This window comes from Maylandia zebra, linkage group LG15 (genome assembly GCF_041146795.1).
Source record: "Maylandia zebra isolate NMK-2024a linkage group LG15, Mzebra_GT3a, whole genome shotgun sequence".
NCBI lineage: Eukaryota > Metazoa > Chordata > Actinopteri > Cichliformes > Cichlidae > Maylandia > Maylandia zebra.
The window spans coordinates 6356678-6425765 of record NC_135181.1 but is presented as its reverse complement, the minus strand read 5'-3'; the positions used below and the strand labels follow the sequence as shown (position 1 = coordinate 6425765).

Below are 69088 nucleotides of genomic sequence, written 5' to 3'. Positions count from 1 at the left end.
CCTGCAGTCGGAGTAATTTCCACAGAAGTGACCTATATTTTGGGAGGACTGGTGTTTGCCTGGATTGTGGAGGAGTGGGTTTGGGACTATGCCATAACTGTCACACTTCTCCACATTGCAATGACTGTAGCAGGTATATACACACACACACACGCACGCAGAAACACAAAGTGGATCAATTGAGCGGAACAGCTGATAGGATTGGAGGCCTGGTTATGTAACTGGATATAGAGGCTGCAGCTCAGCGTATAAACCCACGGACACTATTTCATTTGAATGTTCACCGCTAAACTGGAATCAGTTTATCCAAGCATAAAGCTTGCATATTTATCTTTTTCCCCGAGGTCACAGTCAGTATTCATTAGTTTGATAGTAATTGTTGTCACAAAATTTAAATTGTATTCTGGTGTGTTTTGCAGTCATGTCAGACTTCCCTTCAGCTGAGCACTGGTGGATGGCTCTGGGTAAGATTTGTACTCCTTCATTGTTCTGTCCGTGCCTCTGTCTGACTCCAATCTCATTTGCAGAAGACAAAAAAATATCCACTTTGTTTTTCAAGCTTCCAATCTATTTCAAGATATTACATTTCTTCTATCTAGACATACTATAGCTCACTTACATCATGCCTGCAGATTCAGCTGCTCTTGCAGTTCTTTAACTCTTCTCTCCACAGGTACAGGCCTGGTGATGATGATATTTGGAGGACAGCTAATGGCCTACAAATTTTTCAGAAGCAACTTTGTCTATCCGGCTGAACTGCAGAATTTTTGATGAAAATGAAGCATTTCACTGCAGACAGTGTTATTACTGGTATTAGCAACTAAAGTATGTCAATAAAGTTATTTATACTGTACATATTCTAAAGAGAACCACAAGACTGACTTTGTTTCCTTACCAGCTTAGTTCAGTTCAAGTAATAGTCTGATCCCACTTTGTACAAATGGCCTACTTTTGTCAATTTAACATCTTTTTTTTTTTTACCTTTTCTGTACAGTTTATTATATTTCAGTTTTGTATTATTTGTTTACACACTTAAAACTTTAAACATAAGCTTAAAGCAACAGATGTTAAAGTTGGAAAAACTGTGAATTATATACTACCTGTAATCTATTGACTGATATGTGTGCATAGATAGTTTTTGTCTTTTTTTAAAAATTATCATTATTTCTTATGTTAGTGTAAGCTTCAGAATTTGTTACATATATTCACATATAATTTGTTGCTCAACGGTGGCCACACAGTTTTGTCTAAATAAACTCAGTGCACATCTACACAAAAATAACTTTAATGTTTGTTATATTTACAATATTTAAAATCTGTTTGGAATTTGAATTAAAAGTTTTATGAACAAGGACATTTTTATTGTTTCTTTTTTTTTTTTTTATCTGTGTGTCTCTATTTTCCAGTCTGTCTTTTTTTTTTTTATATATCAACGGGCAGTTAAAGTAGGATGACGATTTCTGTCTGTTAAAACAACACAGACCCCAGTTTCAAAATAGTCAACAGTTCAAAAGGCTCGTTAAGGGCGGAATTTGCAGACTGATGATGATACAGTGCTCTTCCCAAATAAACTGAATTTATAGGCTAAAAGTTTCAGTATTGGGATTGGTAATACCAGCCCCGTGTATAGTTGGCATTGGCTCACCTAAATGTGCAGACAAATTGCACAGACGCGTTTCCTGGACCCATCTTCTGCGCACAGTTTGGGACGCTCGTCAAGGTCACGTGGTGTAATTAACCCAAGCCTGAGCGCCAGAACAAACTAGGGAACTGGCTTTACAGAGTTATCTGTGTAACAGCGCTGTTTACAACAGTTTTAACTCATACTACCGAGTAAATGTCAAGGAACGGGTTAATATCGAGTTTGCGGAGGCTAATAAACGACGAGGAGCCGCTCGAAACGAGGTCTCCGGTAAGTAAACGTGTCAGCAAGCCTGAAAGTTGCTAGCTCAGCTAACTGACCAAATGCTAGCAAAGTTTGAATTTTTGCTAAAAAATATAACCACTATAATGTAATATTACAGCTAGTCTAGAAAAAACATATATTCTTTATGTAGGCTATTATTTTTAAATAGTGCCCAGGTTTGAAATGACACAACTAGCTTGGTAAAATTAGGTACAGTTCACCGTTAGCCTCAAGTGTCAGCTGGTTATGTACTTCACTGCCAGTTCAACACAATGATTTTACATGCAAGAGAATTCTGATTAGTGTCAACAGTATTTACTCTAAATACCTCACATACATAGCTGTGCAAAGGTTTTTATTAAATTTTCTTCATATTTTGCTAGTAAAAGTTTCAGCAATTTTTTGAAACGTGCAAAAACAGTTTGCACGATTGTAACGAGTGAGTATTTGGTAAGACCACGTTTTTTCAACAACACAACCAAGCTTTCTATTCATTTCTTTAAGTAGTCTTCAGAAATTGTTCTCCAGGCTTCTTGGAGGATGGTCAAAGCTCTTCTTTGGATGTTGGCTGCTGTTTGTTCTATTCTCTATCAAGATACGCCCACACTGTTTCAGTAAAGTTGAGCTGTGAGCTCTGGGGAGGCCAGTCCATGGCTGTGGGTGTTTTGGGGTGTTTGGGATCATTGCCATGCTGAAAAATGAAGGTTTTTCTAACTACTATTGTATGAGGTATCACAATCAGATCGTCATCTATAAAACATCCCAGAGCCTCACTGTTCTACCTCCTTCCTTCCTGACATTTCTTTGTACATACCTACCAATTTGAACCGACAATGTCAGACTGGGATTAATCTCTAAGACCATAAGACCATGTCACTGATTTTCATTTCAGGTGTGTAACGGCTTAAAATACACTGCTCCTCACTGTCTTCGTTTACAGGCACAATATTGTGCTAGAAAAAGCTAGATGGGACGGAGCCTTGTCTCCTACTACAGCTACGCTTTGTTTTTTCGCTGTCGCTGTGTGCTAAAAAGCAGTAAGATTTATTTTTTTTGTAAGAATTTTATTTATTATTATTTTTTAACTACCAGCCTATTTTATTGTGTCATTATTTGCTGCCTATTATGCCATTTCATATTGGTATTTATTTTACTGTGTGTGTGTGTGTGTGTGTGTGTGTGTGTGTGTGTGTGTGTACACAGCCCTTTGTGACCCTTACCTGGTCTACCACTATTTTCCTCTATTTGTTCACTTTTCTTTTTTTGAGGACACAGGGATATTTTTGTTGTATTATTTTTTTATTTTATTTTTTTCAACTAAAGAAAACAACTATGCCGTGCCGTGTTCTTGTGATTAGCTGCTCGTAACAAAGATAAAGATACAATTTTAAAATCAGTTCTTTGTTAAGTTGTTTGTTATGTGTATACCCAACACTTTCATGCCTTGAGTTAGGGGCTTTTTTTATGCTTGAATGATTAATTGGTCAGTTTTAAGTGGCTAAACAAACAAACAAATAATAACTTTGAAAATAGTTAGGTACAAGGACTGGACTAAAATGTGTAAAATAGCAGAGCAGCAAAGAAAACCTTTGAAGACCTCCATAAAGTCTGGGGAACCACTTAAAAAATGATGAGAAATTCTTGCTCCTTGTAAACAAAATATAACGAAATGAAGGGTACACTCACAGTATGAACATTTTTGGTCCTTGAAGTACACATAAATTTCAGTAGCAAATCTATACCAACTTTGTGTCACACATAAGAATGCAGCGGTTGGTGTTTGAGTATAAAATGTGTGTTTGCCAAGTGTCATTTAATCTTCTTTCCATCGTAGAGTCCTTTTGAGCAGCTACGTCCGCGGATGAACGATATCATAGGAGATGGAGGAATCCTGAAGGAGGTGGTCCAGCCAGGAGAGGGCCCGCCTGTCCCCGAAAATGCTTCAGTACTCAGTATGTATGAGTACACATTTCTTGTTAAAGCCTCTTACAGTTGTAAGTTATCATATACGTGAGGTCAGGATTTTTAGTTTGTCTAGCCACAATTCACAAAAATCTCTACTTCTTGTAGAGTGTTGTTCAGATTGTTATGAACCCTGCACCCAGTTGTCTCCTGAAGGTCACATTTGCCATTTTATGGGCAATAACCTGTGAATTGTGTGAGCTGGTTGAGCTGCTACATCACTGATGGTCTGGTTTTACTTCCACACAGTCCATTACTCAGGATTCCTGGAATATTCTGATCAGCCTTTTGAAACCACCACTCACCTCAAATACCCTCAGATGATGAAGTTGGGGAGAGGTGAGAAATGCTCTACAATGGCTGAACCGTGAGTTTTTTGTTTTCCTGCCTGAAATATACCAGTTTTAAAAGTCATTCTTCAAACAGATGTGACACTGGCCGGGCTGGAGCTGGGTCTGTTGACCATGAAGAAAGGAGAGTTCTCTCGGTTCCTCCTCCAGCCTCAGTATGCTTACGGGGAAATGGGATGCCCTCCATTTATCCCCACAGCAGCTGTGGTTCTGTATGAGGTTCAGATCCTCGACTACCTTGACTCAGGACAAGTGGATGACTTTATTACAATGAGTCTGGTAGGGAGGCTGCAGGTGCTCTGTTTAGTACTACCAATCTCAGACAGATCTGCATCTTTACTACACATACTTAAAAGCCTCTACTTTTTTGCTTTTATAGCACAGATCAGAAACGGTCTTTGATTTCTGTTCTCCTCCTCAGGAGCAGCAGAACACCGTTCCTATGTCCACACTTCTTGAAGTTGTCAACACACTGCGGAGCTTTGGCAACCGTTTCTTCAACCAGAACCGATATTACAATGCCAAAGATCGCTATAAACAGGTACATTTTGAAGTATGTTAATTGTTTTTATTTTTAATTACGTTTTACTGCGATGGCTAATATCATGCCAAGTTGTTCTTGGTGAAAGTGGTTTTTGATTATATTTCTCTGCTTTGCCTGCAGGCTATGACGCTGCTGGGAAACAGGGAAACACAGAGTGATTTAGAGAAGGAGAGGATCAAGACGGCTCTGCTTCCTCTCTACCTGAATATTTCTCTCGCTGAGCTCCGCCTGGAAAGACCGCACAAAGCCCTGAAATATGGAAACAAAGCCTTGGAGATAGACTCTGCCAACACAAAGGCTCTCTTCCGCTGCGGACAGGTAGGACGGGGCTTTTGTTTGTCTTCCAGACTGTCAGATAAATAATCCTCACTATCTCTGGGGGGTTTAAAAAAACAAACAAAAAAGGGGGTTGATGACACAGGAAAAACAGGAAACAAAATCATTTTTATTCACGCTTTTGTGTTTCAAGTCTCCCAAAACATATTAACTTAGTTAAAGATGCAGTTTGATACACTAATCGCATTTCTTTTAGGCTTACCTGGAGCTGCATGAGTATGCGAGTGCTCATTGTTGCCTCACATCTGCTCAAGCACAGAAGCCCTTTGACAGTGACATCAACAACCTTCTGAGGAAAGTGACAATGTAAGATGATTTTAATGACTTTAGAATAAATGCTGCTTCAGCTGTTTCTCCTGGCCTGTGTGCAGCAGTATGCACAGCAGTTCGCTGAAACTGTAACAGCTACCTGACCTAGAGCCCTCTGTCTGTCCACACAACCGTGACTATTACATTAATTTTATATTAATGCCTCCACTCACCCACCACTTTTTAGGTGCACTGTGTAACTGCTTCAACAGCTCGTTAAGGTCTATCAAACGTCTAATCAGTCAATCACATGGCAGAAACTGGATTATACATAGTCAAGACTACCTGCTAAACTTTAAACTGTGCATCAGAATGGGGAAGAAAGGTGATTTAGGTGACTGTGAACGTGCCATGATTGTTGGTGCCAGACAGGCTGATCTGAGTATTTTGGGAACTGCTGAGTTACTGGAATTTTCCCACACGGCCATCTCTGGGGTTTAAAAGGAAATGATCCAAAAAAGGGAAAATGAACAGTAAGCAGTGGTTTTCTGCCTCATTGGCCAGACTGCTACAAGCTGCTAAAAAGACGACAGTAACTCGAATAACCAGTTGTTACTCAGCCAATGTGTGCAGAAGAGCATATCTGAATCCACAACTTCCCGCAGGATATCATACCATGTCACAAAGCACACACAAGGCAAAAAGAGGTACAGCCCAGTACAAGCAAGGTGTTCCTCATAGTGGATCATAACTGTCTTTTGTAACATTTGTGAAACCACTCGGAAGATATTCACGTGTCATTTTCTTGTCCCAGGTGCTATAAAGACAGCCTGGACAAAGAGAAAGACTTGTACTCAAAGATGTTTAGAGAGCTGAAGGGCTCAGTGAAAATGTGAGGACCAGCAGGAGGAGGAGGTGAGAAATCCTGTTCATTCATTCTGTCTGGTTTTCATATATTTTAATCTCATCTCCATGGGAGGGTTAACATTTTAAAATGACTTCCGTGTGATGTGCCAGTAACTGTCCTTTTCCCTTAAACCTGCTACACCCGTCGTCACAAATAAATTATAATAAATACACTCTGTATAATAACTTTTAATGAAGCCATGAAAAAAAAAAAAATACTAGACTGTGTTTCAAAGTAAAATCTTGTTGGTTAGTTTCCTTCTACTGATCTGGATCTCATCATTTAACCAAACATTTAACTGTATGATCTGATACAAACTACAGCTCTCATGAGTTTTTGCCATTTGCACGGACAAATCGTCTTTGACTTCGTCTTTGACTCAGGTATTGGTTTGTTGTTGCAGGTTTCAAGATTCACCATGTTTTCCTTTTATAATTTGTTTTCTACTTATGAAGGGAGTTGGGTTGTAATCATTGTTTCAATTCTTTCAAAATTATCTCAAATTAAGTGTTGTTTTGATATTTTGTTAAATAATGTTTCTCATTAGTACCCTTTCTCTCCTTTGGACTCCTGCTGTACATATTCCTTGCATGTTTGCTGGAGTATTAAGCATTTGCTTGGGATCTTGAGATGATGATGATAATAAAAAATACAATGTTCACTTCTAGAAGAGTTTGTCTTTGTTGACTAACTGGAAACTAAGGTTTTCTCATCTTGAATTTCATCTTCAGTTTATTAGCTCACAACCTAATCTGTTGTAGGCAGATATTATGGATGTAATTCTAATATTAAAACGGCTGTTTGGCTTGTTTGGTTTTTTTTTTTCCATCCTGGCAGTCCAGACAGGATTCATTTCCTCTTACTGAAGCAGATGGGGTAGGGGGCTTACAGGAGTGGGGAGATGAGCTACATTAAGAGTTTGCGCTTAATTGTGAGCTTCACTTGACCTAATTACCTGAGAAAGGATCTCCATTGACAGCAGGGGGTGCCCTTTCTGATACTACTGCTGGAGTGTAGCAGGTACCAGGGTCATAACTGAGCAATGTTTGTAACAAACCAAACTGCCACAAGCAGCCAAACTTGTGCAAACTTAAGATGTGATGATATTGGACTATTTGAGCTATTAGGAGTGTAAAAAATTACAAAATTACCAATTTTAGCTCATTTTTCAAAACTTATTTGAAAGATTTACTGTTATAGATGCCCTTTGTACCGCCTTTGGCCGCCAGTACTCTAGGCCCAAATAAAAGTGATCTCAAAGTGGAGGTAGCGTGAGGGATACTGGGAAGAAACAAAGCAGGAAGTAAGTGAATGATGAATAAAACTGAAGTCATGGAGAGACTGAGTTGAGTGGTGGCATGACCTCAGAGGTGGGGAGGTGCACAAAAATCTAATTTACTTCTCTGGCTAATCCAATTTTCACTGTGTGGGTGGGTCAGTTTTACTATCAACTCCCACCACATGGTGAGTACAGTAGGTTGTGCTTTGTGAAACAAAGCTTTACTGAATTCAATCAGGCAACAAAACAATGGCCTCCAGATTCACATACTACCTCCAGCTCAGGTAAGGAATTAGTAAGGTTTTTGTGTTTGTACACCGGTGTGTGCATATGGGTATGTAACCCTTTTTATTTTTAAACATAGGTCACATGCTATGTGATGTGTGTTACCTGTAAGTGCTCAAAATTTAGGATCAAATGTGTAGTTTACCTGCTGTGCATGTGCTGTGATCAGCTCTGACTGACTCTGGGCCTTTGAAATATGATACAGTTATAAGCATGTAGTATACACTGCATATATAACAGCATACACAGAAAAAAAGTAGTCAGTTTACCTTTTATATTGTAGTTGTGCATATTGAACAGTAATGTGACAAGTAGCTTTTTTAGTTATTCACATATTAAAAGCTATTGTTTAGAATTTGTGGTTACTAAAAATGTTATGTTATCCAAAAATGATCCAAGCAATTTTCCTGGGGGTGCCAGTATAAACTTGCAGGATATTAATATAATGCAGGCTCAGGTCAGTGTGTGAACACCCTCAAGTATTTGCAAAGCTGCATATTAGAAACACTACTTCATTTCAAAGCCAAAGCAGCTGACCACGAACATGAACCCTAGGCTGTATTTTAAAACAACAGCTGCAAAACTGTAAGATGACAATAAAGAACCCTTAAGCTGTATGGCTGAAACTAGCAGGGAGTTTTTTGCTCATTATCAATCCAGAGTGGAAAAACACTGAGCATTGACTTCCACCTAATCTACCGTAAGTTGTAAATAGTAGAGCAAATAACATACATTTAAGTCCCACTAGCTGTACGGGTTGCAGATCATTCAGTTCAATTCAGTTTTATTCATATACAGCCAAACCACAACAGCAGTCGCCTCAAGGGGCTTTATATTGTAAGGTGAAGTAATACAGCTACAATAATCTAAACAAAAAAACACCAGCAATCAGATGACCCCCTATGTGTAAGTGCTTGGAAACAGTGGGAAGGAAAAACTCCCTTTTAACAGGAAGAAACCTTCAGCAGAACCATGCTCAGATAGGGTCAGCTATCTGGCGCCAGGGGTTGAGGGTGAGGAAAGGAAGTCGGGACAAAAGACACAATGTGGAGCCAGATTAGACTGAGCCATGTTGACATTACATGAAATGCATGTAAAGTTACCATCTTTATAAAATGTAGGAAACATGGTTTTAATTGTCCTGCTTTACAACTTTTTAAAAATGGTGCCACAAGCTGTTAATACACATACGTGTGTGTCTATATATAAATGATAATTCAAATCTAAGGAGAAAAGTGTGTTTACTGGGAAGATATATGGAGGAGTCTCGAAAACCCCCTTGAGCTTATTTGTACAGGAAGCTTTCAGTACCCTGTTAGAGCAGCTGGGTGCGCTGTCACATCGGAAACTTTGCCCTGCGGGGTTTGGACCAATCCCGGAGCTGGTCTGTGAGTGTAATCCAGCCCCTGTCCTGCGCTGCCTCTCAGAAAACACACCGACAAGTTGTAGAGAAAGACGATAACACGGAGCCGAGAGGACGAGGAGGAGGAGAACTAGGAGGAGGAGAGTAAAATGTGAGAATGAGTCGGCAACAAATCCGCACACAGATGGAAGGAATACACGGATAAAGTGATTATCTATCGATTAGCGATCGGATGTCATAGCCGTGTGTAAAATAGAAGAAAGACGAAAAGCGGGAGAAACATGAGCCGGCAGCAGATGGAGTCACAGGGAGTGGTTTTAACGGGTTACCACAGCAACGCGGAACTGTTGCCGCAAACTGGACCGTGTGAGTCCAGCTGTCCGCCAGTACCGGACGCCGAGCACACCGTACACAGGTGGGAGTGTGTGCAGCTGTAATGCCGTCCTTACAGACCATTAAAAGAAGTGTGTGTGTGTGAAAGAGGGCAAAGGTCACGTTGATAATGCTATTTTTTCCTCATTTTCTTTTTTGAACTTCAGCTGTGGAAGGAGTGTTAACTGCGTTAACTTGAACTCAGCAGTGGCCCGGTGTACTGCGCTTGCAGGCAGTCCACATTTCTTATTGTTCCCTCTGGCCTAACTCCGCCCTTGGCCTTTGGTTATGCTTTTTCCTAATCAGCAGATAACAAGTTTCACCTTGGTTTTGTTCCGCTGGCCAAGATTTCACACCTAATCCACAGTTCTTCCTTAGCACTGTAGCTTTACGAAAAGTCTTCCCCTACGAAGTGCTAGTTTTATAAGCAGTGAACAGACTCAAATGCAGAAGTATTAAATTAGCTCGTAGTTCATATATCCCATTCCCCTGGTCAGTGTGGTTGGTGACACACTTTTGCGCTGTGGTAAATCCTGTTCACTAGTTTCCATCAGCTTAAACAGAAAAAAATCATGTTATATTACACAGATTGTTCTATTATGAAAATAACAGCTGTAAGGATGTCTTAAAACAAATAATCTATATGGGATAGTCAGTTTTCTGTGATTCAAAACAGAAAATCCCTGACACTTAAAATATAGAGCTGGGTGTAGAGTTATTCTATACTTGGCCTGTGTTGCTCCACTTTAAAGCTTTTGGTTTTTAGTTTAAAACCAGGATAATTCGGAAGTGTCTGAAGACATAATTTAACTGTAACAAAGTATACAGAAACTACTTTTAACTGCTTTCTTATTCACATGGGAGCAACCATACATGTTTGACTTGGCAGATTTTTCTTTTTTTATATATGCCGGATGCCCTTCCTGAGGCAACCCCAAAAGTAACCTCTCTCTTGTTAGGCAAAAAAACACTATGGAGCCATGCAACAGTGGAAATATAAGGCCAGAATGATAATTGTCTGTGATGTCATGTGGTTAGTAAAATGTATGATTGATAAATTACATGTTGGGCTGCCACAAACCTCCAGGGCAGTAGTCAATGTTTCCTACACAGATTTTTCAAATCTAGTACTCGATGTGATCAGTCTCCACCTGAAAAACAACATCTGATTGGGTGTTTTGATGTTCTCTTCATGTAGCAGAATGTAGTCATGCCTTGTCTGGATTTCATAGCTTAACTTTCTGGCTTATTGTTTTATTTAATGGTTTGACGACCTTCATGTCCGCTTGTACAATGAGGAAGAGACTCAGTAATTCAAGAGGTGCTGTCGCTGGGGCAGCGATGAATGAGAACTAAGGTGTTACGGAAACAACTGTATAGCTACTCTTTTATTTATAACGGATCTTGCTGATTCATACAGGCTGAGCTGGATATGAAGTCTGCTCATTTACATCAGCAAACACCTGCCGTCACCAACTGTGGGCTGGTAAAAGTAAACAGCCCCAGCTGGGATTCAAACACGCACACCTGTGCGTAGGTGTGTATCTCTGTGCGTGTTCCAGATGGCTTGTCCAGGTAGCTAGAAGAAAAAAGAAAAGCAGCATCACATTACAGGCTGCCTTTGTCTCACCTCCCAAGCAGAGTATGTGTATCCTGTCTAGGTTGACGTGCGGAGGCTTAGTTTTGTAGTCATTGTTTCCCCTCATCAGGAAATGCCAGAGAGACATAATGTGTCAAGTCTCGCATTTGATGTCTTTATTTGTTACATTCAGGCCCTCTAAGCAAGGAAACTTTACACTATTATATCACATTTTCCATTGCCATATATAAACTATGGACTGTATATAAAAGAGGGTTGTAACCAAAGTGATGTCATTATTCTTTTTGGACTACTCTTGAAGCAGTGGCCTTAGCATAGGGGCTAATGCATCATTCTTTTTTTCTTTTCTTTGTTTTTCTTTTTATAAACCATACATGAATGAGAGTCTGGATGTTAATTTAGCAGCTAATGCTAGCTAGCATTAGCTAGGTACATCTATAGATGTACCTAGCTATTAGTGCCCAGACAATGAGCAGTCTTTTTGGACAGGACAGACCCTTCGATCAACAGCACCAGTTCCAGATTCAGTGACTTAAAAAGCTTCAATCCCTTGTACAGTTCTCAGAATCTCAGGAAATATGGGGGTCTGTGGGGACTGACTCGCTCTTGGAGCCTGGCAGCATTTTGAGAAACTGGAATTTTTGGCACTTCACCTTTTGGCTTAATTTGACTTGGCATAAAACACTACTTCTCAAAGTTTAGCGTGACAAAACAGACAGTTTAGCTCTACAACAGAGCACTACAACAGGAAGTGAAATAAATGAAAGGTTACAAGGCATCGGGCCAAAATGAATTACAACAACGCAGAGGGTGCAAACACACAGCTGTGTTCTGTATAACACATATCGGTCAGATCAAATCTGGCGCCTGTAAGGATAAACAAATTACAAACAGAAGAGCTGAGGATTAAGGAGATGCAGCTAAAACTGAATACTACAGAAAAACACATGGCAAAGGAGTTAGTAATCAGGAATACTATAACAGACATGGATAGGTCATATATTGTCGATTCATTAGAACTACAAGAAGATGATTTGTTCAACCAGTGGGTCATTGCTGACACCAGCAACTGTGTAAGACGGGGAAACAGAGCTAGGCTCTGTCTTCAGAAAGAGCAGCTGGCATCTGTTGGTCTAAATGGAAATACCACACCCACGTGCACACACGGACAGACACACAAACACTTGTCATCCTCTTCCCTTTTCCTCAGCTGCCCATTGTTCACTTTGTGTTTTGAAGCCTTAAAAATAAGTTTGATTGTCTTCCCCTTCCAAAGTCAGTTTTGAAACAAGCACTCCTTTAAAATCTTATGTCGTACATTATGGACAATATTTTTTTTAGGTTGTTTATAAAGGGATATCTTCACATTCAAAGCAAAAGCCACATATAGGTGTTTTTTATCCTATTAAACAAATAAAATTGAAATATGATTAATTATTTTACAAGCAAGCCAGACGTTTTAATTTGGGATAAATCTGCCTGAAGCTTCTCTTTACAGCATGTACAGACACGAGCGTGTTGTCTTTTTGATCTCACTATCAGCAAGAAAGTGAATAAACATTTCCCAATATGTCAAAAGTCAATCCCAATAGATGCAGGAATGCAGCTGTGTGAAAACAAGCCTTGTATCTGACACCAAACATGGGTAAAAATAAAGTGCAAAAGAAAAATGGCTGCTCAAGTCAAAGTACAAGTACATGCTACAGTATTGTTCAGTCAGTGATTTTTGTCCACTTTTAAGTGGTTGCCTGGCAACATGATTGCACATATATCATAATATTAAAGTTTTGTAGATATAAGTTCGATTTTATCATCAAATTAATATAATACAATGCTTTTTAAGGTGTTAGAGGCACTTGCATAGTAAAAATCAAAGGGTCATTTTAGCCTATTGGTATGTTGTTGCTATGCAATGTGGTGATGTCATAATATATGCGATAGATAAGAACCTTCAAGGACCTAAGATTGTACCTGTGTGCCAAGTTTGGTCACTGAACTCGAGATCGTATAGGAAGGAGTTGGTGGGCAAACATGTAGAGATTTGGTGTTTTATAGTAAGAGTAGAAGATTGTTTTACAAATGCTTTAAAATATTTGCTTCATCTTAATGCTGCAGGCCGAGGCTGTAACTTACTCCATATTTAATATGATCGTGTGTCTTTAACATAATAATAGCTGTTACTTCTTGAATAGATCAGATAGAATTTTAATAAATTGTTAGAAATTGTGAATATAACATCTGCTTTGATTCATTTAAAGCTACATTTACTCCACCAAATCATGTTTTGTGCCACTGGAGTGATTCATAAAGTCACGCTGGTCATGTGGGAAATTGGCTTCCTCAGATCTCGACTCATGTTCACCTCATGTGTGCTGAACTGGCTCTTTGTGTGTGCCACTGTTTTCTTTCATTCCTGTTTGCAGTTCACAGCATGGGATTGATTTTTATAGGCTGTTTTCAGTCCACGCGCGCACACACGGCCTTGCGCAATCTGTCTTTGTCGGCAGCTCTAAGCAGCTGATAAAAGGTGTGGAAAAAGGTACAGAGAACAATTATACACACCATTGCAGCACTCTATATACTTCAAAGATAATATGTATATGTACTGTACGTGTGCCAAAATGAGAATGTGTTTGTTTTGCTAGCAAGGGCAGCTGAGGGCACGCTGCTGAGTCTCTCGGACTGTGTGTGTGTGTGTGTGTGTGTGTGTGTGTGTGCATAAGCAAGCAAAGTGATGTTGTATGCAAAGCCTTAAACAAATTTCTTTGCATTAATTTGGTGTGTGCTTTGCGACCTTGACTTTAACACTGTAGGAAGACACAAACACGAGGCAGACCTGAACTTTGGGTTTAACCTGATTGTTACATAGTGATCAACAACCTTAGGTTAATTTTTAACAAGGTCGTAAATACATTTCCATGAATGACATGATTGTATTGTAATGAAAAATGTGGCAGGAGTGTCTTACCCAGTTAGATCGCTGACGATCTGAAGTTCATTTTTGTCAGATTCTGAGTTTGAGTGTCAGATACAATTATTAAAATGCAGGAAAATGCCTAAATGATAACCAGCTTGGCATGATACTCACAGTGTCACTTTAACCTTGCCAATGTTCAGCAAACATGACGTTTGCCACATTTCCACAGGAACTGAGAAATCTACCACAGCAACGCTAACTTCTCAATTATCAAAAGTGTTTCGAACAAACACAAAAGTGCTTAAAACAAAACTGGCAGCTCCAGAGGAACCAGTTTATTCTGAAACCCTATGAAACTGGGAAGTCACAGAGTTTAATAAATGCAAAGTTCAGCTGGGTTTGATGGAAAATTGACCGGGGATCATAAAATCCCTATAAACAGGTTAGGAGAGTCTGTAGGTAATAAGACCTTTGGTACAGATAACTCTCTGGTTTCTGTTTGTCATCCACTTTTAGTCACAATGCTATCGAACAATCACGTTTCAGACACTGACCCCTGGACAGAAATGAAAATGTTGGCCTGGATATCCACTGACTACACTGGAAGTCAGTTTCCCACAGGTCTCCAGAATTTTAAATCTTACTGCATATAACTCATTCAGTACTTGTTTCTACTTTTTAGTCTTTACAAAAACAGTCAGCAATCCAACTAGTCGATATTATTTTCAATACTAAAATTAGCTAATTGCTAGACACTTTGATGCATAATCATACATGTTTTCCATTGTAAATCTAATGTACTGTAAAGAAAAAACAAATGCTGCTTTACGCCTTTTATGAATTTGAACACCGATAAAGTAATGTGCACGTTTTGGTGTGTGTGTTTGTTTGGTCATCTCTGATTTATGAGTTAGTCAAACTGTTCATCCTGAAGCTCTGAATCAACACATGTAAACGATTAACTCATGTGGTGAGCTCATAGCTCTGCCTGCTTTCAGGGTAAACGCATCTTCTGAGGTACATCAGAAAACGCTGATGTCTTTCCTCACAAATGAAAGCATCAAACTTCCTGAACTTTTAAAGGCAACATGGACATGAACTGGGAGATGATTATTATTATTTATTTATTTTTTAAATTAAAACCACAGATGAAGTATAAAGAGAAGTCGGTGGTATCGCACAGAACTTCCAGCTAAATCCTTGTGTTTTTATGGCTTTGTTGTACTCGGTGTTGCAGGAAGTCTGCTGTGGTATGTGGCCGTAGCTCAGCACGAACCCTCAGGGTAATACTGGGGTGATAATTCCAAATTAATTAATAAAGAGCATCAGCTTAGTGCCGCTCTGTCTGAAATCCCATTTAGTCCTTGGGACTAACTGATTTTCACTTCCTCCATTTCCTTGGAGATTTGTAGAAAATGGCAGTTTTTTAGTTAAAAGTTATCAGTGCTTATCTTTTGCTTTTGAACACCTGTGTATATGAGTGTGTGAATATGTGCAGAGTTCATGTACGTGTGTTGGTACATTTGCACGTGTTTGCATTTTTTTTGGACGTTCTGCTTATCTTCATTACCTGAAAGTAAATCATATATTTGCACAAAGGGCAACTTTACTTTACACGATTTTCTTCTCCCTCCTTTTCTTTGTTGGCTTTAGCATATGTCAAAGTGAAGTTGTTGTGATTTTATATCATTCTAACATAAAATAAACTTAAATATTAGTTATATAGGAATTATTTGTTTTGGTATTTTTGCTGTGTTATACTGTATTGAAATTGACCTAATGTCCCATTTATTAGTGACTTAATGCTTTATAAACATATTGTATATACCGACTAAACATGTCATCTCTTACAAACACCTAATAAGTCATTGTTTTGTTATTTGAGAGCTTTATAATGATTCTCAAGCATACATTTGAAATATTAGGTCTATATTGGTGCATGACAGCACCCTTTAATAGAAACGGGAATAACTGTGTTCGGACTCAGGAGCCATACTTGTAGTTTTTTAATTGAGGGGCCTGTTCCAATCAGTTTTATTGTCGTGGTGTCCGATGTTTTAAACAGCCCTGCTAACGGGTGTGCAGCTCTATATTTTTGGGTAAATGAGATGACACTGATAATTTGCAAAAAGATGGATGAATGACAAGATTGTTGAAAGCAGCCTTTCAGCTTGATTGATGTGTGACACTGAAACCACAGACCCTTAAGGAGCTTCACTTGCACTACAAGTGTAGTGGCTTGCTCAATATAACTCTTGTTGCTTAAAGGAAAGAGAGACAAATGTTGTCATGCTTAATCAATCTTATAATTGAAGAAAGCTTTGCTGCTGTTGTTGGCACAGTTTAGAACCCATGCTGATGCTCTGGGACATTTCAATAAGCTGATGTAATAGCGTTTTAACCCTTTTTGCCCTTATTCTTCTCCCGGATGTTGTAATTACACAATATATAGTGACAGAGGTGCTACTAATTATAGTACAGCAGGTGTGAAAACTTTGTGTCTTTATTAGTGGGCACAAGCAGAATAAATACATAAGAAATGTTGCATTCAACATTTAAAATCAGCAAGAAAAAACATAAAAATGAATAGTTTCTATATTGTTAATGTTCAGTTTTAGTGTGTGCTTTCAAATCCAGCAGAAAAATGCACATGTTACAAGAGACCTTGTCAGTGTGATGGGAGCTGAAATTCCAAGGGGGGAAAAAAGTGAGTGGCACTCGCTGGGTTTTACTTTTTTACGTCTTTTACTGGAGGAACACCTGTGCCTGTGATATCTGTGTGTACCAGGGGGGAAAAAAAGAATAAACAGTAACTCATCTTTATAACTCATCTTTCTTGTTCCGATTAACTAATTGTATTAACTTAGTACACTGACCTGAACTAGACCTTTGTTATCGTCAATATAAACTCATATTTTTCATGACATTTATTGGTTGCAAGTCCATTTTAGTTGCTAATGTTGTGGTCAAATTTAAAGAAGTTCATAGTAAGCAGTCCTGGAACATCTTAAATCGGTTGCATTTACTGTAGTGAATTACAAAATTGTTAACTGGCCAGCTAGCCAGTATCACATTTATATTATTTTTCCCCATTTTGATGTCAGTCTACCTCTGATCTGTCTGCAGTGATCTATTGTGATGTCATCAGATTATTTGCAACATTTATAAAGCACCAGTCCTCCTCAAGGTGTTTTATATCATAAGGTAAAGACCCCACAAAATTAGAGGGAAAACTGTCACAATCAGACAACCCTTTTAAGACCGAGCACTTGGTGACAATGGGAAGGAAAAACTCCTTTGTTAAGAGGAAGAGACCTCAAGCAGAACCAGGATAAGAGAGAGGCTTTTAGGAGAAACAGAGGACTAAACATATATTATTGGAGCAGGAAGATTTAATGACACACAGTATTGATATTGAAATTCTGTATGTGGAAGGTGAAAAGATATGTTCAGATAAATTGTATACCTAAAGTAATGTACTTAATATGTCAGTAGGATATTTCTAGCAGGTATTATCTATTTACACCATCAACTAACCTAGGCTAAGCCACACTAATATGCCTTGTGATAAACTTTGTTTGCAGTGTTTGTATAGCAAAGGAAAGTCCAAAGTCTGCGAGATGTGCTATTTTTATTCCAAGAAAATGCTGGCATCATTAGCTGACTGATTAGGAAACGACCTTGCTAATAGCTTAACTTAAGTTGGAGCCTTTGACCAGCGTGTCCAGAGTTACTGTATCGCCCTGTTTTCATGTCATTAAAGGTACAGGAAATATCAGTGCATACACACCTGTGTACTTACAGAGCATGTTTCCAACAAGTGCTGGAGGAAGGCATCTGTCACTACTAAGTCCAAAGTACACAGCTACAAGAGAAACCTAGTTGCCCCTTCTTACATCATGACCACTATGATAGCAAGATGATACGTTTTGCTGGCTTGCCATATTATTTCTTTAGTTTATTGGGATCCTCTTTTGCTACTCTGCATCACAGACACTGATATTTCAATGGTACACAAAAAATAAAAATCTTAATAAATCAGCATTTCAAAATAAGCAAAGCAATGCCTTACGCAGCTATATCCAGCTAAGTGTATGAACTCCAATGACTCAATTTTAACTTTTGTCCATTATGTACCTATTTCACGAACCTCTCCCTGCTCTTGTCTGTATGTGTCTCCAGCCGCAAAACAGGCCAGTACACCCTGCAACACAGCCAGAATGGACAACAAGGAGACAGATATGGCACTTCTGCTTCTTCTACCACTGGCAGCACAGAAACCAGCAGCACGGAGCCAATGTCACTGCCCAGTCAAAATTCTGCAATCCAGCATTCCTCCAGCCCCAAGCTTGGATCCAGCCCCAAGACTGGCTCCAGCCCCAGGCACAGCCACAATTCCAGGTCGAGACCATCGCCTGCATGTCAGCGCTACAACTCTCAGGTAGCCAGCAGATTTTGTTCACTTTCAGTCTGTTGGGGCAAATACTTCATTTCATTCCTACAAAATTCCGCTGTATAGGATTTTTTTTTTTGTATTTTACAGCTCTCTGGTAAGATGTACAGTATTTTGAGCCTCTCTTAGTTGCACTGGGAGTGACACAGTACGCAAGCTCTTGGGTTTGCTTTAATTCTTATACACTTTATGAAAAGTGTGTGTGTGTGGTATGTGTGTTATGTGAGAGCAGACAGTTGGCGCAGCCAGTTGCTGCCACCATCTAGACTTGTTGAGACCAGTTGAGAGACCTGTCTACTTCATTATCTCTGTGGATCATATCTGGAAGATCGTTGAAATGAATTATTAATCGCTGAAACGGGGCAGAGAAGCTGAAACTGTGAGCTTAAAACCTCATTTTTCTGCACGTCTGCTCATTTTGAAGGACTCTTTGGACGAGCTGCAGATGGACGACTATTGGAAGGAGGTGGAGAATATTTCATTCTCGGGCGGCGGAGGAGAGAGGGGAGAGGGAGAAGTTCAAGAGGAGGAATTGCAGAAAATTCCTGAAGGTGAGATACACATTAAAGGATGAAGGCAAAATTTGGATCGTAGACTTATTTGGACATATGTGTTGGTCCAGACGCAAACAAATTCTAATCTAAAAGTCTGTTTCTATACTGGAAGAGGAATTCCTCACTGAAAGCTCAGCCTTTTCATTCATCTCTTTATGTAACACTTTGTATGTCTCCCTCAGACCCCGATGTTTATACTCATTTTCTGCTTGTTTGCCGTCATTCGCATCTCTGTTTAAACAGTTTGGAAACACATTAAGTGTCTCGTTTTGAAGTAGTTTCATGTGGGACTTAAGTACCAGCTGTTTATCACACACCGCTGCTGGGCCAGCTCAGACTTGTGGATACTGGCTCTGTGTTGGCTTGCACAGTAGGAATGCACTTCCTGTGCATTTCTTCAGTCAAATTTAGCCTTTAGTGTGTGAAGACTATTGTTTTCTAGCGTAAATGCGCTCTTCCTGTTAGAATATGTAAGCCATTTGTGTATGTGGTCGCTCCTTTCCCTTTCCTGCACCTGTAGATTTGTTTAAGTAACGCCGCATCATCTCAGCAACCAAGTAGGGAATTGCCCATCATCCTCCCTTCTCAGTATTGCTCATTCTGTTTGTCTCTTTCAGAGGGTGAGCAGGAGGAGGCGTGGCTTGCAGAAGCAGGTCTAGCGCGGCTTGTTGATCATTCAATCACAGTGGATCATGATCAGGTAACAATCATATATCTTTTATTGAATTAATAAGAAGTTAGTCCAGGTACAGTTAATCAGTTCCATATTTTCAGGTCAGATCTTAAATAAGCATTTATTCTTTGTCACGTTTGAAGCCTTCTTATACAAATAAGCATGTACATGAGAGAAAAAAAGATGGACTAATGTAAAACATTGTGTGAAAACAACAAATAGATTTAAGTTTGTGTTTGATCTTAATCTATGTATTGACAGGAAGAAGACAGTGCAGTTTTCCTTTCCACGCTCACCAGGACTCAGGCGGCAGCCGTAGAACGTCGCGTGGCATCAGTGCAGCAGACTTTAAGGCGACGTAACCGGCAACAACTTCCTGATGTTCGAGATATATTCCGACACCCTGATAAGGTTAGCAGATCAACACTGTGCTTGACACAAACTGCCAGCTCACCAGCCACATTGTAAGGTACACCTTTTTAACTGCTCATTAACACAGATATCTAATCAGCCAATCACGTGTCAGGGACTCAATGCATTTAGATATGTAAACATGCTCAAGACAACCTGCTGAAGTTCAAACTGAGCATCAGAATGGGGAAGAAAGGTGATTTCAGTGACTGTGAATGCTGCACGATTGTTGGAGCCTGGCGTGCTGGTCTGAGTATTTAAGAAACTGCTGATCTCCTGGGATTTTCCTGGAAAACATGATGACTGCTTATTGCATGGTAGCACGCCATGTCACAAAGCTCAAATCATCTCTAACTGATTCATTAAACAGAATGAGTTCATTATACCTAAATTGCCTCCACAGTCAACAGATCTCAATGCAACAGAGCACCTTTGGGGGATGTGATTGAACTGGAGATTCTAGATTCATTATAGATCAACAAATCTGCACCAACCGTGTGACGCTATCATTTCAGTGTGGACAAAATCTCTGAGGAATATTTCCAACACCTTGTTGCATCTGTGCCACAAAATACTTAAAGCATTTTTGAAGGCAAAAAAAAAAAGGGGGGGGGGCGGGGTATAATATATATGATTCTTCCTTATTAAATAATTTTGTTTGCATTTATATTATTTATTGGTCAAAGACAGTAGAGAATAGAGAGGAAAGCAGGGGGAGGGTCCAGGCCAGAAACAAGCCCAGCTCCTGGAGCCTTACTCAACCCAGTGAGCTGTAGTGGTAATATAAAGAGCATCTTAAGAGGAAACATCACAAGCTGGTGTGGCATGTGCACAGCCCAAGACCAGGAAGCTCTGAAGTGAGTAATTGAAACTCCTCAGATCATCACTGGCACCTGAGCATATGGATGAGATGAGGAGTCTGCTTAGAGGCCCAAAACAAAACACAACTCCCAACCACACCTTGCTGCCATCTGGACAGTGATGATCCACCTTTTGGCTGTACACTTTTTTACATATGCATAATAAATATAGTTTGGATAACAAGATGTGGTTTTACAGTGGGGTACTTTCTAGGCTACGACTGTATCTTAATTTAGATACTTCAGCTAGTACACTCTCCATGTGGTACACTAAGCACACTGAATTCTTACTAGTGTGATTTGTGAGTTTAACAGGGTAGCGCAGTCTTAAATCAAGCTTAAATCATTGCTGGTAACTTATCTTCAGTCCTGCTGGTGGAAAATCGTTTAGTGTTCCTAATCTTTCTGCTACACAGCCCAAATGACAACTATTGAGGATATTAAATGTTCGATGCAACATTCAACATTTGGATTGTTGTACCATACACCGGGGTCGGCGCCAAAGTAGATAAACTGGATGAACAACCAATTTTGACAGGGTGGAAGCCAACTCTTTTTACTGTTCTTTAAAACACAGCAACAACAAAAGACAAAAAGAGATTAATGCTGCCAACTTTACAACCTAAACAACAAATTAAATTATAAACAGCTGATCAGAACTCAACATGCATAACACAAAGTACACTCATAGCGAATTTGTTATGAAGTTTCAAGTGACGTCATACTTTAGAGTTGTTGATTACCATTTTTGGTTGCAAAGCGACACATACAAGGGTCGCAGACTTTTGACTGACTTGCATAGACCTATGCCTCAGTCACGCTGCTATGCATGACTATGTAGATCCTCAAAGCATTGTCAGTGCCCTTTGGAAAAATCATAAGGGAACTGACAATGACATTTATGAGGTTTTGCCTTTTTAGTTAAAATTAACTCGATGTTCATGAAAATAAGCATTTTCAGTGTTCTGTTGTTTCACGTACCACAAAGGAAGTGGTCACAAATTTGTGTTTCACTTCAGTACAGGTCTCGCAGTATTTACTTGCTAGTTCCCTAAAAAAATCCAAAATTTTATGACATCACTGCAAATTCAGTATGGGTTAAAGAGTTGACTGGAGTTATCGTTGATAAATTACAAAAATAAAATGAAATACAGGGATCAAGATTTATAATCAGAAATAAATTTAACAAATAATACGTTTAAATTTAAATCTGTCTTTAGTCCAAACTGTTTGAACAGTTTGAGCCTCTCATATTTATTTCATGCACACTCACACACAGACTTTGTCCACTAATTAACAGAAAAGATAATGTGTAACAGGGCTTTCTATAAATTTGTGACTTGTTAAACTTGTTGACTGCTGTGTTGTTCACGTCTGTGTGTGTGTGTGTTGTGCTGTGTGTTGCAGGATGGGGAGCCTCAAAAATCCGAAGAAGGAAGTGAGAATGGACAGAAAGGTGCCCCTTCAACCGGTATGTGCAGCATACTCATGCAGATAAGTGCTTACAATATGAGTCAGTGTCATAAATCACTAACTGAGACCCACCACCACCACCACCAAAAAGAAAAAAAAAATCTGCCTAGCAACACACACACACATTTTTGGGAACTAACACAAGTCCCTGTGTGATATGAGAACATTCAAGAGGAAGTAACAGAGTATAGTCGTGTGACTTTATAATAAGCATAAGTTCTCCACAACAGAGAAGATAAAGCTGCAGAGAATAGGTTTTTTATGAGTGCTGCAGTGACTAATACGCTGCGCTCTTAAACTCCAATAAAACACATCCAGTTGTCTCTTTGTATACACTTGCACTTAGCTATCATAAACATATCTGTACTACCCTACATGTGTGGTCATAAGTTTTATTTCTTCATTGTGTGTGTCTCTAAACAGAAACGGAGACAGAACTGAATGTTGACGTGGCGTTTTCAGAGCAGGCGCTCAGTTACAGGGACAACCACCAAAGTTTTAAGGTCACCCGGAGCCTTAACTCTCCTGACGACAAACTACCGGTGAGCTGCATTCCTGAGAATTTACACGGACACAAAGGTCATGCGCATATTCACTTCCTTAATGGTGTTTTTTTTTAATTTTCTTATTGTCTGAACATGTCTGTGCTTGTGCAATAGACAGCGTTGGCGCTTTAGAGTCAAAAGAGGATGCATTGATCATTTACTTTGTCAGGCAAGCATGGCAAAGCTATTTGAAAGTTGTTGCAGGTCAGTAATTACCAGGAAGAGCAGAAGATGGATATGGCAGCACAGAAAAAACTATTTGCACACAGTTGTTGTTGTGTTGGATTGCAGACCCTTATAATCAGAATTTTTTTAGAGTTACAGTTATGTTGGAATTTGTTTGTTTGATCTATATACAGTGTTGGAAGTTGATAAGCATTTCTGTCCTATATATGGTGTTGTCAATTAGCAGATATGGTGTTGGAGCTAAATCTTAGTGACATCTGGTGGCTGGAGCTGGTATAACAGAACAATTCCACTGATCATACAATGTCAGAAAAGGGTTTTTCTGTATCTATCATCATGCAGTTATTTGACTTTTACACTAACTGAATGTAAATACAATAAGAAGTCAATTTAGCTTTATTTTTCCTCCCTAGAACTTTAAGCTTCTCCCAGATAAAACGGGTCAGACGCGAATAGGAGACCTGTCTCCTCTGGATATGAAAAAGGTAAAATGATGTAACACAGTGATCTGTGTATCTATGCCTACAAGACAAGTGTTTGATGAGCTGTCTCCACATTCACTTACTGTTTAGTATCATCATTGTGTTTATCTGTGTCTGTGTGTAATGTTCTGTCAGGTGCATAGACTGGTGCTTGTGGAGATGACTGCTCTGTTTGACACTTCTGGGATAGACCTCAAGCCAGCCAAGGCCCTGAAAGTGAAGACTAAAGGTTAAACACACACACACACACACACACACACACACACACACACACACACACACACACACACACACACACACAAGATGGCCCCCACAGCCTAAATAGAAATGTCTCATTACACAAATCACACAGTCAGATACAACAGATAAATACATTTACACACATACAAACAGAAAGCTAAGGTATGTGTGCCTGTATGGTATCTGTGCTTGTGTGCGGTGCAGTGCTTTTGTTTTACTCACTATTTGTTTGTGTTTGCAGAAAGTGGATTGTTTGGGGTTCCTCTTACCACTTTATTGGATCAGGACCAGAGACGGGTTCCTGGAACCAAAGTGCCATTGATACTGCAGAAGGTGAGTGCACTGACATTCACATATTGTAATCCAGTGGTTCCCAAACTTTTTTTGCTAGGCCCCCCTTTGTTTTACAAGAACAATGTTCGCCCCAAAGTGCAAAATGGGTTCAAAAACATAAACAACTGTGGGATGCTGTTTGTTCATGATTTGGACAGGGGGAATAAATCGTGGCAGGATCAGCCTGATATTATTTGTATCCCACTGTAACCTTACTGTATAAAGAGCAAAATTTCAGGAGTAGTTAGTCATTATAAGAAGTGTTTGTGAACTAAAAATCAAGAATGTGGGATTCTTTTTTTCTGTGATTTGGAGAGCCCAGTGCATGCTCCAGACGCAGTGAAAACCAGTTCTGCAGGGGAGACCTCCTTGGCACTTGTGCAGGTGAAGCCAAAGGGAAGATATGCTTCACCATATTTTCTAGTCTTTGGCTTGGAAGGAAGTTGGTTTGGAAACATATTTGGCGATGCTTCATCTCCTGCTTTGCGTTTGTGTGGAAGCCCCGTCAAAAACCTGTCCATTACGCTAGCAGTGTCCAAACGTTTTGTTTCCCCCCCGCCTCTTTTCATAACCCCCCCCCCCCCCCCCCCCCCCCCCCCCCGCAATGACTCTGCGCCCCCCCTAGGGGGCAGGTCCCACACTTTGGGAACCTCTGTTGTAATCGTAGTTTGTTCTTTTGCATGTGTGTGTATTTAAGCATATTTCCAAACCTCAAAATTTACACTCAACTCATTGGCTTTATGTTTGTTTTAATGGTGTTTTTAAATGACATTTTCTTTCTCTCATCATAAGATCATCAGTCATATCGAGGAGGAAGGATTACACACAGAGGGCCTTCTTCGGATCCCTGGAGTAGCCACTAGAGTCAAGGTTAGTTCAAGTATTTAGCTGACCACCCCTCCCACAGAGACAATGTAAAATCTCAGGTTCATAATAACGCCAAGCATAATAAAATCAAGCATCAACTTCCAGAGCATATATATTCCCTACTCCGTCTCCAACCACACTGTCATTCATCTTAAGCAGTGTCCACACTGGGGAAAAAAAAAACACTTCACCCATCATTCATCACTTTGAAGCTGACAGCTCAGAACCTGCAGACAGTCCAGGTTCTGGTTGCCTAAGAAACCCTGTAATATATTTACTATTAGGTCATATGTCAGTTATTGGTTTCCTGGTGGGCGCTTCAGTCGCTCACCTGGAAGTTGAGAAGTTTACCTTGGGCCACCATCGGTTATTTCGCCCATGGTCACTTGAATTGACCAAATGTTCTTCACTGTCACTTCCAGTGGGAACGCAGCTTAAAACTGAGCTTTTCCTTCCCGTGACATCACCTCTTTCTCTATTTGAAATGTGAAAGTAATAGTGTTGTTGATTGTACTTGAAGTTGATAAAGGCTCTCTGTCTGTCCCAACTCCAGTTCCTGTGCCAGGATCTTGAGTCCTCCTTCTATGATGGGACATTTTCGTGGCAACAGATGAAACAGCACGATGCTGCTAGCCTTTTGAAGCTGTTTATCAGGGAGCTACCCCATCCACTACTGACCGTGGAGTACCTCAATGCATTTATTGCTGTTAACAGTATGTTTCCTGTTTACGACAAGTGCTTCATACACACATAGTGAGGCAACAAAGTGTCACACTCATGCTGTGTATATTTGTGTGCGTTCACAGATCTCCCCACAAAGAAGCAGCAGCTACAGGCTTTAAACCTGCTCGTCCTTTTGCTACCTGAAGCCAATCGAGACACTTTGAAGGTAAATTTGGCTTTATGGTCATCACATTTCTGTTCCCTATATTATTCCTTTATGGCGCGTGATTATTTTTGTAGTGAAATAAAAAATTGTGTTTGCAGGCACTGGTGGAGTTTTTCCAGCGTGTCATTAAAAATCAGGCCAAGAATAAAATGACCCTGAACAATGTCTCTGTCGTCATGGCGCCCAACATCTTCATGTTTAAAGGCTTTCGGTCCAAGGTTACAGAACAACAGGAGTTCTCCATGGCAACCAGCACGGCCAACATTGTCCGTCTGCTGATCAGATATCAAAATCTCCTGTGGACTGTAAGAAAAAAAATCTTAGCATTAAAGCTGTGCATGTGTGGCATTTTTGTGTGGTTAAACTAGTTACTCACTAACCACCATTATTTTTTGGTTTTAATGGAGTATATCTCTGTGATGTGCCTGTCTTATCCAGATCCCCAAGTTCATTATGAATCAGGTCAGGCACCAAAATATGGAAAGTCAGAGGAAGCAAAAAGAGAGAGCCGTACGGAAGCTGCTGAAGAAGATAGCCATTGAAAGACCGTCTGAGAAAACTATCCCTGAGGTAAGAGTTTGAATTTCCTGGCTTCACTGAGATACGTTTTTTAATATCCTATTAGAAATCTATAAATTATAAACACACTGTATTATGTAATACAATGAAATCAGAGGACTAGAGTCATTAACCCGGTGGCCGTGTACATCTTGTTTATCAGAAGACCACCTGTAAACTACTGGTAAAGGTGTCAAAGCAGACAAAGGGTTTCTTTGCATAAGGACGATGTATGACAGATTTAGGAAAAAAGCACACAAGTCAGTCTGTCTATGATGGCTACAGATTTTACTGTATTTTCAGTCTGAGACATCTAGTGTTATTGTATAAAAGTACAATGAAGATCATGATAACTGAATTTTTAAATCATTTATACAGGAGCCGTTGTGCAGCTCACACAATCCTCCTGATTAGATGTCGGCCTCTTTTCCTCACGGGTGTCTGACAAGAGCGATTGGTTAATCAGCAATTGAAGGGATTCTAGGCAGTTCTTTCTTTTGTGCAGTCTTATGTTAAAACGAATCTGTTCCTCTTGACAGATTCTTAGTGGATGAATAACTTTAGTGATGTGAACCTAAACCTTGACTGTAGTTTATTAAACAGAGGAGCCACAATTTTTTTTAAGTCCACATTCTTGAGCTGTCATTAGTCCAGGTTTTAAGTAAGTACCTGGGTTATTTAGAAGAGTGATTTAGATTACCTTATTTTATTCAACTGTTTACATCTAATGCAATTGACAGTCTGTTTCTCTTCTCTGACTCTGTGTACAAGCAGGAGACCTCACAGGGGATTATCCGAGTCCACGCACCACAGTTCACTAAAATTTCTATGGCACTTCAACTTACCGAAGACTTGCAGGCTTGTGATGTGTTAACACGCTTCCTGAGCCAGGACAGGTAACATGAATATTAAAAACACAAACAGAGAAGCTCTCACATGCCCGCATGTCCTCTGACTACGTCTCTCATCTCTCTCATCCTTCCAGCTCGTTGGCAGTAAAAACAGATGATTTGTGTCTCTATGAGATCGGCGGAAACATCAGTGAGTTCTGCTCCCATAAAACTACATGTGTAAACTAAAAACATACACTACAATATTAATTTCCTTGCTCATAAAACAGCTTCTATGGCACAAATATGCATTTTAAGTCGTGACAGTACATGCTGTCAATGTGTTTAATGTTTCTCTCTGTCTGCTCTTCTTCTTGTCGTCTTCAAAGAGGAAAGATGCCTAGATGGGGAAACGTATATGAAAGACCTCTACCAGGTGAATCCTACAGCAGAGTGGGTCATCAGAGCTATGCAGCGATGAGTTCATCAGGTCCTGCTTCATGCTGGACCTCTCTAAATTGCCACCACTGTGTCCTGAAAGAATATCCGCTGCCTTGTTGTCTGTGGTTCTGGATGCACTTGGAGTTTTCATATGTAGCATAGATATAGATACTTTTAACTGATCCTCAAATTTGCCACAAAATGCACATTTTCTAATGGAAGAACTCATCAAAGCAGATTTTATGTTATGTGGAAATACGTGTCCTTTTTAGTTTATTGCACAACTTAAATTCCCATACTTTTTTCTCAATGGGGGAAAAAAGGAAAATTATTATTATTATTAACAGGAGATTATAGAGATTAATAGTTTGGTGCAGAAAAATAATATTGATTAAATCATAAATCAGTCATGAATAAATACTGGTCCATTTTTGTGGGCTAATTATGATTTTTTTTTTTTTTAATCTGTTTATATGTCTATTAAAAGTCCAAAAAATGATGTGTACAGCCACATTATTAAATAGCATTAAATCTGAGCATTTCACCAGGAAGGATGCTTTGGAGGTTTGGGTCTCTGAAGCTGAAAGGTAGGTGCTGTAAAGCAGTGGTTTATTTTTTAGCGTAGAAGAAAACTGATCAAAAACAGTGGATGTGTGAGTGTTTTACCCTACTCTACAATGTGAACAAGCACATGTGTACGTCATACACATGCAGTACTGTGTGTGTCAAGTTCACTTTAAGTATTGCTTTAAAGGGATAGACTGCTGACTGGATGATACATTTGCACGTGCTGGGCTCCAAACATATCTGTTCATTTGTTGTTTTATTCATTTTTGGCTCAGTACCATCCACAGTGTGGACATGAGTTGATATATTCTACTTTGGCAAAACATGCATTTAGACAGGAATAGAAAAAAATCCCCATTTTATGTTGGGTTTTTTTGGCATCTATTTGTGTTTCTCTCAGTTTTCAACAAAGGTCTTATCAGATTTAGTGCAGTTTCTCACAGTTTCAGCAGCCTGTGGAGGATTGTGTCTGCACTATAGAGCCACTTCTTTTATGTATAGCTAGGGAGTATTAAAAAAAAAATGATTTTGGGTTTATTTTGAATGATTTTGATTTATTTATTTTTTTGAATATCTTGTTTTTTTTTCTGCCTTGTATTGTTGTTTACTGTGATTTTTTTCAGATAACTGTTTTTGTGTAACTGCCTCTGAAATGACCACTAAAACTGCCTGTAAATAAACATGCAGTTATTAATTACCACATCTGTTGGTATGAGTGCTCATGTATCCGAATGACTTAAAAGTTCTTGTACACTGGAAAAACTGTCGCAGTCCTGTATCTCTCCAATTTTCAAATGAGAAGTTAGTTTCCCACCACGTTGTACTGACCTACTTAGAGTAACAGTGAGGTTAGAAATAATGAGGTCCAACAGCTTGGATGTAAAGGGCTTGAGTCAGAGCTCTTGGCAGTTTTTACAGAAAGATTGAATTAGTGTACAGGTTTTCTGTGAGTCAGATTCAGGGCACCAGATGCAAACAGACCACACTTTGTAGCAGAATATAATATCCATAAGAATTTACACAGTGCTTTTGAATTTTAAACTAATATTCTAAAGCTGCTGACACCTTTATTATGTACCAGTACTACAGATTCCAGGCCTTGTATTCTTCACCTGAGCCTGTAAGCTTCATGAAACTTATTGATCAACCAGAAAGTTAAAGGCTACTTTTGACGTCTCCCTTGTCACAAGGGGTCACCACAGCAGGTAGTTCCACATGTTTGATTTAGAAGAGTTTTTACCCCAGATGCCCTGCAAAGAGGATTTGTTTCTCCAGCTGGAATTGAACCAAAAACCTTTTGTTTGTAAATGTGCTCGATTTAGTTCAGTGTTATTTATGTAGTGCCAAATCACAAAAACAGTTACCTCATGGCACTTTATATTGTAAAGATTGTAAAATAATGGAGAGAAATTTTCAGCAATCAGACTCTCCTGTGAGCAAGCACTTTGCTGACTGTGGGAAGGAAAAACTTCCTTTTACAGGAAGAGACCTCCAGCAGAACCAGGCTCATTTGCGGCGACCAGTTGGGTGTGAGGGGAGGGAGACAGAATAATTATCAAATGCAAAGTGATGTATAAACACACCGTGAGTGAAAAAGGTAAGTGAAGAAGAAATACAGTGCATCATTGGAAGCTCCCAGCTGCCTACCTTTTGCAGGACATGTGGGACTAATAAAGGTTTATCTTATCTAACTAAGGGAAGGTCACCTGATCCGGCCCTAACTATATGCTTAATCAAAAAGAAAAGTTTTAAGCCTAATCTTAAAAGTAGAGATAGTGTCTGTCTGGGAGCTGGTTCCAAAATAGAGGAGCCTGAAAGCTGAAGGTTCTCCCTCCCATTCTACTTTCAAACAGAACCAGAAGTAAGCCACCAGTCTGAAAGCACAGAGGGTGATATGGAACTATGAGGTCTTTAAGATAAGATGGAGCCAGGTTATTCAAGACCTGTGAGGGGACAAATTTTAAATTCAAATCTTGATTTTACCGGGGAGCCAGAGAAAAAAGTCAGTGTGGGAGAAATATTCTAAGGAGACGTGTAGGAGAAATATGTTGTCTCTTTCTAATCCTTGTCAGTACTCTTGTAATGAATTACAATCCAGCCTAGATGTAATGAACGCATAAACAAGTTTTTCAGCGTCACATTGAGGAAGGATGTTCTTTTGAAACTTGCATAATGGCAGTTGATATGTGGTAAGAGTTTTAAACCACTACACTATGAACGAAATATTAAAGCACAAATGCCAGTGCTTTACAGAAAGAAACCCACTAAAGTAACTAACCAGTATTTATGACGCAAGCTCCAAAAACAGCAGTTGCAAAGTGATTTAAAGAAAATAATCAAAGATAATGGCAAATGTAAAAGCAGGTTAAAAGAAAGCTAAATTTGCAAGGGATTTAAGACACTGAAAAAAACTTTGCACAATTATTAAAATGGAATAACGAGCAGCACAAACACAGGACTGATCGGATTAAAAAACATTGATATAACTAAGAAGAAACAAGTAATACATTAAAAAAAGACTTGATATTATCATATCACAGAAAGCACTTCTTATTGAATACAAACAAAAGCCAGAAAATGGCTTTAGGTATCTAATGGCATAGACCAAGCAAATGGACTGTAATGGATTAGTAAAACCAGTGGTTACTGCTTTAACCACAATTTTTAAAGTTGCCCAGAGTAGCAAAAGTAACAGGAATCAGTACTGACACTCTGCACAAGATACTCGAGAAAGGTAGAGCCTGAAGTATAAGGAATAACTATAGTTAGAGATTTAAAAAGAGATTTATTGACATAGCATGGCCTATGGTAGATTGATTGATTGATTGATTGATTGATTGATTGATAACTGTCCCTGATTTTCCTCTTCTCCCTTATTCTTTCCCCGAGAGCAGTTTCTTTATTATTGTTTTCCCCTTCAAGATGGATAATGTGTTTAAATAGTAAACATGGGATTACCCGGGAGCTGAAAACATTCAATGCCATAATGTCCGGGTTTTCCCTTTTTATTGTAGTTACATTCAGGTTTGCACATATTCACCTTCAGCACTTCAAAATGCATATTTTTATCCTAACTAATAGCATGTCCAAACAACACCCTCTACCTCCCAGATTATTATTATCTCCTTAAAGTGTTTTGGTGTCGTGGACAAGCCCCTAAACTGGAAACATAACTGTGTACGCATCCGATTCGCTGACATATCTTTGGCCCCTATTCATTGGCTACTGTCAATCTAGGCGCAATGTGATTGGTCGAATCACAAGAAAAGGAAGTGGCGATCAGTAGTGTGGGCTCAACGCTAAGTAGTATTTGGGTGGTGTATATCAAAGGGTAAAGCTACTGGCTTTCGTCCCTAAACGTGGATATTTTGAAGTGTCAAGAGGTACTCGTCATCCAGTTTTTGGGCCGAGCAGTTGAACAGCGGGCATATATTATTAACGCTGTCTTGCTAACCTTTGTTGCGGCTATGTAAAACTAGCTTGTTAGGTTTACGTCATTTCAGCAGGTGCTACTCTGCTAGCTTAGCTTCACATTGGGATCTATTAGCTTGTTAAACAGCTACAGTAGCTAAAATTAAACAAGCTGGCATCTAGAGGGAATACGGCTCAGACTAGTGTGTGACAGGGAGTTTACTTATGCTACTTCTCGTAGTGTGACCCGAGACTGCGACTGGATGTTTAGTAATAGAAATAGCAGTAGTCACAGCTAGCAGATTGTTAGCTTGTTAAATAACAACAATGGGCTATAAGAAGTGTTTGAAAACAGCAAGGAGACTTTATTTTTGGGGTATTCTCTTCATAGTGTTCAGCAAAGGAGTAACAGCTGGTGAGTATGAAATGCCGGTGGTGTTGTAACACTCACTATACGCGTGTCTTAAAGTGTCACAGCACCTGTTTTCGTCTATTACATTTCTTTGACTGAATCAAAACAACACATCTCTCACTGCTGCAACATTAATGCTTTTTAGATGAGGAGCAACACCAGGACGAAGCACCAGAGTTAAAGGTGTGTCATGGGCTCTTTGGTGCATGGTTAATGCTGATCATAGACTCATTTGCAAGCTGGTCTCTTGGGAGTTATATGTAACACACGATTTTGTATACGTGTTGCCTAGAAAAGTTAAAGTAAGAAGTCATTCAACTTAAAAAGAAATTGAACACACTGCTAACTTTGCAAATGAGCCTCATGCAAAGGCATTGTTTTTATATACAGCGTAATTTCCCTCCTTTAAGTAATCCTTTGTAATAACCTCCTGTTGATTTCTCCAGTCCTACCATGACCCAGACTCTGAAGAGGAAGATGTTCGATTATCACCAGAAATTGTGGCAGGTACTTCTATGACCACTGATCACTCCCATCCTGAAGAGGAAACACAGCCCCCTTCGGAGGGTCTAGAAGGAGAGGAGAAGGAGGACCTACCTGACCCACCTCCTCCCGTTGAGGAAAAACCTAAAGAGGGTAAGGTGTAAGATTTTAAAACATCCACACAACAAAGGCGTGAAAAACAATCACAATAAGTTGATTAACGTTTGAGATGTCAAAGTTGTTAAATACTTCCTGATGTTTTTACTGTTTTAATTATTAGAAATTTAGTTTTTAGCATCTCCTGCTATACCAGTGATGGCTTTGATATTCTAATCCCCACTTTTTACATTAGAAAATGTTATCAGTGTTTAAAAGTGTTTGCATGTTAAGAGCCCTCAGGATGGCCCAAAAATGGTCATGACTGCTGAATGTAGCTACTTTAATGGGCCGTTGAGCTATTTGGTATCTGATTATAACAGTGTAAAGAAGTGCGATTTCAGCTTGGGACTTGGAGCTTCAAATTTTATCGTTGATTGCTTTAAAGTGTTAAATGTTTTGTCAGAAGATAGTTCCCTATGCGTTCTTAAAATAAAGAGCCTAAGATGTTAGCATGCTACATGGAAGGAAAAGCTTAGTGATATATTTTAACGATGTCTAGTCTGAACCTATAAATCTTTCTTTTTGTAGTAGTGCCTCGTAGTGGTGTTATCACACGTCTCATGATCTCAGCATTGCAAACAAGCTCTTTCTTATGATTTTTTTCCTTTGTAAGCTTTGTTTAGTGTTTAACATGTTAACCTGTTTTCACTTTGCCTGACTCTGAGCTAAGCTGAGTGTGGTTTCAGGGTAGAGCTACATTTGATAAACGGTTAAACCCCCGTGAGACACTAAACAGCTTCTCGCACCTGTGGCTCCTCTTGCAGTGCAGTTACATCATTTCACTTGGGGATTGTTTGTAATTACCCTGCTAGCTCATCGCACAGTTGTATTACTGAACTTGTGTGAAGGAGATGTATTCAGATTAACGTAATTGCGTGTGTAAAGTTGCAACTCTATGGTAATTGTTTCAACTCCTCTGTCTCTTTGTTATTTTTCCACACCAAAGTTGATGGTGCAGCAAAAACCAAAAGATTTGAGAATATAAAGAAAAAAATATATTTTCACTTAGACCTCAGGTCCACCAGTATTTTAAAGGAAAACAGCCAGAGTTTGTTTGTTTTCAATCAAGTAAATTTTATATATGGGTGTTTTTTGTTTTTTTTTTTAAATACAGTTCCTGTGGTGAATGGAGGTACAGCCCATGGAGAACCCTGCATATTCCCCTTCCTCTTCCAGGAGACAGAGTACATAGAGTGTACCACTGACGGGCGGGGGGATGGACGGCTATGGTGTGCCACGACGTACGACTATGACCAGGATAAGAAATGGGGTTTCTGTGAGAGTGAGTTTCAAACTCAAAAACTCTAAAACCTTCACAAATGAAATATTGTGATTCATTTTAAAGCCAAAATGGAGTCACATTACGGCACTTTGGTATTAAATATATTGCATTGTACAGTACAGGTCCTGAGCCAGCCCTCATTTCATTATGTTTTGCTTCCAAGGAGCCAGACCTGCTTTTAATATTTAAAGTGATCTTGAGCAATAGTTTTTCAGGCTTTCTCAAGGTCTTTCAAATGTTTTCTTTGGACTCGGCTGGTTTTTCACTCATTTTCAGTCCAGCTCTTGTACCTGACCATTTTCAGAGGATTTTTTTGTTTTTGTTTTTCTTCCTATTTGGTTGTTTAGGCCACCAGATGAACCGATTTGTCTACACATAAGACACAACTCAGTAAAGAGCATGTTTTTTTTTACTAGTAGTCTGTTGCAAAAATGCATAATTTGTTATTAGCCAAAAACTTAGCATATGTACACAATGTGCAGCATCAAAGGTCACTGTGACCTTAAATGTTTTTCCCCTAACACATGAATTCTTGTGTTAAACTGTCACTGATCATTCTTTGTTCTTCTCAGTAACAGTCTTGGTAGAACTAAACGACTACTGAAACCAGCCTGAAGATATTATTATGACTTTGTTTGCATAACTGCTACTGCTACCAACCTTTTGAAAACCTTTTATTTCCTCTAAACAGTCTGATTGGCTTCTCCTCTCTTTCCCTCAGCGGAGGAACAGGCACAGCAGAGGCTTCAGGCTGAGGAAGCAGAGAAGCAGTATCAGACTGTCCTGCGCATGCTAAACTCCACCACCAGGAAGACTCAGAAAAAAGAGTGAGTGGCTTACTTTTAGTTTATTTCTCTGGTAGTTGTCAGCCTAATTTTGACTCTTGAAGAAGAGTTATAGAAAGCATGTGGATTTGAAATCTTTTTTTAGATGAAGCAGAAACAGAAGCTTTCCAGTTTTTGCCCACACTCTGTTTTAAGATAAAAATCAGAAAAGGAACAAAAGTAAAGATGCTCTATTCAAATTGAAGATTTTGGCAAGGTTACATTTTTTTGCCAATTTTCTTTTTATTTGTTTAAGTTAAAATGCATATTCCCACTACTGCCTTCTGGTCATCTTTTTATTTCACAGACAAAATTTGATGTTATTTTACATGTCGATTGGGTTCAATGTCCATTTCTTGCGTGTTTTATTACCAGCCAGCGCTTGCGTGCCTTCCATTTGCACATCCTTATTTGCTTTAGCTATCACACTACTGTTTGTCATGTACACATTATTTTTATGTGAACGTGGATTCAATTTCGCTTGTGCCTACTCTGCTTATCTTTCTCAGATTATATGAAAAGCTGCTAAAAGTGGCAGAAAAAGGCCACCAGAAAGCCATGGAGAAGGTGGCGTATGCCATGCTGTTTGGAGATTACATGAACCAAAATATTACCAAGGCCAGAGAAATGTTTGAGAAGCTTGCCATGGAGGGCTCACCTAAAGCTCAGATGGTAATGATCTCGCTCATAATTATACACGTCTCTTGAGAAAAGTGTTGGAAGCCTGTTTGCAGGTTATTTGTGCTGAGAGGAGCAACTCTGTGACACTCTGCTCTGTTTACTTTTCTTCAGGCTCTTGGATTTCTGTATGCAGCAGGGCTCGGAGTTAACTCAAGTCAAGCTAAGGTACGTCTATGCTCTGTAGATTTGTCTTACAGTATATGGGTTTGTCAGTAGTTACTTATGTTCTGCCATGTTCTCTGTTTTTCAGGCCTTGGTTTACTACACCTTTGGTGCACTGGGTGGAAACCTGCTCGCTCACATGATTCTGGTAAGCAGATTTTTCTGTCAGTGAAGAAATGCTGCAGTCATGCTATTTGTATACTTTAATAAAAATTACACTTCCTTATATTGTTTTATTAGGGCTACAGGTACTGGGGAGGGGTGGGTGTTCCCCAAAGCTGTGAGTCAGCACTAACGCATTATAGGCTTGTAGCAAATCAGGGTAAGTGTTTTGCGTTATTATATTCTAGTGCAGTAATAGTTCTTGCTGGGCTAATAACACTCTTTCCTCTGCCAACTTTAGTGGCCAGCGATGTTTCCCTGACAGGAGGCTCAGCGGTGCAGAGGATCAGACTGCTCGATGAGGTGGAGAACCCGGGATCTACCAGCGGGATGTTGGAGGAAGACCTCATCCAGTACTACCAGTTTCTAGCGGAGAAAGGGGACGTCCAAGCTCAGGTAAAGTGGTCAAATTTTTAAAAAATAATTTATTGCTGGTATTGGGAGCTAATGTGACCTTTCCTTTGACATACCTGAGCCAGTGGTTGATTGAACACACAGTCAAAATGTTTGTAATGTGTTTATTTGTGTCAGTTTAGAAATCGTTCTCGTTACACGTGTTTGGCAAAGAAAACATTTGAATTTGTGATCAGCTTCACTGTTCTGCCTTTTGTGAAAGCTCCTGACTGTGGGGAATTAACAAACTACACAATATAGTTGCATGTCCACACATTTTTATTATTATTATTTCTTTATTTATATGGCATTTTTGCTTTTTCTTGTGGGCAGGAATGGGAAGTAGCTTGAATGGATGGCACTAATTTACTTTATTGTATAAGAACTGAAATCTGGGTCAGACTTGGATTATGCATGTTATGTAATGTCTAAATGTGAAAGGGCTACATAATGTGTCATTGCTGGGTAGTATCAGTCTGAAGCCTTGTTGTAGTTTTTATTTGATTACTAATTGAATGTTTTACTTAGGTGGGCCTAGGTCAGCTGCACTTACATGGAGGACGTGGAGTAGAACAGAATCACCAGGTATCTTTGTCATAGATTTCGCTCACTGTATTTTATTTATTTGTTTTGCTTATTTTGTGAGTTTTCTCTGTCAAATGCATTTATGCTGCTTTCTGTCCAACAGAGGGCGTATGACTACTTCAACCAGGCAGCCAATGCAGGCAACACACATGCTATGGCTTTTCTTGGAAAGGTGGGTGAGATGGAGGCTCACTCACTTCACTGTTATGTCACCTTTTTTTTTTTCTTTTTTTAAACAGATATTTCTTTCTTTTCTTTCTTTTTATAAAATTTTCCATTCATCACCTTGTTAATTTCATTTCTTATAAGAGCAGGTTTTTTTTTCTTTTTTCTTTTTTGCTTTTAATGCCATATTTTCCATCTATTTAACACTGTGTTGTGTTGACCTTAGAGACAGTTTGGTTATAGAGACTTTTTAGAATAAAACCAGCTTGGCATTGATGTTTTCACAGAGGGCAGTGTATTTGTGTTTAAGGTATAAAATTTAGCTTTTATGTCTGTGACTGTCTGTTCCTCAGATGTATTCAGAAGGCAGTGAGTTTCTCCCTCAGAATAATGAGACTGCCTTGCAGTACTTCAAGAAGGCTTCTGACCTGGTAAGGATAACGCTGTAGACTAAACTGGGTAATTTATTCACTCTGAGCTTGCTCACTCACTCACAGCTGAATTCTGTTACCCTTTCTTTAAATATTAACATGCAGTAATCGTTTTTACATATTAATTTACTTTTTTTTCCAGGGTAATCCGGTGGGACAGAGTGGGTTGGGGATGGCCTATCTTTATGGTAGAGGTGTGCCAGTGGTAAGATATTTTATTTATATATTTTTTTAAGCGTGTCTCATATCTTTTGATGGGATCTGTACATATAGATAAGATCTCACCTTCACTTTTAGGCACTTGGAGTTGAAATAAAGTTTTATATAAACAACAAAGAAAAACAGTTTTATATAACAGGCTTTTATTTTGATGGCAAGCTGTCAGAGTGTCTCTCCTGCTGAAGCAGCTATTGAAAAGTTGTGTGTTTGTCTCCAGAACTACGAGCTGGCCCTCAAATACTTCCAGAAGGCAGCAGAGCAGGGCTGGGTGGATGGACAACTCCAGCTGGGCACCATGTATTACAGTGAGTTTTACAGCTCAGTGTGTCCTTCAGTGTCTCACTGCATTCTTTCAGTTTTCCTCTCGCCCGCTGTCTGTTTAGGAGTCCTCAGTCTTCGCTCTTCTTCACATAATAACATTTTTGTTCTTACTCTTGTTCCCCAGATGGCATTGGCGTGAAGCGTGACTACAAGCAGGCTCTTAAATTCTTCAACCTGGCCTCACAGGCTGGGCACATCCTGGCCTTCTACAACTTGGCCCAGATGCATGCTACTGGTACTGGTGTGATGCGTTCCTGCCACACCGCTGTAGAGGTTAGTCCACCCTAAATCTGCTGCTTCTTTCACTGTTAAGAGATTGTCTCTCCAACTTGGTGTCTCCTCAAACATTTATCGATTAACAGCAGTGGCTTTTATCTGCACTTTCAATACAAACTGGAGATGTGTATCACACTGTGTGTCCTGTTTGCAGCTTTTCAAAAATGTGTGTGAGCGTGGTCGCTGGTCAGAGCGCCTGATGACAGCGTACGGTAGCTTTAAGGAGGGTGACATGGACGCTGCGCTGGTTCAGTATCTGCTGCTGGCTGAGCAGGGCTACGAGGTGGCTCAGAGCAACGTGGCCTTCATTCTGGATCAGAGTAAGAAAAACCAAGACATTAGTATTTAACCATGGTAGTGCAGGCTTTTAGCAGTTAATTTATGTGCACCACTTGCAATATTATAGCCATGTTTAAATGCTAGTGTCATGATCCTGCTACGCTCTTTACCTTTGTTAGAGAGAGATTCAGGTCTCATTTTAAATGTTTTAATTTTTCATGTGTTTGTGTGAATTATGCCACACAGAAGGGGCAAGGATCTTCAGTGAGAATGAGACCTACCCTCGTGCATTGCTCCACTGGACAAGAGCTGCAGCGCAAGGTGAGTTTAAACAAGCTCCGTCTCCTCGTCAGTGTGAACAGTGTGTGCGCCGGAGCAGTAGAGTCAAAGTGCACTGCAAGTTTAGGGAAATGCGTCATGATGTTTAGCTTGGGAACGTATTGCTTATTGCACATTTCACTTGATTGAACTGTGATGCTGTGTAGACACTGGCTGTGAGCACAGCTGCAGCTGCTCTGCTTGGCTGTGCTGTGCTGTGTGAAACAGTTATTAGTCAAACTTTGGCTCCTTTTGTGGTTGAATTTGTGCTGCTGTGGATGTCTAACTCCTGCTAGCTGAGCACAGTTCTGTTACCAAAGAAAGTCTCATTGCGCTGTACAGAATTTGACCCCACTGTGGTTTTATCAGGTGTAACCAACGTGGTACCAAAACTCCACATCCTTTCAGAAATGGAGACATTTCACTACAATGCTCAGCCAGCACAACCAGCTCAATTTACAGCACACACACACCACTGCACATAGTTTGTGTTGCACTTATTATCAACAAGCGTGTCACAGCCAACAACCTTAATAACAAAAGCCATGGCAACAGTGAGCATCACAGCTCCAGTGTGTCTCATGCATCCTCCATAGCTATATATTATCTAAGTGCAGTGGAACAGGCTAATGCCTGAGCAGCCATAGCTGCTGAGGGTGCACTGATTCTCTCTGGGGTCACATGCATCGTAATTTATGATAATCGAGCTCAGCCTGTCTTTGTGTATCAGTGTGAGATACTGAGTGGTGAACACTAAGCTGGTTCACAGAAGATTTCTAGCCGTGACTGTTTGCATATAAAACCAAATCTTACACATGTAATTGTCCTTGTAAGGTTACACCGTGGCAAGGATAAAACTGGGAGACTATCATTTCTATGGCTACGGAACGGACGTGGACTACGAGACGGCTGTCATTCACTATAGGTTGGCATCTGAGCAGCAGCACAGCGCACAGGCCATGTTTAACTTGGGTTACATGCATGAGAAAGGCCTGGGTATCAAACAGGTGAGCACTCACTAAACATCACCTGGCTCTCAACATGTCACAAATTTGCGCTTTGTCATTTAGCAAAGTCAGTGTGGTTGTTAATTTGATTTCTAATTCTGAAATTTTCCATGTTTTTTTTGCTGCAGGACATCCACCTAGCCAAACGGTTTTATGACATGGCTGCTGAGGCCAGTCCTGACGCCCAGGTTCCAGTTTTTCTAGCTCTGTGCAAACTGGGCCTGATTTATGCTCTCCAGTACCTGCAGGATCTTAATGTGAGTATTTCCTCCTGAATTCACAAGCTGTCATGCTAACCGTATGGTTTTCAGTAACACGTCTTGTACTTCAGATAGTTTCAGAGATTCTTCATTAGAAAGAAAAATGATGTTTCTTTTTCCTCCTTGTTGGTTGCGACTTCTCGCAGTTGAAGGAGCTGATTTCTCAGGTGGATCTGGACCAGCTGCTGGGCCCAGAGTGGGATCTCTACCTCATGACGGTCATCGCCCTACTGCTAGGCACAGTCATCGCCTACCGACAGCGCCAACACCAAATCATAGTGCCACCTCGCCCACCTGCCCCAGCGCCTCCTCCCAGGCCGCCTCAGGAACAGCCACAGGCCCAGGCCGAGCCCCAGGCTCAGGAAGAAACACCAGAGCAGGGCCCGGCCCAGGAAGAGGAGGAGCAGCACTGAGAGGGAGATAGACGGAGTGAGGGTGGTGAAAGATGGACAAGAGGCTCACTGCATGGAGCACCAGTAGCTGAATACCTGCTACTTTGAGCACCTCGCCCACTCTGCCTGTTCCCCGCCATGTGTGTGTGGGTTTTTTTTTTTTTTTTTTTTTTTTTTTTTAAAAGGCTTGATGATGGCTGCTGAACTGTTCAGTCTCACCTCTTTCTTCCTTTAAAATATGCTGGTCTTCTGCTGAAACCGACACATTGTGGGTGTTAATGGACAACACTGCAGTAGAGAGTGTTTGGACTTGGTACTTTTTGACTCAGGATACTGCCAGACGTTCCCCCCGTGTCCTCAACATGGAATTAGTCTTGTGGTTGCCAGATCAAAAGCATTACGAACTCAACTGAGAAAATTACACTCGTTAGACAGCTTCATTCCCAATTTTGTTCAGTATTTAAAAAAAGTCTGGGTGGAAAATGTGAAGTAAAATCATTTTCATTTCTAGCGCTGGTCTACTTGGTAAAAGAAAGTCCTGGTTCTCTGCATGTCTTCTCTGATCTCCTTGCAGACTTTTAGTTTAGCCTTTTTTTTGAGCTAACTGATGAGTGAACAAATTTTGCATTCCTTTATGCTTTGCAGTTTTGCATTCATTAGTTATTTTGGGTGACATGTTGTCAGATCAATAAGTGCTAAATATACTAAAACTATGCTGAGTCATCAGTACAAGAACAATAGTTTGGGAAGTTCTCACTGACAGAAAAGCTGGGCTGTGAAGTAGGTGATGTTTGCTGATGCACACGGGGATTAAAATGTGTACAGAAACATCAAAGTTAATTTAAAAAGCAAGCGAGAGGAATTTAAACTTTTTTGGAAGTTGTACACTACAGTATGTGTACATTTTTTTTCCAACACTGTTCTTTGATTTAATTATTGTTGCTGGTTTTGAAAGGCAGCTTAGTATTTTTTTTTTTTTTTTAAATGCCAACTGTTATCTGGAGCAGCCTTAAAGATAGCAACAACTTAAACCTTGCATTGTTTCTACAGTAGAGGAAGTGGATCACATTTCTTTTTTTTTTTTTTTCCCTTTTGTTTTGTTCTAAAACTTCAGCTGTCGTGACAATTTCCACCCCCTCACCAAACGTCCAAGTTGGAAATCTGCCTACACTTCTGAGATCAGACGGACATGAATCCGAGGCTGCGCTGAAAAGCAAACGAAGCCACGGTTAGACCATGCAGCATTTCTGGAACCAAGATCTGAAATTTCATTTTGTTTTTTATTTTTGTTTTTTCACTTCATTTGTTTTTTTTTTTTCTCATTTGTTCACTTCCACAAAATGTACTAAAGTTAGTGTTTAACTGCCAATAGATATGCATGATTGAACCCCAGAAGGAGAGCGTAGTGTTGTTTGCAGGATGATTAGAAATAAGTCCAAACTGTTTCCTGCTTTCACATCGGCACCCACATAACTCACAATTGGTGTGAAATAAAACACTGGGCAAAGTTACAGAGAAGAATTTTTCTTTTCTTTTTTTCTTCTTCTTTTTTTTTTTTAACCATTAAAACGCGTTTATAAATTTAATAAATGATATATGGATATTTCAAAGATGTTCTGAATGTTTGATTGCCGAAATGCTTGGATCGATGATCATTTCGGATAAGTGGCTTGTGCCCTGCTTGGCTTTAAATGTCTGACATAACACTGCAATGTTGCTGACATTGATCAGCAGCGAGAGCGGCCGCTTCTCATTGGACCTGTTGGTTGTCGCTCAGCCATTGAGGCTGAGACAAAGTGACAATGCTGTGAAAACTGAGGGTCGCATTGTGCAGTGTGTAGGGGTGACCCATTGACTGGTCCATACGCGATACTATGGGGTGGCTTTGGATCGCTGTGGCAACGTGTGTGCTCGCGTCCTGCTCTGTCAAAGGTAAGTGCTAGAACAAGCAGGAAGGCACCTCCCACGTGAGGCTGTGTGCCTATATTTATTGTAACAACAGCCTCTGAAACGGGGCCCTCCCTTTTATTATTTATTTTTTTAATGGATTGTTTGGGTTTATATCAACCATCTGTTTTTATAGATATACACCAAGGCCAAAGTCAAGACCAAAAACCTTTGAACTAGGGCTTATTTAGCTGATTAAAGATGAGCTTTATCAGTGGCTTATAAAGTGGTTTGAAAAGTTTCAGTTAATGATCCCTTTAAAGGAAATGACTGGTGGTTGGAGTATGAAGAGGGGATTCGGCACTACAGCAAGGAGGCCCTCAATAAGGTACTGTTTCACCTATGTTTATCACTGAGGGTTTATTTTGTTGTTAGACACAAAGTTTAAATTTTGGTCGTCATTTAAACAGCAAAAAGCCTTCGTTGACAGGCTTATTAAAAAGACAAAAAACAATATATAGCAATTGTTAACCGTTCTCTTAAAAGTAGGTTATCATCATGTCACACCAGACTAACCACATGGCCCAGCAGGCATCCTGAACTTGTGCACAGCTAACGCATCAAAGACAGTGAAAGAATGATCGATCAATAAAAACGCAGTCCGACAAGGTACTGAAGATGAGGTTTCCACGGTAGCAGTGAAAGTTATGTTCAGGTTTGCCTACTGTAATCTACAACAGAATCTTAATGCACAAACACTGTGCTCTGCTGGATTAAATATTTTTATATTTATTTTATTTAGAAAGAGGGACAATACATATTAATGAACATTTTAACAAATGTAAATATGCCAGATTATAGCCTTGGGCTAATTTCCATCTGCAGACCCTCTGGCAGGTTGGTGTTACACACAAGTTAGTAAAAACATACAGAGACACTATTTACAGATCATGTGACAAGGACAAAAACAGTGATCACATCATAATATAATTTAAGCTTTGCCTGATCTTACTGTCAGTTATTTAGTTGCTATTATCCTGTTTGTTTGTTTTTCAGACTTGCTATGCTGTAAAATGTATTAAAGTACCACAATACCAATGCTCCCAAAAAATCAATCTGGGTTTGACGGTTGCCAGGAGTCCTTGTATGACTGCATTGTGTCAAGTGTAAAGTTTGGTAGAGGGGGATTATGGTGTGGGGTTGTTTTTCAGGAGTTGCACTTGGCCCCTTAGCACCAGTGGAAGGAACTCTTAATGCTTCCACATCCCAACTTTGTGGGAACAGTTTGGGTTTGACCCCTTCCTATTCCAACATAACTGCTCATCAGTGCACAAAACAAGGTCCATAAAGACATGGATGAGCGAGTTTGGTGTGAAAGAACTTGACTGGCCTGCACAGAGTCCTGACCTCAACCTAATAGAACACCTTTGGGATGAATTGGAGTGGAGACTGTGAGTCGGGTCTTCTTGTCTGACCTTACAAATGCACTTCTAAAAGAATGCTCAAAATTTACCATAAACACTCCTAAACCTTGTGGAAAGCATTCCCACGAGAGCTGAAGCTGTTATAGCGTCAAAGTGTGGGCTGACGTCATATTAAACCCTATGGGTTAGGAATGGGATGTCATGCAAGTTCACATGCGCATGAACGTGGATGAGCAAATACTTATGGCAATATAATGTATCTAAAACGTTCTAATGCAATAAGATTTTTTTGAAGATTTTAAAGTTGATTTTTTTAAAGATTTTTGCACATGAGCTTCCCTTTTTTCTCCACAAATGCATCAACATATACAGTATTAAACTTACGCAACTGTTTAAGACATTTATAGCAGTTTATTCCGATGTAGGAAGACGCTCAAAAAAGAAGAAAACAATTGTCAGTCCCTGAAGACAAACTTTTGTCATTATAAGGACTCATAAGGAAACATAACTGGTCTCGATGTGACAGCGAGGCTTCTCTCTTTTTACTTATTTAGGAGTTTCCAGAGAAAACCCGGCCAGTGAGCTTCAAGCATCCTGTGTTCCAGTGCTCAGACATGAGTCCTTCTCCCTCTGTCCCCTCCTCAGGTCTGTCCAGGTGTCACCTGCTGACCTCAAATCTTGTGTTGTTCAAGAGTTTGAACTAACGCTCTTTTTCTCTTTCTTTCCCTCTCTACCTTCCCTCTATCCACCCCTCCTTCCACCCTTTTGTCTAGTTGAATTTGTGAAGGCCGCAGATATCAAAGTCATCGCCGCCTTGGGGGATTCTCTGACAGTAGGTGTTATATGTTGTTTGCTGCTTCCTCTGCTGTGCCGATGATACAGTGTAACGTCGACCAAAAATAGACTCGCTCTGACCGTTGATTCATTCATTTTGCATACTCGCTTAGTCCTGCTGAGCAGAAGGCAGCTGCAATCGTGAGAAGAGCTAAAACGCTTACAGTGATGGATAAAGACTGAGTGCAAATGAGATGGAAATAAACTTTAAACTGCATTACTAACCAAATGTTGCACCAACGGAAGAGCAGTCAGCTTAGTTATTATCTCTTTTTGTGCTTTTATGAGAACGGCACATCTTCATAATCTAAGAGAAGATGCCCAAATTGCAGCTGGTTAATGGGGACCTGTTATCATCTCCTCTATATTTGTATTCTTAGACTCTTTGTGTATCGTTGCATGACTCACAGTTTATAATAGTTCTCATCCCGAGCCTTGATTTGGCAGCGTTGCACGTATACGGCAGAGAATTTGGAAAGGCATAATAGGATCCGTTTAAATTAGAGTGACAAACCACCCACACAAACACTTACTCATAAAACTGCTTTTCTTCTGTTCCTTGGCTCCTGATCTCTCTATGCTGTGCCCCTTCTTTTCCAGACGGCTATCGGCGCCAACGCCACTACTGTCCTCGGCATTCCCATTGAGTTTCGTCACGTGTCATGGAGGTGCCTGTCACAAATCTCGCACAAATAACAATCAGGATGATGTGAAGCAGACTGATCTCATATCAGGAACATGTTAGAAACTGTATTCCCCCATGAGAGTGTCAGTCTGTAAGAAACAAGGTTAAACTGACATTAACAGTTCTGCTGCTGGTATTGCTTTCCTTTCTGCTTGCAGCATTGGAGGCTATGGGACATATCAAGATGTCATTACTTTGGCAAGTAAGCTGTCACTGCTGTGTCCGAGCTGTTTCTTAACTGTATCGTTCCATGAAACTCACAACGAGAAAAGTCCAGCTCATTTTCTTTACCTGTTTGACGCTGTCATTTTTAGATATCATCAAGCTGTTTAACCCCAGTCTGCTTGGAGCTTCTCCTGGAAAGACAGTTCATGGGATGCAGGCTCATATCAGTGAAACGGGCTTCAACTTGGCCGTAACTGGACACAACACCTTGTAAGACCTTCGCTTACTTTTGTGTTGCCTAATCTAACAAATTATATTCTTCTACAAAAATAACTGAGCTGTGACCTAATTCACTTTAGGAAACATGTTATTCTTTATTTTGTAGCAATCTCCCCGGTCAGACGAGACATTTGATAGACACACTGAGAGGTTACGAGGTAAAGCGAGGCCTTGTTTTCTCAGTAATGATACAGCACAGGGATGGGAGAGGTAACGGGACTGTCGTCTCTTCCTTTAGGGTCTCAACTTTGAAGAGGACTGGAAGCTTTTGACTATTCTCATGGGCATGAATGACATCTGTGATTACTGCAAAGATAAAGTCTGTCTTGGTCTCTTATCTTTAATTCAATAGAAAATCTCTCTCTATATATGGAATATTGCCTCTTCTATTACCTCTGATGAATCTCCTCTACTTCCAGGCTCTTTTTTCAGTAGATAACTTCATCCACTATATGACTGTCTCGTTGGAAATGCTTATGAATGAGGTAAAGTCGAAGATAAACGAAATCAGGCTTAGCCCTGGATTTACTGTCTGCTGAGACTGAGGGTCAGTGCTGTGCTGAATCACTACAGTGCAGGTCTTCATGCTGTGCTTCAGGTTCCCCGTATGATTGTGAACGTGGTTCAGATCCTCCCCATGCAGACTTTGAGGGAGGTGCAGAAGCCCACCCCAGGGTGTTTGCTCCAGCGGTGATCACTCTCTTTCTCTCTCAGAACAAGTTAAACTCTGGCTTGATTGACACTTCTTGAACTTTTTACTTTTTGACTTTGTTTTAGGTCTTTCTGCTCGTGCCTGATAGAGCCAGTAGCCAGATCTCCTGAACTCCGGGAGCTGGTGGAGGTCAATCTGGAATTCCAGGTGCACTTTACTTCTTTCATGTTATAAGATTATGTATTATATAAGGAAAGATGGTACAGGAGATAAATTCTTCTTTCATTTGGTTGCCACATTAGAAGGAATATGGACTCTTTTTTGATCCCTCTATGCATCATAAAAAAAATCCCATGTTTTTTAGGAACAACGTGTTCATTCTGTACAGCAGACTCTGAATGTTAGGCTGCACAAACAAGCTCGTCTGTAAAACACCTGCAGAATCTTGAACTGCACACTCTGTTGTATGTAAGAGCTATCGGAGATGAGATTTCTAGGTCAGTATATGAGGAAAAACCGCCATAAATATACATGCACTGCTTAAAAATGTTTTAATCAGAGTATAGCATCAAGTCAGCTAAAAGTAACAGAGAGGGTTGTTAAACAGTTTCAGCTGCTTTAGTGTTAATGAAATTAACGAAAGGTGCTCTAGAGGGACAACAAAGAGACACAACTCCCAAAACAGCAATGGTTTTACAGTGGAGGTCACTCCTCATCTTTTCTTCCTGTGTTTTCACTAGTTTAGCATTTGACTAGGGTCAGTGTGACTACTGGTACATAAGGTGATACCTGAACCCTGCAGAGGTTGCACAGGTAGTTTCCTGTGTCTCCCAGCAGAGTCTCAAGAGCACGGAGGAGATTCCAGGAGACAGGCAGTTACAGGACTGGTATCTCCTCCTTTGTGCAAAGAGGAAGAGGATGGTGTGGATGGCAGTGACCAAACAATCATAAACAGACTTCATCTTCAAACAGATGTCCTCTGTGCTCACTGCCTGGCACTATAGAGCCCATTTGCCATAGAATACCAAAACTGCCTTGTTAAACATGCACTAATTTGTATAAATATCTAATTTACAGAGTGCAGAGAAATGTATTTTAAACATTTGTTTTCTACCAGCCTGAAAGAAGAACTATTTTGGAAGGAAACAAAGCTTAAAGAAATGCCCATTAAAATGCATTTTGACTGTATCTTCCATAATAATTTGCCTTGTCATTGTCCCAAATGATAACTCACTTTAATGTGCAAACAGGGTACATTGCACCCAAAACATTATATGCTGATTTCATGTTCGCAGCTCTCACTGTAATTTGTGTGTTTGCTGTTATTGTAACAGCACAAGCGAGGAGAATGGGAGACAAATTGATTCTCACGCTGCTTTCATCTGCAGAAAAGACTCGAGAAGCTGCTGTACAGCGACCGCTTCTTCAGGGACGACTTCGCCGTTGTTCTCCAGCCCTTTTTGAAGAACGCGGACCCGCCCCGCCTCCCGGTAATCCATCTCACGCCTATCAGTGTGACATAAGTGTCTGCTTTCAGACCAATCGGTGCGAAGCATCACGCGGCGATGACTGACTCATCAGTGATCCCCAGTGTGACAGCTGTAGCATTTTGGCTGAGAAACTCACGAGTCATGTTTCACCAACAATGCTGTCCATCACTAAAAGTATACCGCAGTGTATTTTGTGTCTCTCTGAGCAGAACGGGAAGATCGATATGACTTTCTTCACTCACGACTGCTTCCACTTTACCATAAAGGGACATGAGGAGCTGGCCAAGGGACTGTGGAACAACATGGTGAACAATAAGTTATATTTGATTTAAAGGCACAAGAGGCTAAAGGTCAATGAGTCATTCAGGGTTTATTGTGTAGGATTCACATGAATGTGAACTGTGTAATTGTTCAAATACACATGTCTGCTTCTCTCACAGTTTCAGCCCGAGGGAGAAAAGACGATTGTGAGCAGCTTCTCTGACCCCATCACTCTCATCTGTCCGCCTATGGTAAGATTAGCTTTCCATATTTGACAACTTTGTTTGGCCTGATTGGTCTAAAGAATTGAATATTAACTAAACGTTCCTCCAGTGAAATTAGGTTTCAGAAAGTGTTTTAAAATGTTTGTTTAAAAGTCTGTTGATTCAAGGAAGTTTAGCGCTGTGGAACCTTTTTTTTCTCCATTTGTTATGATTCCTGTGCTTTAGATGCTTCTCAAAACACTCTGTTACTGCTTTGTCATGCTGCTGTGCATATAAATGACACTGCATTAAAATAAATGAGTGCTTGGTGAAATAAAAATAAATTTTAGTTCACCAGCAACTCAGAGCTGTTTGAAAGACTGGGAAAGAGGCTACGGTGCGTCACGCTTCTCAAAACGCTCTGCAGTACTGCATTATTTGTGTTGTGATAAATCTTAATTCAATATCTGATTTTTACAGTTATTATATTACATATCATATACGTAGGAACACCCATATATCTTCACTCGACCGATCGCAGCCAAGTCAGACCAACCTACCCTCCAGACTGACGCTCCATCACCAGCAGTCATCTTCCTACTGCTCCTCCTGGCACAGTTTGGAGTTATGTAGCTTTTAATTCCTTTTCCCAACGCAAAACACACAGAGGGCGAAAGGAGTTTTTTAGCCATTCACCAGCATGGAGGAAATGACTGCAAACTGACAGATTTGACAACAAACAATCATTGCAATCATGCAGCCGAAATATCTGAATCTCAGAGGATGTTGGAGATGGACGAGATGAGGATAGGGGAGCTTCAGATGGTTGGGGGTTGTCTCTATAATATTGCCAGATTTTTACTAAATAAAGTGCCTGGAGATGACTGGTGTTGTGAACTGTTCTTCAAAGTGAACTGAACTGAGAAATGTGACTTTCTAATAGACCCTTTTACAGTTTTTAATTGAGATTTAAATAACTTTTCCTGCGCTAAAGACGATATACCAGTTAGACCGCATGCCTGGTAGTGGGATGTTTCTGTTTCTCCCCCATTTGGGGAGCAGACTTAGAGCATATATGTATTTTTAATAAAAAGTTTGCTTTGTACAAATTGCAAATGTTGTAATTAACAAAGCATGACGACCTACTTTTGGTTCGTGTGACTTTTATACATTCATACATAAAATATTAACGACTTTGCCTCTTTAAAAACTTCTGGGCCTTTTTTTAAAAAAAGTTTTCAGACTCATTAATTTACTCAGATTTACCTTTTTAAAAAACAAAACTTTTTTATGCTTGTTTGTTTCTGCACGCTTACTCACGCAGAGGGACCTTGGCAATGTGCCTCGATCAGCTCAGTGAAAAAAAAAATGATTTAAACATGAAAATTTGTCATTCATATCATCTGCTGTAGATTTCCCCAGACAGCTCTGACTTCTCAAACAGGGGAAGATTTAGTCACAGGTCTGCTCCTCAGATCTCCAGGCAGCTGCTGGCCCACTTTCACTGCTCCATCCTCCGGTGCCTGAAATATTATTATTATTCTTCACTAAAAGAGGGAAAGCAAACCATCAGTCATTGCACTGAACAAAAAAAAAAAAAACGACAACAAAAAAACACTAAGTGTTGCTCATGCTGCTGGGTGCTGAGCAGTGGAGTCATTATCTTTTACCCGCAAAATGTCAGCGGTTGGCGTCAGTAGCTGAGGTGTAATCATCCAGTGCAGATGGCTGTATTGTACTCTCTGGTTAAACAGAGCCTACAATACAGAATTCACCGACTCCATTGAATCAGTGTGATTACAAAGGCAGGTGGAAACTATATTAAGGCAATCTCAGGTTACTTTAATGTGCTCAGAAATAGCAATTTACCTCCAGAATGGAAAGGAAAAGCATATGATATGTACTCAGTGTGGTGCAGCTGGGTTGTATAAGTATATCATGTGTCATATATGTAGGAACAATCATATTTGCATGGGGAAAGCCTCCCTTTTCTAACGTTTTCTTATAATAAAACGCATAACCCTTGAGTTTAGAAAGGTAATTATTTGTAATCACCTAACATGTATTTTTTCCCAAACTCTTTCAAATTTATTTGCTTTGTGCCAGTTTACGTTGTTGCTTCTTGGATGCTTCTCTTTGACGAATTTCAGTTAGTGCTTGTAGCTTTCAGATTTCATTATAACCCTTTTATTGTATTCAAAGGAAACAGTCTTCATGTTTAAACAAAGCCGTCGGCACTTTACGCGGGACAAATATGGATCCTCTGGTCTAGCTCTGATGCAGATTGGCCTTTATTGTTTCTCTGAATGCATAATGAGATCTTTGGGATGTCGGTGAATGTGAAACTGCAAACAGTCCAAACGCCCCCTCCCACTTTAGAAACCTCTGCTCTGTTTGTTTTTTAATGAACATGTCAGTAACAAGATGAAAATGACCTCATGAGGACATGCACATCCAGAAGTTTTAGAATTTTCCAGTGTGCATGTCTGCTCCTTATAAATGGAGACAAAATGCTGGTACTGTTTCTGCAGTTTTAATGTATCATCATTTAATGTCAGATCTCAGGAGGCTCAGGGAAAAGGTCTTATTAAAATTCAAAGGGAGAAAAAAACAATAATAAAGCTTCACTTGGTGCAGGGTTGCCAATTCTGACACTTCTGATGTGACAAGACCGCTGGTCAGGAGGTGAATCAGACACAGATCACACACCCACCGCCTCCAACATCACAAACAACCCCCAACTCTATTTGCTCCATCGTATCTTTCGCACGCTGAAACGTCTGTAAAAAATCCAGCCCTGAAGATGTTTTCTCTGAGTTTTTTCCACACCTGCAGCTTTCATACAGCAGCGGGATCCATCAACGAGCTTTTCCAAGGTGAGAGAGTTGTGTGCATTTAGGCGGGTGGCACAACAGATGGAACTATTTGTGACTATTAATAGGGATATTTTTATTTTACTCTTAGTAAAAGCCTGATGGGTTTACTGAAATCAAAAAAATACATTTCTCTCATGTCATGTTTTTAATTAATTTGTTATCAGTAAAATGTGGCAAAAAGGAAATTTAAAGTAAAAAATTAGTTATTGTAATTAGATAAATCATCACTACCCATTTCAGTGTTGTTATTGGTTACACGGGTGGCAGATTTGGTCTAATTACCTAAATTAATTGGGGTGCTATTTGGGACCTTATTTACAGGCTTCACTGTGTTCTAATTATAATCATCCTTTAGGAAGGGCATTGGTATAAAATATATTTTGGCAAATATTTATGCAGATCAGGATAATTGCATACAGATTGGTCAACGCACATTGCTCCACTGTGGCAAGCCATTAAAGGAGCAGAAACAAGAAGGAGATGACAGAAGAACAGATGAAAACAAATTGCAGTCATAAGTAATTGTGGGGACTTTCAGTGTGGCTGATGTAGGTTGGGAGGGGCAATAAAACAAACAGAGATTTGGTGACTTGGAAAAGTTTTAGCCTAGGACCCCATAGTACCTTCCATCCGTTTTCTGCAGAGGTTGTTGGAGGTTATCCCAGCTGTCATAGGGAAAGAGGCAGGGTTGATAATCTGTTGGACGGCTAATTGTGAGAGATAGCAATCCATACTCACAACCTAACATGATGCATGTCTTTAGGCTGTGGGAGAAACGAGGTTTGGAGATGAAGTATACTGATGACCAGCAGTATGGCTTAGTGCTGAGAAAGAGCCCTACAGATGTTATGTTTGCTTTAAGAATGTTGATGAAGAAGAATAGAGAAGGTCAGAATGAGTTGCACTGTCTGTTGGTAGATCTAGAGAAAGAGATGAGGAAGTCAGGAGTGGCAAAGAAGTATGTCAGGGTGGTGCAGGACATGTATGAGGACAGTGATGACGTGGATAGATGGGTTAAAGGTGCGGGTGGGATTGCATCAGGGATTGCATTTGAGCTCCTTTTTGTTTTCTTTGGTGAAAAACAGACTGACAGACGCGGTCTGCCAGGAGATTCTGTGGAATAAGTGATCTGTAGCGAGAGCAGGAAGTAGGTGAAGGAGAGTCTGGGAGTAGAGGAGTAGAAGTAAAGGTAAATGAGTTCAAATAGCTGGGGTCGACCATCCAAAGCAACAGACAGTGCACAAGAGGTGAAGATTAGTGCACAGGAAGGGGAACTTGCTGGAGACTAGTATCAGGGGTGATTTGTGACAGAAGGATAGCAGCAAGAGTGAAAAGGAAGGTTTACTAGCTGGTGGTGAGACGTGCTGTGATGCATGGTTGGGAGACAGTAGCACTGACAGAAAGACAGGTGTTTTTCATTCGAGGTGACCTGAATGGACAGGATTGTAAACAAGTACATCAGAGGAACAGCTCAGGTCAAGTGGTTTAGACACAAAGATAAAGAGGCAGGGATGAGATGGTTTGGGCATATGCAGAGCAGGGAGCTGCTAAAAGAAGAGGAAGACAAAGATCTTTTACCTCTTCATCCACAGTTGGTATCAACCTTCAACTCAGTGTTTCTTGCTATGCACTTTGGACTAACCTGATATCAGTTTCATAACAACAGAAGCAAAACATACTAATTCTGAGTATTTGTATCTAATGACAGCTGCAGTTGTATTTAACACCTGCGTTCTGTAGTTAGCATTGTGCATGATGATTAAATGTGTTACACTGTGATAAATTTTGTCTAAATAGGTGAAAATTATTGTAGGCGTTACCAAAAGAGTGCTTCATTCAATAGATGTGTGAAGAAGGCTGTGTATTTGGCTCAGAGAAAGAGGTTGTCTGTTTTATCTGTATCAACAGGCACAATAAACTGTATGCTGTAATTATAAAATATTAATCTAGAAAGATAAATACTGCATTGTTCCTAAATATGAACAGACCTTGCAACATAGCTCAGTTTGATTTGGGTCACATGCTCACATGAGCAAATCTGGACAATGGCAGCAATAATTTTTAATAAAATATCACCAGGCAACACATTTAGGCAGTCAAGCGGCACAATCAGTAAATACAGCTTGATAATCCCTCTTTGTCCTATGGGGAATCACTCAGTGATGTTGACAGAGACACTATCATTTATTTACAATACATCCATTCTCTTGACTGCTTATCCAGTACAGGATCGAGGGGGACTGGCGCCAGCTCCCAGATCAAATAGTCTTTAAACAAGATGTGAAGGAAAAGCAGACTTCCCCCTTCAATTCTGGGGTTCACATCCCACAGAAGCTCAACTGGATTTAAATCTGGGGAATTTGAAGTCCACACTTCAAACTTGCTGTTGTGCTCCTCTAACCATTCCTGAACCATTTCTGCTTTGTGGCAGGGAGTATGATCCTACTGAAAGAGGCCACAGCTATCAGTGAATACTGTTTCCAAGGAAGGAGGGTCTGCAACAATGCTTAAGTAGGTGGTGCGTATCAAAGTAATAGCTACATGGAGGGCAGAACCAAGGTTTCCCAGCAGAACATTGCCCAAAGCATCGCACTGCCTGCACAAGCCTGCTTTTTTCCCACAGTGGATCCTGTGCCAGGTGTTCCCCTGTGAGGTACACGCATCCGGCCACCCACGTGATGTAAAAGAAAGTGTGATTCATCGGACCATCAGATTGACTTCTTTTGCTCCATGGTCCAGTTCTGATATTCATCTGTCCACTGTTGGTGCTTTCCTTGGTGAACAGGGGGCAGTATGGGCATCCTGCCTGGTCTGCAGCTATGCAGCTCCATACGCAACAAACTGTGATGCACTGTGTGTTCTGACACCATCAGAACCAACATTAACTGTTTAGGTAGTTTGAGCTGCAGTAGCTCATCTGTTGGCCACACGGGCTTACCTTTGTTCCCCATGAGCATTAATGAGTCTTGACCGTCCACAATCCTGTCACTGACTCACCACTGTTCCTTCCTTGGACCACTTTTGATAGATACTGACCACAGCAGACCAGGAACATCAGCTTGTCAAACTCCTCAGATAATTACACTTGCACATTTTTCCTGCTTCTAAGAAATCAACTTTTAGAACAAAATGTTCACTTACTCTCTGACAGCTGCCATGATGAAGAGATAATCAGTAATATTTACTTCACATGTCAGTGCTTGGTGTATATATTTATATACATATAGCTATAGGTATGTGTTCAGATATAAATCCATATTTTTGTGGGTGGTAATTGTGCGGATAAACATATGTATCAGGATGATGATCATCACCCTTCATATTCCTTGTTACTTATTTAAAATCCCGCCATCTGTCTACCCCCTTTATCCTAGCCTGTTTTCATTGTTGTGTGTCTTGGTCCTGTGCGGTTGTTGCTTTTTTCAAAATCAAATGTATAACATAAACCTTTTGAATCAAAGCTAAAGTCTACACAACCAAAAATTAATTTAAAAATACATATGCTTCCAGTTAAACCATACAAAGGATGAAAAACATGATCGATGCTCAAACAGCGCACGGGGATAGAGATGCTCACTTTTATACCTGAGGCACTCTGAACTGGCACACGCCCTGACAACCAGCGAGGTATGATCAGGTACAACAGCAATTATTTGTCCCAGGATGATGTCATTTCCTCTCTCCAGCTCACGCTATAAAAAGGGTGCTGTTGCGGCGAGGTCTTGGTGGAGAGACCGGAGAGGACGGAGGCTGTCGGGTCACCGATGCTGCAGAAAATCTAGCTCTCCAGAAATACCGAAAGGCGGCTAAGTTTTGTTCAGAATGCGTCCCTAATTCACCGACTTTGATTTACAGGGAAGAAACCTAACCTTCTGATAAAAGCTTCGCTATTTTTTATTATTCCTGGAGAGCTACTTCGCCTCGTTTCCAAACATGATCGGGAGAGGACTGTTCCTTTTGACAATCCTGTCTAGCTGCGGTAAGAAAAAGAACAGACAGCTAAACCTTGATGAAGTTGAGCGATATGAAGACACAGACGGTTGGTTGAAGGAAATCTGCATTAAGTATTGTGACTGCCGGGGTTCCGCACCGAGGACAGCGACAAGCGCATCTTTAATTGCAATGAATTCACCTGCGCCTTTGGCACAATTATTCTCGTTACTAAAACAACCAGAGGCTTGTAGTAACACAGCGAGTGAGGAAAGAAAAGCGCACACGCACACACACACGCACACACACACGCACACAAAGGAGCTGTAGGGATTATGAAAAGCATGTGAACAAATAAACATGCATGATTTTCTTTTCTCTCTGTGTTCTTGTTCTCTTGCAGTCCTTTCATTGCCAGTGACTTCGAGTCAGCTGGAGAATGAGGACGTAAAGGTAAATATTTTCTTATTGTTTTTGGTAACATTTTCTATTCTAATATTAGTTTTATTGGAGCAACAGAAAAGCAAAAAGCAAAAAAGAAACTAGTACAGGTTAGTGTTAACCTTCTTAAATCGATACTTCAGGGATATTCTTCTTGTCAGTATGACAAATAATACAAATCCACTGCATTGCCTTCTAGCTGCTCTCCAGCTGCACTCTTAAGGCACGCAGTGATTAGAAATGTTTAATCCCAATAATTTAAAGCTTTAAGCACCTTCATTGTGAGGCAAACCCACATTTGCCTTTGTAAAAATCAATAGAAAGCAATTTGAGAGCAATGGAGAGCCTTGACCTCCATGATTTTGAGGATGCTAAATCCACTGACAGAGAGGGAGGGAGGGAGAGAGAGCTTTCCAGAATAAGGTTTGGAGAGACAAGACTGCAAAAGGGAAATGTGGATCACTTCAAAGGTCTTTTGTGAAGAAGCTGGGCACCTTTTAAAAAAAAAAAAAAAAAAAAAAAAAGATTGTGAAAAATTATGTATGGATGTAGTATTGGCGCAATGGGAGTTGAAATAATTTTGATCCCTCATCTAAAGAGATTTATATCTTTCAATTAGTGGCTAAGTTAGCACACAAGCTGCATTCAAAGAGTCTCAGACTCATATGCTGCTTTTGATTCAGTTTAATTCATCTTGCTTGCAACAGCAGCTTGTTTTACTGTAATTCTCACTTTTTTTGGGATCATTTGGGGACTGTCTCTCCTCTGATTCTGGATTGTGTGCATCCACAGGTGATGAAATGCATCGTGGAGGCGCTGGCAGATGTCCTATCGAGGCCACACCCCATGCCTGTCAGTCAGGAGTGTTTGGCCACACTGAAGACAGGTAAGCAAAAGAAGGAAGACAGTTCGGCAACACTGAGCATAATCAAATGTCCTTTATTATTAAAAGGGGCTGTTAGCATGGCTCAGTGCTGCAAACAACTACATTGATAGCTTAAATTAGCACAGGCAACATGCACGTAAAAAATGAGTTATTAATGAAAAAGAATTGATTTTGCAATTACGTGTTAGAATATTACCTAAAACTGAAGCATGTCGCTTCTTCTACTGCACACAGGCTGCACACACATAAGGACTGTAAGATAACCCACAGTCTGGCTATTATCTAGTCCCATCTAAAAACACCAATAAAACTTTGATTTTCACATAAAAACATTTCCCAGACTGTTGGATGGTGTTATCCTCTCTGCTGACCTTTTCTTAACATCCTCATATCTTAAACATGCTGCAGAAACACAGTGCGTTTCCTTCATATTGCCCCATCGCGGCAGTGTTTTAGGTTTTAGTTTTACATTCCATTAATCTGAGGGTCTAATCAGCTATAATGTATTTTCCCCTCTGTTGCCAAGTGCTTGCTCATCACAAAACTGATGGCTCTCTTAATCTGACTATGCTAAATGCCTTGGGATATCATATTTTCTGATTTGGCCCCATGGGAATAAAATCAAATGGATGTATGTTTACATCATTTCTAACCTTTACCGATTTGCGAGGGCACTGGTAGAGGTCGCTCCCTGTTTATAGATTTATACAGATTTCCCTGGTCAGTTATTATCATCATCCCCACCCTCACAGCTGTCATTCCCATATAAAAGAGCGGATTAAGAGGCCAGGCCTTGCTGGAAAAGTGCTGTATTTTAGAAGAAATCCACCGTTCTCTCGTAACGCGTGCATAGCGCTCTGATCATAAGGTTAATGGATTGATGCAGTGAATGCTGGGTAAAAGTCTGCTGCAGAGTGTTTTATTCAGAGAGGTCACTAGGACTCGGTAAAGACGATTCAGTTACATAGATGGTGTTTTACCTTGATGTCGTCCTTGTATAAAAAAAAAACACACACACACAAAAAAAAATCGATCACAGCCTTACTCATCGAGCGTTTGCTACTGAGCGGGTGCTGTGAGCGGGAAACTGTACACCACCGTAGGGGATGGAAAGAAAGGAGAATGGAGAGGAGGAGTAAAAGGAAAAGAGAGATAACTGATTGATACAAGAACATGATACAGTACAGTGTCTCTTGCTCCTGCTGCTGCATGCTATATGCAGTGCTGTTTGTGGGTCAGCAGAAAGTCCAAGTGCTCGCTTGCTGCTGTGGGAGTCTCTGTGGGCCAAATGATTAATTGTGCTCTTGCTTTGAAAGCAGTAAATTCCAGGGCAATTAACTCTGATGAATCCACAAAAACGTGTCTCTGAATCCTTTGAAAACAGTGAAAAGGGAAAGATGTACACCTGTGATTTACCCCCTACAGCATCAATTCCCTGCCTTTTATCTGCTATTTTTTTTTCTTCTTCTTCACTGTTATGTTTGCATTTTAATGTGTGTGTGTGTGTGTGTGCAGATGACCGACTTGTTACTATCCTTCGTCATCAAAACTTTCTGAAGGAGATGCAGGAGATCGCTGCTCAAGGTGAGTCACGGATTACTCATCTCGTTTACGTGTGCATGAAGATAAGAATGATGGAAGGCTCGAGCGACTCATTTTCATTTAAGGTGGTCGGGGGAGAGCTGATACGCCTACAGCAGCAGCACCGACCCTTCAGGCTACAGATGATGTCCCTGGTGAGCTGGACCTTCCTATACATCATGTGGTTATGCTTCTTATTTTTTATGGCGTATCTAATCAGTGGGTTAAATGCAGCAGCTGTGACAGTGATGTATAGTTTCCATTATTTATGTTTTTCAGCAAAGTCGCACTAAAAACACATCAAAAGTGCTGAGGTAGATTTAACTTCTGCTGAGGCTCTGTGAGGGAAATAAATCAGAACATGTATGACGTCCTTCCACATAACAGCATACCTAGATTTTTTTTTTTTTTTTTTTTTTTTTTTTTTTAAATCAGTGCTAGTACCAAAGTCAATCACACAATGGTAAGGTGGGAAGGAAAAACAAGAATAGCAATTTGAATGTGGTCAAAGAAGAAGATAATGGGCTTTGTTTTTTTTGTTTTTTAAATTGTCTGGGTTACATATGCCTCCTACTGTCAATCAAAAACATGGGGGTAACAACAATAAACCCCATAATAAACTGTAGTACTTTTGTGTAAGCGCCTTCTTTTAACATCACTAGAAAATCAATTTCTTCTAGTAAATTAAATCCCCACTCTCCCCTATTTTCAGATCGATCCATGTTGGAGGCTTTAGGAGGCCCCGGCGAACGATCTATCCTGTCCAAGAGGACGGGAGCTGGAAAAGATGAAAAGGAAGCAGGCATGGAAGACGGCGAGTTGCAGGGGGACAATGAAGCTGAAGAAGTGCAGGTGAAACGGGAGAGTGATGAAAGCCCGGGAAGCCACGTCTCTGAGTCTGCAGAGGAGTGGCGGGAGGGCGAGGATGAAAAGAGGGAGGAAGATGAAGAAGGCTATGACAAGAAGCGAGCAGAGGAGATTTCAGAAGAGGAGAGCAAAGGCAAGCACACATTTCCTGGTCCTTCTTTGAAATTTATGTGTTATAAAGTAAAAGTAGCATAAGGAAATTGGAAAAGGAGATCGAGAGTTTGGCATCTAAAGATGCAGTCGAGTTTTTTATTTTGATAACACAGGCCACTCAAAGCAAATGAAAAGATGTAACATTAATGGTAGAAGCAGGATCTTAAGACAGAGACAGCGGTGAAACAAAAACTGCCTTGTAAATGGAAACTGCTTGCTATCTCAGGGCTGGCTGATTGATGGAAGCACTTCCATCTACATGATGAATCTCAGCCCCGTCACTCGCAGGGGAGCGAGGCCAGCACGGCTGGCAAAATGACAGCTCGTCAACAGGAATGAATGAGTAGCTCACTGTTGGAAAATTCAAGCGCTCGGTTACAACTGCAGTCATCTCGCCGTACTCTCTAAAGTTATCAAGACTGCAATCAGCTCGTTCTATCTCTGCAATGTTCAACAGAGAAATTGTTTTATTTTGAGTACAATGAAATAGTGATACTGATTCTGCAAAATGAAGCTTCAGCCAAGTCATCTGATCGCTTCAGCCATGCTGATAATTCCCATAAAGCATTGCTAGCACTACTGAGGTCCAGTGCTGCCAGCTGGCAAGAAATATTTCATTACAAGAAGTGGAATCTTGTTGATGGTGGAGACTTTTCTGGCAGCGGCCTAGCAGAGGTGTTTCAGTGAGAAAAATAATAAAAATAAATCTTATTCTTTTCATATTCCCAGATGATGGATCGGATGAGAAGAGAGACGCACGCAGAAAGAAATCAAAAGACGAAACATCCGATGAAGAGGAAGAGATGACCAAGAGGCTCTCACTCTTCCATAAAAACAAGGGCAAAGAGGAAGGACGTCAGGAGGAGACAAAGCGAGGGAACAGGGAGAGCTTACAGCGGTGGACCAAGGCAACCAAGCCTTTGCTGCTGAAGAAGAAAGCAGCCACAAAGGAGGAGCAACATGAAGTGCCTCATCATTCAAAAGAGATAGCGGAGGAAAAGGAGGAGAAGAAAAGAAATGCTCAGAAGAGTCCAGAGGAGAAGGAGCTGCAGATGATTGCTCGAAGAGCACCGGAGGAGAGGAGGGGGTTGGAGGAAGAAGGGAGCGCCAGCAGAAAGTCAGAGGTGCTCGTTCCCCTTCTTTTGTGAGATTCACGGTCTGAGAAACAAAAATAAAAAGTGCTAAATCGCTTAAAGGAATCTTTCCACATGCCTAGGAGATATAGCAAGCCACAACTTGGCTTAAAATAAAAACTGGAAATTGTTTTTATATAACCTCCAATAAAACCGCTAATTAATAATGACACAAACAAGAACACCGAGAGCATAAAGAGGATACTTAAACTACTTAAAAGTTTTATGATGTTTTTATTACAACATGGTGACGTCAGCCTGTTACAGCATCGCTGTGGCATTGTAAGGTGACGTGCTGGAAAAATAAAGAGTCCAAACATATTGTTGTAAAGCTGATAAGACAAGATATAAAAAAATGTTTAAAGTTATACTGATTTTTTTTACATTTGGTGTGAGCTTGACTACGACATAACTTTCACCAAAGTGAAATCATCTCAAGCTGTTATTGGGTGTCTTCCATCAAACAAAATGTGAACATTAAATCTTGAAAACTGTGGACGCTAGACTGCTAACAAACAGACAAACAAACAACCGATTACGTACTCCCTCCATTTTGGGGGTAAAACAACAAGGAGTGTTTGATTATCTTTTTGGGAGTTAAACCATAGATCTTAGAGATGGACATCTCCGTTCTGTGTTGTTCAGCTATAAGAGTATACCAAAGAACATCATGTCGCATTCAATAAGCTGTGAAACCAGTGATTGAGACCACAGATGCATCAGAAAACTTGATCAAAGGAACCAAAGTCTAGATTTCCATCAGATATCTGCCCAACCAGACTTCTTTTTGAAATCACAGGGGTCGCCCCCTGCTGGCCATTAGAAAGAATGCAGAATGTTCCTCTTAGAACTAGGAGTTGCATCCATCTTTGATATACAGTGTATGGCTGTTTCTAGTCTAATGATACATTCATATTTAGATATGAGGGATTTCTCTCAGCAAGTAAGAAGGAAATCCTTCCTGAATGCAATGAAATTGTTCCTCAGGATGTTTTACCTGTTTGCTTCTAAAGCAGGATTCTTCCTACAGCTTGACTCCCTGCAATATCTTGAAAGGAAGCTATTTACACTGCAATAGCCTTGATGGATGCAAACTGCAACACAGTTGTTATTAAATTGAAGGTAAAGGATGCCATTCTGGACGTTATCTGCGCTCTCTCTAATAGATAGGACATTCGAGCCACGAATAAATATGATTGTTTGCACTGCTGGTGTCCCTTCTCTCACACGCTGCCTTCTCATTATACCTGCAGGAGCCTGAGATTGAAAGTCTGGCAGCCATCGAGTCAGAGCTTGAAAATGTTGCCCAGAAACTCCATGAGCTGCGGCGAGGCTGAGAGAAATCGAAAGGGGGAGAGAGAGAGGGAGAGAGAGAGAGATTGGAACAAAGTTTGACACCGCAACCTCCTCTGCCTCCTCGTCCTCCTCCGCTTTACCAGCTGCCTGGTTTCCACAGAGCGTGTGAATGTGTGACAAGATTTTTGTCTTTCCGCTATTTTTCCTGAGGAGGCCCGACCGCCGCAGCCTCACTCGTGACGTTCACATAGAGTAGCATACAGTAGATGCACATTGCAGCTAGACGTGCATACTAACAACACACAAGTGCGCGCGTACCGTGCATTTGCGTGCGTAACATTTCAGAAGATTTCCGAAGAAAGGCGACTTGTTCAGCTTCATTTTCTCCGACAATCACGTCTCTGTTTCTGTAAACGTATCTCTTCTGCTTTTTAGATTATCTCAACGGTGCGCACTGATTCATTGTGAAAGGTTAAGGCAAATCCAGGTATACACCTACAAGGTGAGGTTGTACAGTAATGGCATGTATACATGTACAAAGCTCTTTCTGGAATGCGCATTTACTTACAAAGTTAAAGATAGAGAAGACTTAGATGATTGTCATAGATGCAGTTGATGCAAATCAAGCCAAGGCAATAAGTGATTTTTAGCGGATTAATGTCTGGGGTGTGATCTGTACTGAATTTATGTAAGAAAATCAATAAATTGAATAGTTTATCTGGAATTCTCTATTTGGTGACTGTTTTTCATGCCTCTAAAGTCAGCTTATTATTAACATATTAAAGGGAGAGTATTAAGAGTCATTACAGGACCATCACACTGTATAGATTGATCTACACAACCCACACAAACCTATAGGATCCACTGCAAACTTAAATTACAAGTGTAGATACAGTCTGTGCTTGCTTGTGGGCGACAACGCTGACAACATGAATCATCAGCATGACACACAGGCTGTTGACACATTCTTTTTCAACGGGCAATTTAACCTTTGTTTTGGCAGCAATATGAAAATTCTTTGGTTGTTACTATTAAGAAGAAAATATCTAGAGTAGATATTATCATACAGTGTTAGCTGGTTTTTTTTTTTTTTTTAAATGCTGCATTTTAACAGCAATATGTCAAGAGCTGCCGAGCGAAACATGGACTGGAAGGAGTCAAGAACACAATGTGGGCAGTGGAGAAACTAAAATGTGAAAGTTCTGCTTTCTTTGGCAACTCGAGTAAATATAGCTACTGTAGGCATGACTCGAAATTGAATCATGTACAGTCAGACAAATGCAGTCTTGGAAAGCCTGAATACTGCATCTGAAGGTAGGTTTTGCACAGAAAATTCAACAGAAAAATTTAGTTACTGAACATAATCCGAGATCACAGATAACAGTGACAATGGGGATAGTGTTTACTGGATATTTTGTATTAGTTATATTTGGAACTTTGCATCTCTACACTATTCAGCCAGCTGTTACAAATATAGTTCAGGGTTTTTAAGGTTGTGAAAGGGCACCAGATGGCAGCATTAGACCATCTCTTACCTCTCTTTTTTCAAAGGCGAGAAACGCAACAGCATGATTAAAATGCACAATGGTCATGTTTGCATGGACTCTTTTCCATTTTCCTTTATGTGTGTTACAAAAATAACTAGAAAACACATGAATAAATGCATATGCCATTAAACTTAAAACATCCTCTCTTATATTTGTCTGCTTTTATGTACATAATTTAATTGCATGACACACAGCTTTCTTGAGTGCTTGCACTGCACCATGTTGCATAAAACCAGCACGAATATGTAAGGCATCCATGTCGTAGATAAATGGAGGGATTTTTATAGATTACTTCAATTAGCTAAACAAAGACATCCTTTATGTTGAACGCCTCTTTAAATCACTTGAGCCTGAAGGCCTGCTCCGATGACTGAGGCTATTTTTTTTCTGAGTGAGTGATGCACGAGTTCATATGGTGTCAAAACCTAACAGTTTAGCAGAGCTACGGTTAAATGTGCTTTCAAATGTCGGCTGAAAGCCAAGAGCTAATGAAGCCGTTGTGGAGCTGGATCTCAGTCTCGGATCAAAGTTAAAGACAGACCAGTTCATGTTTGTATAAAAAATATAAGATTTTATTTCCAGCTACAAAGTCAAACATGTAACATTTTTGTCACACTTCTCAATAAAATAGTAAAAAATAACCAAAAATACACCACTGATACATTTTGAAGCACAGAAAACATTTTGGCTTTTTAAATTAACTTAAACTGTACACATATATACAAAGTATATACATCAGTATTTTTTTAAAGGAATGAAATTACAATTCTTCCAGTCTCTTCTTCTTCTATTTTTGTACAAAATAGACATTTTGTTCCTGTAGATGCTTTTTTCCCCCTCCTTCTGACCTGAATCAGTAATAGTCAAAATGTTTTTTTTCTTCTTTTCTCAGTGCCGTGGCAAAGCCCACTGTACTCCATTATCTAACCCTAAACTCAGCATGCTGCTTGCTTTCTCATCCAGGGCAGAAACTCTGACCTTTCCTCTACTCTGTAAGCACAGTGAAAAGCGTACACACAGACAAGGCTAAAATTTAGACACGCACACACACAGACACACACATACAAGGACACATTCAGACCTGTTTGGACAGGGAAACACTGGCCTGCTGTGGACTGCATGCTCCCTCTACAGCTGCTTAGAGTTTACAGGTCTGGTCTTGGACTGGGAGGGTGGAGGGACTTATTAGACACCTCATTTAGAGAGGAGGTCAACGTTTAGATAAGGTATAAAATGCACACAGTAAAATGGACGGGTTTGTAAAAAGGCTTTCAAGGGAAATGGGCAGAAACCTGACAGCAGGTTTGTCAAAAAAAAAAGAAGTTATAGTGCAGGGATCTTTTGGAGCTGCTAAGCAACCCTCTGTCTGAGTCTATGAGGCTGATGTTCATCAGCTGTACAAAACATACAGGCACTAAGACGAGCGCCTGGGCTACTTTTACAATGAGAAAATGGCAAAATAAAACATGATAAACATATATACTGAGCTGCAAAATGAGATGGAGTTGTGTTTGTTTTCAAGTCAAAAGCGCCTATCGTCCAGGAGCGGCTCACGCCATGTCTCCCATCATCTTCTTGTAATACATGGATTCGAAGATGTCATTCTCCCCGGGGCAGTTGTAGTGGCAGGCACAGGACTTGATGAACATCATGTGCTTCTTCATGACTTCTCCATCAGGACATTTGAACTCCATGGGCAGGGTGGTGGTCCTGTGTGGGGTGCAGCAGCGGCCGTCCAGGCAGACGCCGCAGAACTTTGGCCTGTAGGACTTGGTGGTGGTGCAGCCAGAGATCTCAAACTTCATGGGTTTGGAGACTCTCGGAGTACGGATGCACTTTTTCCCTTTCTACAGGAGGAAAAAAAGAGGAAAGAGCAACTTCAGCAGGGTTTCTTTTACTGATATGCCCAAAGGTCACGAGTGTGGTGCTGTTTAACGAGAACTCACCCTAATGCTCTGCTCCAGCTGAGACTCGCATGGTCTCACCATGCACAGCCGGGTCTGTTTTTCTAGGCGGCATTCACGGTTATCGTTGGTGACCCTGGTAGATACTCCCAGGCCGCATGTCTTCGAGCAGGCGCTCCATTCAGTCGTCTGAACCAGGCAGTTCTCTCTCATCATAAAAGGATCTGGGCCATAGGTCTCCTCCTTCCTGTATGCTGTAAACACAGGAGGAAACGCTGGGTTAGAAAAACTGTGCTAATTATGCTGTAACCTGCTGTAGCCTTGTGTTCTTCAAAAACAGACACTTACCAGATAAAACAGGGCCCATGAAGCTTTTTGTGGTGGGAGTTTCATTCTCCTTTGTGTCGGAAGAACCACATTCCCACTCCTCACAACACTTTCCAGGCACTTTCACACGCCTTGGGTTGGGGCAGTCTGGGCTGGGCAGCCGGATGTCCATGGAGCAAAGAGGCACACAACCGATGGCTCCGTCCAGACAGGTACACTGGTACTTGCAGCTGCTCTGGAAAGTCTCTCCACTCCTGTACACCGTTCCGCCAAACACACAAGTGGCTCCGTCTCGAGCTGTCAAGTAGAATTTGCAAGAGAAGGGTCATGATTTGCTTCATACATTGGATTTATTGCAGACGTCATAGAAAAGATCAGCCATGAGTGGCACACCTGTGCAAACTCCTATGCGTCTGTTGTTGGGAGCTCCGAAGTCACAGTAGAGGCCTTTGTGCGGGTCACAGACGTCTTTCTCAGTGCAGAGCTCCCCCATCTGTTTGGCACACACCCTGCAGCAGCCACAGCCATCCAGCACCAGGCTGACACCTGGGGGGCACTGAGGAGGGGTGGACGGGCACGAACACTGGCCGCTGCACTCCTGACCTGCAGCCTGAAAACAGGCACACACACAGACACATTCTCTGGTAAATATCATGCCCACGTTGTGTGCTAGAAACACAGACACACATCCAACACACTGGCTCTTAAGACACGTTTAAAGCACTGGCTTCACCATTCAAGTCCAGCTAAAGCCAAAGCCTACACCAAAACACTAAAATGAATTATTTTTTTCTGACTTACCATGTAGGAAAGCATGATGCACAGCAGAGGCAGCAAAATCATTTTCTTCATCTCAGCAACCATCTTCTCTTGTCTTTAGTAATTAATTTAGATTCTTCCAAAAACACCTTCTCGGAAAAAGTCGTCCTTTAGCGTCAGAGTTTTGAGCTTGAGAAACTTTTCTGATCAAATTGATCTCTTGTCTTGTTCCCAACTGCTGCTCCGGCTCACTGTCTTTTTTATTTTTCCTTTCTTGGTGAAAGCTAGAGTTTAGCTTCGGTAGAAGAGTTGATCTGAGTTCTGACTGCAGAGTGGAGCCTCCTTTATACCCGCTGGCCCTCGCAGCACGTCACTGGGGGCTGAATGGAGAGCCAGCCCTGGACAAACATGGACATACTTGGCATTCTTTCCTCGCTTCCTGCCCCCCACTCCAGACATCCCACATTCCTGCTGTCTGAAGGCAAGGCTCTGCTGCTCGGCCAAACAACACCGTCTCTCTCTCAGAGCACCTTTCATCTGGATTGGGAGGTTAAGTCTGGTTACAGTCCTGAGACCCCACACTGGGAATTCCTAAAGACTGACTTCACAAACAGACAGCCAGTACCTATAAATATTAATTTTTCTAAAAGAAAGAAAAGGGGAAAGGCAGCAACAGTTCAAAAGTGAACCCTCAAATAACTTGATGAGGACGAAGGACAGTGGAAATAAAACAGGTAGAAGCTCATAAGCAGAAACATACAATAATTAAACAAACTCCAAGAAGTTTAATATGTGGTTAAAACTTTAAGCCCACAACAGCATTCCTCAGCCCTGGCTTCAAAGGCACATGACAGCATGTACTTTAGTACGTTAACAGCAAGCGGTTAGTGAAAGGAAATTCATTTGAGTCAATAACTTGAGCTGGTTATTTGTCAAGGTGCTTGTTCCAGCACAGAGACCTGGCAGCTGTTGTCTAGAGACTTTGTCTTCTATGCCCATGTGGTTATTTCTGAGACACTGCAGCGGCATTCTTGTGCACTGACATCAGTGGCTGGACTGCAGATTTGATTATTAGCTACTCTTTTAAACACATTATCATTAAGAACTCATTACCGTGAATGAAGCGTTTTGTTTCTGAATCCCTCATCATGTGCTGTACGTGATATACCTGACCTGATTCCCTCCAGACTCTCTCAGTGAATTTGTTCTGCAGATAGAGACTCATCCGAATGTGGAGCAACTCAGAGAGGTTTCTTTGCTTGAGTAACAGTGCCAGTTCCAAAGTACAGAAATAACTGATTATGAGTAAAAGTTGTGATTTTTTTAAAAGTATTACCGGCTTATTATTATTGAAAATTTGCCCTTTGTGCTAATAATGGCAACTGTCAGTGACAGAACCTGCAGTTCCACATATAACCACATGAGGCTGACACCAAGAGCAGTTCAGCATGGTGGAGGGGTGGTGAGCACCTCACATCAGGAAGGTCCTGAATGTCAATACAGGACTGGGCCTTTTTGTGTGGAGTTGCATATATGCATGTTCTCCCTGTGTCTGCGTGGGTTTTCTGCAGGATCTGCAGGTTTTCTGCCATCTTCCTCCCAAAGAAGTGCATGAGGTTAGGTTAATTAGGATTTTTAATTTGGCTGTGAATGTGAATCATTGCTTATCTCTATGTTAGCCCTGCAACAGGCTGGTGAACATTTCTGTACTTTGCTTTGCTTCACTGGCCAGTAAAGATAGTGGATGCATAGTCTTCACAACAGGTTTTCGGGCTTTCAAAGGTTCTTTGGAGATTGGGTGCTTTTTCACTATTATCAATCCATTCTTTGTACCTGACTGTTTTATGAGGAAAAAATACACAAGCACAACAAGGGCACCAAACTCAATAGCTGAACCAGTGTTGTGTCTACACATAACAGACAACCAATTTTATATTCTATCTTCAGGCACTTTGTTACTAGCAGCTTCAAAATGCATCATTCAGTCCCATCTCTTACATTGTTGAATCTGCAAAATATTCCACACATAACACAGTTTGACAACCATGAAATAGTAAAATTTTTAGCCAACAAGGTGATTCTCAAAGCTCTAGTAGCTGAAAACTTGCCGTATCTTGGTATGATGTGCAGTGTGTTCTTAACAAAATTTGAGGAAAAGGACCTAAGAGATGCATATGGCCCTTCTGGTGATTCATTCATGATTCATTTAAAACTCTTCAGAGATGCTCTCAGTGGAAGTGGAAGTGGTTCTGAAGGAAATCATACACAGAGAAGTGTCAAGTTACCTAAGAACCAAACTGAAAATCAGTGTAAAAAGGTCTCTAATTTTCATGCTTTTGGTAAAAAAGAATCAACAAATATTAAAATAATCAACAAGATGTACAGAGGTGGTCAGGAGAAGTACAACAATGAGTGTCTACAGCCATCTGTAAAACACAGTGGAGGCTCTATCAGGATTTGGGATTGCATTTTACCCAGAGCATTTTGATCCACCATGCAATACCATCTGGAAGGTGATTGTCAACAGATTCATTTTTCAGCATGACAGTGATCCCAAACACACTGCTAATGTAATAAAAGCATACCTGGATGGAAAAACACACAATGGAACACAGTCAGTGATGGACTGGTTTCCCCGGAGTCCAGACCTCATCATTTTTTAAGCACTGTGGGATCATCTTGAAAGAGAACAGAACAAAAGGCAGCCAACATCCAAAGAAGAGCTTTAAATGTATTTTAAGAAGCCTGGAGAACTACTCCTGAAGACTACTGAAATACAAACATGAAAAGAAGGTTTGCCTAAGAGAGTTCAGGCTGAGTTAATTATGATTTTCCTAGCAAAATATCTAGAAAT

General features: G+C 40.4%; 7 protein-coding genes across 10 annotated transcripts in view; 6 read left to right on the top strand and 1 right to left on the bottom strand.

Moving 5' to 3' along the window:
- tmem244 (transmembrane protein 244) overlaps window positions 1-1356 on the top strand; it is a 7830-nt gene extending 6474 nt beyond the window's left edge. The window contains exons 4-6 of the mRNA XM_004542048.4: window positions 8-133; window positions 420-464; window positions 674-1356. Of these exons, the coding sequence (XP_004542105.2) occupies window positions 8-133; window positions 420-464; window positions 674-771 (269 nt within the window). The 3' untranslated portion in view covers window positions 772-1356. The remainder of the gene's footprint in view (window positions 1-7; window positions 134-419; window positions 465-673) is intronic.
- Window positions 1357-1656: 300 nt separating this feature from the next.
- On the top strand, window positions 1657-6924 carry fkbp6 (FKBP prolyl isomerase 6). Of its 2 annotated transcripts, none has more exons than XM_004542049.6 (9): window positions 1657-1912; window positions 3741-3858; window positions 4118-4207; window positions 4295-4512; window positions 4640-4759; window positions 4883-5080; window positions 5295-5404; window positions 6162-6262; window positions 6658-6924. In XM_004542049.6, the coding sequence occupies exons 1-8, from the start codon at window positions 1838-1840 to the stop codon at window positions 6241-6243; spliced, it is 1011 nt and encodes a 336-aa protein (XP_004542106.1). In that variant the 5' UTR covers window positions 1657-1837; the 3' UTR covers window positions 6244-6262; window positions 6658-6924. The 2 variants fall into 2 exon arrangements, with proteins under 2 accessions (XP_004542106.1, XP_004542108.1); XM_004542051.6 differs by having other exon boundaries at window positions 1659-1912; window positions 4295-4497.
- Window positions 6925-9227: 2303 nt separating this feature from the next.
- arhgap18 (Rho GTPase activating protein 18) lies at window positions 9228-29134 on the top strand. Of its 2 annotated transcripts, none has more exons than XM_004542052.6 (18): window positions 9228-9596; window positions 18253-18511; window positions 18948-19074; window positions 19695-19777; window positions 20012-20161; window positions 22429-22492; window positions 22918-23036; window positions 23639-23710; window positions 23843-23936; window positions 24189-24280; window positions 25073-25150; window positions 25701-25860; window positions 25954-26036; window positions 26135-26341; window positions 26475-26606; window positions 27366-27490; window positions 27580-27635; window positions 27814-29134. In XM_004542052.6, the coding sequence occupies exons 1-18, from the start codon at window positions 9463-9465 to the stop codon at window positions 27903-27905; spliced, it is 2127 nt and encodes a 708-aa protein (XP_004542109.3). In that variant the 5' UTR covers window positions 9228-9462; the 3' UTR covers window positions 27906-29134. The 2 variants fall into 2 exon arrangements, with proteins under 2 accessions (XP_004542109.3, XP_004542110.3); XM_004542053.6 differs by having other exon boundaries at window positions 9232-9596; window positions 27369-27490.
- Window positions 29135-31710: 2576 nt separating this feature from the next.
- sel1l (SEL1L adaptor subunit of SYVN1 ubiquitin ligase) lies at window positions 31711-42282 on the top strand. Of its 2 annotated transcripts, none has more exons than XM_012916674.4 (22): window positions 31711-32258; window positions 32401-32438; window positions 32702-32891; window positions 34012-34179; window positions 34901-35006; window positions 35513-35675; window positions 35796-35849; window positions 35935-35994; window positions 36087-36168; window positions 36250-36404; window positions 36930-36986; window positions 37090-37158; window positions 37505-37582; window positions 37725-37787; window positions 38019-38106; window positions 38247-38395; window positions 38553-38718; window positions 38924-38998; window positions 39830-40002; window positions 40131-40259; window positions 40409-40794; window positions 41769-42282. In XM_012916674.4, the coding sequence occupies exons 1-21, from the start codon at window positions 32171-32173 to the stop codon at window positions 40673-40675; spliced, it is 2418 nt and encodes an 805-aa protein (XP_012772128.2). In that variant the 5' UTR covers window positions 31711-32170; the 3' UTR covers window positions 40676-40794; window positions 41769-42282. The 2 variants fall into 2 exon arrangements, with proteins under 2 accessions (XP_012772128.2, XP_012772127.2); XM_012916673.4 differs by having other exon boundaries at window positions 40409-40800.
- Window positions 42283-42407: 125 nt separating this feature from the next.
- LOC101470269 (phospholipase B1, membrane-associated) lies at window positions 42408-49536 on the top strand. Its single transcript, XM_004542365.2, has 16 exons — window positions 42408-42586; window positions 42865-42929; window positions 44520-44610; window positions 44739-44797; window positions 45400-45467; window positions 45643-45686; window positions 45799-45919; window positions 46035-46086; window positions 46167-46247; window positions 46348-46413; window positions 46527-46618; window positions 46706-46787; window positions 47969-48070; window positions 48280-48375; window positions 48511-48582; window positions 49042-49536. The coding sequence occupies exons 1-16, from the start codon at window positions 42529-42531 to the stop codon at window positions 49165-49167; spliced, it is 1275 nt and encodes a 424-aa protein (XP_004542422.2). The 5' UTR covers window positions 42408-42528; the 3' UTR covers window positions 49168-49536.
- A 5590-nt stretch (window positions 49537-55126) lies between these two features.
- On the top strand, window positions 55127-62421 carry LOC101466091 (uncharacterized). The gene is made up of 8 exons (XM_004542056.6): window positions 55127-55389; window positions 55744-55793; window positions 56574-56667; window positions 58183-58251; window positions 58335-58403; window positions 58961-59248; window positions 59998-60392; window positions 61655-62421. Exons 1-8 carry the CDS (start codon window positions 55344-55346, stop codon window positions 61736-61738), a joined length of 1095 nt encoding a protein of 364 aa, XP_004542113.2. The 5' UTR covers window positions 55127-55343; the 3' UTR covers window positions 61739-62421.
- A 1373-nt stretch (window positions 62422-63794) lies between these two features.
- Window positions 63795-66557, bottom strand: ccn2a (cellular communication network factor 2a). The gene is made up of 5 exons (XM_004542057.5): window positions 66277-66557; window positions 65869-66085; window positions 65497-65772; window positions 65191-65402; window positions 63795-65091 (listed from the first exon to the last, which is right to left on the bottom strand). Exons 1-5 carry the CDS (start codon window positions 66337-66339, stop codon window positions 64795-64797), a joined length of 1065 nt encoding a protein of 354 aa, XP_004542114.1. The 5' UTR covers window positions 66340-66557; the 3' UTR covers window positions 63795-64794.
- Between the last annotated feature and the right edge of the window lie 2531 nt (window positions 66558-69088).

Coding starts and splice junctions, on each gene's coding strand:
- fkbp6 (XM_004542049.6), top strand. CDS start 1,838: ATGTCAAGGAACGGGTTAATATCGAGTTTGCGGAGGCTAATAAACGAC. Junction 4,513..4,639: donor GTCTGGTAGGGAGGCTGCAG/GTGCTCTGTTTA, acceptor TCTCCTCCTCAG/GAGCAGCAGAACACCGTTCC. Junction 4,760..4,882: donor CCAAAGATCGCTATAAACAG/GTACATTTTGAA, acceptor CTTTGCCTGCAG/GCTATGACGCTGCTGGGAAA.
- arhgap18 (XM_004542052.6), top strand. CDS start 9,463: ATGAGCCGGCAGCAGATGGAGTCACAGGGAGTGGTTTTAACGGGTTAC. Junction 22,493..22,917: donor GAAAGGTGCCCCTTCAACCG/GTATGTGCAGCA, acceptor GTCTCTAAACAG/AAACGGAGACAGAACTGAAT. Junction 23,711..23,842: donor CTCCTCTGGATATGAAAAAG/GTAAAATGATGT, acceptor ATGTTCTGTCAG/GTGCATAGACTGGTGCTTGT.
- sel1l (XM_012916674.4), top strand. CDS start 32,171: ATGGGCTATAAGAAGTGTTTGAAAACAGCAAGGAGACTTTATTTTTGG. Junction 32,259..32,400: donor CAGCAAAGGAGTAACAGCTG/GTGAGTATGAAA, acceptor AATGCTTTTTAG/ATGAGGAGCAACACCAGGAC. Junction 34,180..34,900: donor GAAATGGGGTTTCTGTGAGA/GTGAGTTTCAAA, acceptor TCTTTCCCTCAG/CGGAGGAACAGGCACAGCAG.
- LOC101470269 (XM_004542365.2), top strand. CDS start 42,529: ATGGGGTGGCTTTGGATCGCTGTGGCAACGTGTGTGCTCGCGTCCTGC. Junction 42,587..42,864: donor CGCGTCCTGCTCTGTCAAAG/GTAAGTGCTAGA, acceptor ATCCCTTTAAAG/GAAATGACTGGTGGTTGGAG. Junction 46,248..46,347: donor GTGATTACTGCAAAGATAAA/GTCTGTCTTGGT, acceptor CTCTACTTCCAG/GCTCTTTTTTCAGTAGATAA.
- LOC101466091 (XM_004542056.6), top strand. CDS start 55,344: ATGATCGGGAGAGGACTGTTCCTTTTGACAATCCTGTCTAGCTGCG. Junction 58,252..58,334: donor GCAGGAGATCGCTGCTCAAG/GTGAGTCACGGA, acceptor TTTTCATTTAAG/GTGGTCGGGGGAGAGCTGAT. Junction 60,393..61,654: donor GCGCCAGCAGAAAGTCAGAG/GTGCTCGTTCCC, acceptor TTATACCTGCAG/GAGCCTGAGATTGAAAGTCT.
- ccn2a (XM_004542057.5), bottom strand. CDS start 66,339: ATGGTTGCTGAGATGAAGAAAATGATTTTGCTGCCTCTGCTGTGCATC. Junction 66,086..66,276: donor GCATCATGCTTTCCTACATG/GTAAGTCAGAAA, acceptor GCCTGTTTTCAG/GCTGCAGGTCAGGAGTGCAG. Junction 65,092..65,190: donor AGCTGGAGCAGAGCATTAGG/GTGAGTTCTCGT, acceptor TTCCTCCTGTAG/AAAGGGAAAAAGTGCATCCG.